Raw genomic sequence first — 72089 nt, 5'->3', positions numbered from 1 at the left:
AAATATAATTCTCCATCTTTGGAGATGGCAGGTGTTGCCACCACTCACTGTATGCACAGAGGCACATGTTACCAAATTCTTCCAAGCTACACAGGCAGTGGATTGGACTGTGAAAGACCAACCCAAATTGTGTTTGCATTTTGACAAATTTATAGGGCAGTACAATATCTCAGAGAGGAGGTCAGGTCTCCTGCTCCCCTAGTGCATTCACTATAGCTGCCCAATTTCCCTGCTTTTTAAAGTTTGATAGAAATATCTGTGGGCTATAGGTACGTTGTTAAACCGCAAAGTTTTTTGCCTGTTAGTGAATCTGCTGTTCTTTGTATAGTCATTACTGTCCTTTTACCATGGTAAGTCTCTAACAATAATTTTCCATTAGGTACCTGGTTATTATTGTCCATTTTGATCTCTTAAACACTTGTTTGTAGTTAGATATCTTCTCACAGGTCTTCTCAGGTAAAATGTATATTATGAGTTATGCAATCAGAAAATCATGAATGTGGGCGCCATCTTAGAAAAGGCATTCCTCCTCATTGTGGAGGAAATGAGTATAGGGGCCAGTCCTAACCATGGCTGCTGCCCAGTGAGGCATAACAGTGCAGTGGGCCTTCAGCACATCCACAGCCTAACCAAGCATGCAGGCCCAGGGATGAAGGTAGGGTCCAGGCAGATTGCTATGCATAGTGAGTGGGCCCAAATTGGGCCTTGTGCTGTCACATGATAACTCATCTTATCTCCTTCTCTGCCCACAGAACACCCTATTTCAGGGCTTGCCACTGCAGGTGGAAGGCAGCAGGGCTGGATGGCAGAACATCTCTGTCCCATCCAACACACCCTCCCAGTCTGGCACAAAAGGGTTTTAGATTGCTTTGTAAGATGCTGCTGCTGTGATGCTTGCATGTATCATTTAAACACAATGAGATAATACTGCATTCTTCTAAATGTTCATTTTATTCATATGCAAATGCATGCAGATTTGTTAAATCCATTCATCATTAAAACCTCATATTATTGACTAAATTTTGTTTAATCGGATTCACAGTCTTAGTACTAAGATACTTTGGTGCTTGTATTTTGTATATGCTCTGCACAACATTTCATTTTGTTTTTTGTTTTTCCCCCGCCAGTCCTGGGTGCCTACATGTCATCCGCTCACCCTGTTTGTATTATCAGCCAGGAGAAAGACTTCTAAGTGCTGATCTGTCACATGCAAAAGCTCAGTACAGTAGGACAGTGACTTCGATATATCTTCCCAAATTTTAAAATGTGAAAAATTGGGGGAAATTTATGCTTTTGGACCAGATCCATACACTAAATATTGCTCGACACCGTGGGTTCTCCAGTGTGGGGTCCCGCAGGGTTCGGTTCTGTCTCCCATGCTTTTTAACATTTATATGAAGCCGCTGGGGGCGGTCATCAGGAGTTTTGGAGTGCGTTGTCATCAGTATGCTGATGACACGCAGCTCTACTTCTCCTTTACATCTTCTTCAGGTGAGGCAGTCGACGTGCTGAACTGTTGCCTGGCCGCAACAATGGACTGGATGAGAACTAACAAACTGAGACTCAATCCTGACAAGACTGAGATGCTGTTGGTGGATGGTTTCTCTGATCGGATGGTGGATATATACCCTGTTCTGGATGGGGTTACACTCCCCCTAAAGGAACAGGTGCGTAGTCTGGGAGTCATCTTAGACTCTTCCCTCACACTTGAGGCTCATGTAGCCTCGGTGGCCCGGAATGCGTTCTACCAACTTCGGTTGGTAGCCCAGCTACGTCCCTATCTGAGTAAGGAGGACCTCTCATCAGTGGTACATGCTATGGTAACCTCGCGTCTGGACTACTGCAATGCGCTTTACGTAGGGCTACCTTTGAAGACGATTCGGAAGCTACAGCTAGTGCAAAATGCGGCGGCCAGACTGCTAACAAGAACTAAGCGGTCTGAGCATATAACACCTGTGCTAGCCCATTTGCACTGGCTTCCAATATGCTTCCGGGCCAGATTCAAAGTGTTGGTACTTACCTATAAAGCCTTATACGGCGCGGGACCACGATATCTGTCGGAACGCCTCTCCCGATATGAACGGGCCCGTACACTACGGTCTACTACGAAGGCCCTCCTCCGGGTTCCGACTCATAGGGAAGCCCGGAGAGTGGTGACAAGATCTAGGGCCTTCTCAGTGGTGGCCCCCGAACTATGGAATGGTCTCCCTGAGGAGGTGCGCCTGGCACCGACACTATCATCTTTTCGGCGCCAGGTTAAAACCTTTCTCTTCTCTGAGGCATTTTAATTCCTGTTAATTTTAAATTATTATAATTTGATTTTAGACTGTACAGTTTTTTGTACAGTTTTGTATTGTGATATACTGTATTGTGTTATTTTTATTGTATTTTTAATCTTCACCGCCCAGAGAGCTGTTGCTAGTCGGGCGGTATATAAGCTTAATTAAATAAATAAATAATAAATAAATAGTCCTGCCACTGAAATTTTCAAACTCTGGGATTTGGATTAAATCTTATACAGAAACTGCTGCTGGCCATACAGAAATCTGCCAGTCTTTTGAATGATCTGCTATATATAGTCACTGTGGATAAGCTGGATGAGATACTGTAGCATTATCTGTCTTCATTAATAGCGTTGACCAGTGAGAAGCTGCAGGTGATACCAGCAAGGCCAGCCCTCTTTCCTATGAACACATAGGCTTTCTCCCTTTATCCATATCTACTCCTTATATGTTGAATGTTAATTCATCTAAGCTCACAGGTTTCCAACAGCAGTTGTCAAAAAGAAGGCAGATTTTAGAAAAACACCCCACCCAAGAATTCTTTATTTATTCGATTTATTAGTCACCCATCTAGCTGGTTATCCAGCCACTCTGAGCGACGTACAAAAGCAAAACATACAAGAACATCAGTACATCAAAAAACTAAACAGTAAAATAGAACCTAACTCTGTTCTCATCCAAAGCCTTCTTACTCTTGCCCGAACAACAACAGAGTAGAGCCAGTGGTAGTGTTCATGGTGGTCGGCAGTGATGTATAGGCTGGGGGCCGGTATAGATAGCAGCATGGAATTCCTGCATGATGACAAGGGCAGGGACACAATCCTGGCAGCGAAGGGGGACCTCGTCTAGGTGCTCGTATGTCACGGTGAGGCTCAGCTTGACCGCAGAGCCATACAGCGGGCTGCTGCCGCCACCCTGCATGGCATAGATGGAGGAAGGGTTCAGGCCGTCGTCTCAACCACAAGTTCGGGCAGGCACCCGCTCCCAGGCACAGCCCCAGCCGCAAACTCAGCACCAGCAGCAGTAAAGCAGGGGCGGCATTAAGATCCGGCAAGGCCAAGCCAGCGGCCTCTGCAGGGAAGACGCAACTTGAGGCAACTGGAGATGGTTCAAGAGAGCTGCCAAGCCTGGAGCGGGTGGCAGCGAGGTCTCCGCAGCGCTGCATCTGCAAAGGGGCACAAGGAAACAAGACCACCAATTCTTGGGTCTTGGAAGGTACCAGAAATTTTCTAAATGGGAGTCAGACTTCAAACAGCAGAATATTCTTCTATGCTATTTATTCATATTCTGCACACTCCAACTATTTAAATGCATTCTACGTGGCCTCATCCATCATAGCAGAAACAGAAAATGAGAACACAAACCAGCAAGAAAAAAGATGCTGTATATACTCATTTAACATCAGAGTATAAGATCTTGAAGGTAAGACTTATTTATTTAGATTGCAATAGATGAAAGGACGGAGTTAAATTCCAAGTCTTGTTACAGAGCTAAAGTTATAAAGTACATGGAAATACATTTCACCCATCAGATGACAAAGATGGAATCATTCCTGCAGACCTTCTTTGACCCACCTCCACCAGGAGATGGGTACAACACCTACAGTGAGTTGGCTTTTTATACACTTCCTTATCAGAGAGGGGATGTTTTCCCATGACTTTATTAGCTACCTTCTCTCCATGCTGCCTCTCCATGCCATCTGCCAGGGACACCAAGTGTGACCAGCCAAACTTTTTGTCAACAACTAGTTGGCTTAACTAGTTAATTTAACCAGGTGTGGCTTTCTAGTGGTTCTGGTTACTATGTCTGTTTCAGACTCACCAAAAAACGGAATGCCTTAAATGGTGTTAAATGGTGTTCCCACAGCTCTCTCGGATGTTTACAAACATAACAAAGCATTGGCTGCCTTCCCAGACTCCTTATCTCCCTGCTGTTTATTACTAAACTCTCATAGAGATTCACTGCTTTACACAGGAGGGGGACACAGAATCCCTTTTTCAAAGAACCCTTTTGCTCTTTTGCAATACACATACTAACAAATAAGCAAACTAAATAGCAATACCAGCAATAATAAGTACTTTTTAAACCTATATGGGACAGTGTGCCCCGGGTTTGGTTTCCTTTATAGGACAGAACACTGGAGACTTGTGGAATTTTTAGAATATTTGTTTTATTTGATTTGATTTTGATTTAATATTTGTATGCCACATTTCCAATTATAACAAAGAATAACAAAGAATTAAAAATTAGCAAGTAACATTTCCATCAACATATCAAACAGAATAGCATATAAGTAAAGCAAAAACAAACAATTCAATAAACAATTGAATGAGTTCAATACAAACTCTTAATAATTCAAAAATAATTGATCAGAAGTGGCTGCTGAGCACTTGTCCTGTGCCAAATGATAGAATCTCTCTGGAAAGGAGTTCTTCACCCAGCGCATGAATTCTGAAAAAGTGCCATGGAAGCCTGTTACAATATGGCTACTGTGGGGAAGTAGGATAACACAAAATGGCTGCCCCATCTAACAGACAAAATAACAAAATTATGCTGGCATGACCCCCCCCCCCATCAGCCATCCCCATCCATGGATAAAAAATGCAACTACATGAGCCGCCACTGTGCTGACTCAGAGAGAAGCTTTTTGCACCTGGAAGGACAAGGGTTACCCACGCCTGCAGTAATAGGATGCAAGGAGAACAAGTTCTCCCATGGGAACGACGAGCCAGAAATTAAAAGAAACTTCTTATGCCAACAAAGATTATTATTATATGCAAAGGATTCTGTTTGGGAACCCTCCCCTCAAGCCTGGCACCAGCAGTCAGCCAGGTTGCGCACTAGCCAAGGGCCCTGTGGCTGAGAGAGTCCCCTGCTGCTGGGGCTGGGTGTGTGTAGCTCCCACTCTGTGCAAACATCAGGTCGAGGAGCATGTACCTCATAACCCACTATGGCATGGATTGCAGAGTGGGAGCAACTTTCCCATGCAATACCTCCCTGCCACCAGAGCAGGCTGGCTGTACCACTTCTCATGTCACACCACCACTGCCACCAGGGGCTTAAATAGGCCTGGCTGTGATAGCGCACTGCATGTGCATGCTTACCATCACCCAAGATGGCAGAGGGGAGTCAACACATCTCCGCCTATTTAAGCCCATGGCTGCAGTGGTGGTAGTTCTGCTGCGTCCCTGCATTCCTGCGGCTACCTTTAAGGGCCTGCTGCAGTCTGGTGCTGGCCCTGCTTCCCCTTATCAGAATAGACCATAACTCATGGTAGAGCACATCCTCCCAAGCATGAAAAACCTTCTAGACAGGGCTGGAAAAAAACTCCTGTCTGAAACCCTGGGAAGTCACTGCCAGTCAATGTAGGCCAGATATAGACAACATGGTGCCCCTAGATGTTGGACTCTATGGCCAATGGTCAGGGATGATGGAAGTTGTAGTACAACACTTAAAGAATACCACATTGGCTACCCTGGTTCAGACAATACCAAGGCAGATGGGTCAATGGTTTGACTTGGTATGAAGCAGATGGGCAATCTGTGTTCATAAACCTGTACAAATCCATTTTGATGTACAAGAAGCAACTATATAGGGGAAGAAGAGAGTAAATGCTAAAATTAAAAGTATCCTCATTTTTACCTGCCCCAAGGTGGGTGATTCATTTACCACATTGCTGCTGTAGTCATACTGACGTATATGTGTAGGAATACCTCATGCAATGCCTTTCGGTTTTTACAATCATGATGTGGCAGTATTCCATTTAATGACCTACTTATTCAACTATTGAGAAAAGCCAGCTCAGTCGTAGTGACATTTCTGTATTTCCTGTTTTATTTTGGTGTCTGCCAGACAGGGACTTATCAAGCTGACCAAGTGAAATTATGTAATTACTGCACACAAAAAACATGCAAAGCCATTATTGCAGTTAACAGGAATAAAGCATGACACTACAGGGTTATAAATTGTTGTTTTTAAATCAGGGAAGATTTTTTTCTTTTCTTTTATGCACTGAGTTTGGTCCACGGTAAGGAGCTGAACATACTGTAGCACACAAACTTTTTTTTCCCCAAGAAGCAGTTTAGCAAGGCTTTTTGTGATCTATAATAAATAATACAAATGTAAAATGCAACTAACATTTGAATAAAACTTTAAATTAAAAATCAGATACATTGTCATTTTGGGTTGTACAAAACAGATAAATTGTCCATTTGGGTGGTACAAAACTATGGAGAAGAGACTTTGGTGCTTGGCAGGCCTGGTACAAGCTCATGGCCAGGTTGGACCCTAGCTGAGGGCCCCTGTGGCCCACAAGAGCCCCTGAGGGACCCCTCCTTAGGATGGGAGGGTGGAGTCTGCTCCATTATCATGTGACCCGATGCTGCTGTGAGTCACAGAGCAGGAGCTCCCAGGCATACTGCCCCGGACACAGGCAGCAAGGGCTTAAATAAGCCCACCCACCTCACTTACCTGTTGCGTTAGTACTAGGGGTATAGTTGTCTGGGACTCCTGAGTGGGTCTTAGACCGCTTACATTTGGGAGCCAATCAGAGTGAAAGGAGGTGAGGCAGCTGTGACGTCCTTCCCCAGCACCACCTGTGAAGCTCTCACTTTGTGGCTACCAGCAGACAGGAACGTCAGGTTTATTCTTACCCTTTCCAGCACTAGCACCGATCTCAAAAGATCCCACTGCTAGAAAGCACCACCTGACACTCTGTAACCCTTTTAGCCAATAGACTGTGCCTAGTCTCTGCCTGGCTATTCCGATATCTTGTGTCAATGGGTATAGGTAATTTGTAACCCCCCCTGCAGCCCCTTGACTCTGAAGCATACAGCCCTGGGTTTCTCTGTGGGACTGGATACACTTTCCTCCGATCCGCCGCTGCCACCATTTGATACAAACTGTTCAGCCTTGGTTACTTTGCTATTCCCCCTGGTATGTGTATCCCAGCTGAAGGTATCAGGCTTTTATTTAACCAAGAAATATTTATTAAGAATTAGAAATAACAAGATTACTTAATTACTTTGTTGACAAGCTTATGGTTTCATATTATGTTCTGACATGTACTTTACTTCTCATTAATTGCCTCAGAACTCCGACTCACTCTCAACAACAACAACCTCCAAAATCCACCACAACCTCTCTTTCACCTCTCTCAACCTCCAACATCCATCACTGATTCAACTGTCATTCTTCCATTTATACTCCCAGCCATTCAAACGCTCAGCCAATCATCCAGCATTCTACTGCTCATATACTCCCCCTCCTCTTTCACTCCACTTACCATATATCTTCTATATAACCAGCACTTACCATATTTACAATATAAGCAGGAACTCCTGGGGTGGGTCTTAGACCCCTTACATTTGGGAGCCAATCAGAGTGAAAGGAGGTGAGACAGCCACTGAGAAGACTCTTTTCAATAGCTAACACACATCTCCTGTTTCATGCTTATTGGCTCCTAGGGACATCTGTTGTTGTGGGAGAAGGCATGAACAAGGATTTCGGTCTCAGCCCAGCAAAGGAAAAAAGGGCTAGGAAGGGACGTGGCTGTGACTATCATGAAGAGAGCCTGCAATTTGCCACTATGCTACTGGTTAACATGTTTGTGTGCACATCCTGCATGATGTGTGTACATGCCTACCATCACCCAAGATGGTAGCTGGGGCATCCCTAAGGGGTTGATGCCCCTGGCACCATCTTAGGTAATGGTAGGCGTGCATGCACAGAATACGGGGCATGTACACTGACACCCGAAGTAGGTGGGGTGGGCAAGCCTATACAAGCCCTGCACTGCCTATATCAGGAGGGGATGTTGGGGGCAAATGGTGTTGAGGTCCTGGGCAGGCTGGTGCCCTGGTGTCAGCCCTGGTAGTCAGAGGCGGTAATGGGCTGGATGAGGGCCAATAAATTGAAGCTGAATCCTGAAAAGACAAAGCTATTCCAAATTCTTATGTCTGGGAAGTGAGGAGACAGCCTGTTGCAGAAGGAGTCTCATTCCTCTGGAAATAACAGGTCTGTAGCTTGGGGGTACTCTTGCATCCAACACTGTCACTGGAGGCTCCACTAGCCTCGTTGGCCGGGAATGTCTATTTCCAGCTACAGCCAATTCACCAGCTATGGCGTGTCTTGACCAGGCCACTGTACTCCACACTCCGGTAACCTCCAGATTGGACAATTGCAGTGCTCTCTGCATAAGGCTGCCCTGAAAACAATTCAGAAACTGTAACTGGTCCAAAATACAGCAGCGAGATTACTGGCATGGGTTCCATTTAGAGGTCATATGACCTCTGTTTTAACAGTTACATTGGTTACAAGTTTGTTCCTATGCCTAATTCAAGGTGCTCACATTAGCATTTAAAGCCCTAAATGACCAATCCTCTTTGGGGTTAAGATTGGCAGAGGGGGCTCTCTTGGTTGTTCTGCCACCCTCAGAAGTGTGGGGAATGGCAACCTAGGAGAAGGCTTTTTCTGTGGCAGCCCCAAAATTGTGGAGCTCCCTATAAATTTAATAAATAAATTAATAATATTTAATCAGTAACTTTCCATTGCCCCTACTTAGTTAGGCAGATAGACAGGAATCTCTCTGTGTGTATGTGTGTATTAATGCATATCTGTATTATTTTTAACACCAGGAGGTTTAAACCTTGCAAATGGCAAACACCACTTTAAAGAAAAGAGGCATTCTCCCTGCTCTCACACACAGGAGTGATTCTTCCAAGGTGGAATCAACTACCACATGCTTGCATAATCCAAAGACTAATAAAGGGTGTGCCCTGCTTCACAACTATTGGCTTGTAGCCAATGTTAGTACTATTTAGAGTAGACCTATTGCAATTAAAGGATAACATTAACTAATGTCTACTAATTTCAGTGGGTCTATTCTGAGTAGAACTTAATTGGATACAACTGATTGTTTTTAACAGTATGGAAAGTGTTATTAATAATCAGTTACTGAGTAAAAAAAAAAAATAACTGATTCAAATTTCTTTAATCAGGTTGCCACCCTAGAATTAGTCCATTTGGAAAAAGTCACTTAAATGATCCCAGCCCCCTTTCATATAATAAATATGTCATCATTGTGACACTATCATTTAGTAAGAAATGGTAAATCTGGATTATTTTACAAAAATGTTTAATTTCAAATTCTTCTGTGTAGAGGTAGGCAATCTCTGGGTACCATAGTAGGCCCCACAGCCAATCTGTTTGTCTGCCAGCATAGTCTTTTGTTGAAAGAGAAACTATTCTTCCATAATGGAATCTCTGCAAAGAAGAAATGAAACATTTTCCCTTTTATTCAAAGTATTATCCACTATCAATAGAACTTCTCCCTGTGGGATGCTTCTAAGGAGCAATTTCATGTGCATAGTGATGAAAACAAGATTCCCCATGTATCATGTTTACTTGTCACAACTTACTGATACAATCAGAATTACTATTATTTGATTTCTTACCCACCCTTCACAATAAGATCCCATGGAAAGTTACAACAATATAAAACTAAATATTAAAATCAGTTAAAAACAATTTACAATCGGAAGAATAGAGTCACAAGTAAAAGACTGAATCTGAGGTATAAAAGATTTCAGAAAATCTACATGTTGAGACAGGAGCTCCAAAATGTAGCAAATGTACAAAATAATAATCTTTTAAATGGAAATTATACAGCCATAAGAATGGCTGTACACTATAGCCAGCGTGGATTTTTCACATTCCGCAATGTTAAATTGAAAATACTCCCCATGCCATTCTGACGCTTCCCATAAGCTCATTTCAAAATAAAACCTTACAAAACTTATAGTCCTCAACTCAGAAACATTTGCTCAATTTTCATGGTGAAACACAAAACAGGCAGAAAGAATCGAGAGTTCAAAGTCTAAAGAGAGAGAAAAAAAACCCAGAGCCCTTTTGGACTTTTTTCTGTCAGAGTTCTCATAATCTGTTGAAATTCATTAAAAATCAGCCATGTTCACAGAGTACCTGGAATCCTATTACTGACCTTGCCCCATACTCTGACCTTCATCTTCTGCACTTTAAAAGTTTAAAAAATGCCTGGCTGATTTTTAATTAATTTCAGAAAATTTGGCATTGAACTGAATGGTAGCTGTGGGCATGCTCAGTAAGAACCACCAGTCAGTGTTCTAAAAGCCAGATTCACAGCTGCTGGGCTTGCCTAATCAGGGGGCCATACCCACACCATACTTTGATTTCATGTGAGACAGTCATGGCTTCCCCCAAAGAATTCTGGGAAGTATAGTTTGTGAAGGGGGCTGAGAGGAGACTCCTATTCCACTGACAGAGCTCCAGTGGCCAGAGGGGTCAGTCAGCCACTCTGATTGAAGCTCTGTGAGGGGAACAGGGCGTCTCCTAAAAATTCTCAGCACCCTTCACTAACTACACTTCCCAGGATTCTTTGGGAGAAGCCAGGACTGTCCAAAGTGAGATAAAGGCCTGGTGTGGATGTGGCCATGGACAGCTTTGGTTGAAATTTGGGTGGGAGGCTACATGTGCCTGATGTAGAATAAAAAGGTGGGGGAAATGCTGAAAAGCAATGAGACTGTTCACAATGTTTTCCTTTTGGAAAGGAAAGGGGCTTCACCTCTGCCCAGTGCCTACCCACCCAATCTCCTCCGCTCCCCCTTCTCCTACCCTCCCTGCTCCTCTCCCAGGTCAATGTTGGACTATGTCCTGGGAGACCAGGGTTCGAATCCCCACACAGCCATGAAGCTCACTGGGTGACATTGGGGCAGTCACCGCCTCTCAGCCTCAGAGGAAGGCAATGGTAAAACCACCTCTGAATACCATTTACCATGAAAACCCTATTCATAGGTTGACATAAGTCAGGATCGACTTGAAGGCAGTCTATTTCCATTTTCAAACATGATTGCACAGAAATAAATCCCATTGAACTCAAAAAGTATGCAAATGATCAAACCCATCCTCCCTTCTCCCTCCTATCCCCTCCCTCTTGCCCCTTCCCTCCCCCTTCCTTTGTCCCTCCCTCCATCCCCATCCCTTCCAATCCCCTCCTTCCCTTTCCTCCCCCTCCTTTTTCTCCTCCCTATGGTCAGTTTTACCTATCTTACGCATGATTAAACATGATTGCAGGGGAGTAAATACCATTGAACTCTATAAGCATGCAAATGATCAAACCTGCCCTCCCCTCCCCCTTCCTTTGCCCCCCTCCAATCCACTCCTTCCCCCTCCCCCTCCTCCATGGTCAGTTTTACCTATCCTAACCATGACTGCATAGGAATAAATCCCATTGAACTCAATAAGCATGCAAATGATCGGACCCGCCTTTCCCCTCTCCTCTCCCTTCCTCCTCCCCTCCCCTCTTCCTCCTCCCGTGCCCACTCCAGCCCTCCCTCCCTCCTCACGTCAGTTTTACCTATCCTAAGCATGATTGCAGGGAAGTAAATCCCACTGAACTCAATAAGCATGCAAATGATCAATCCACTCTCAGCAAACATTCACAGGATCCCATTTCTTACCTGTCGGATTAAAAAGAGAAATTTACTAATAGGGAAAAAACGCTTGCAGTTTAAGAACATACCTATAGCCCACAGATATTTCTATCAAACTTTTAAAAGCAGGGAAATTGAGCAGCTATAGTGAATGCACCAGGGGAGCAGGACACCTGACCTCCTCTCTGAGATATTGTGCTGCCCTACAAATTTGTCAAAATGCAAACACCATTTGGGTTGGTCTTTCACAGTCCAATCCACTTCCTGTGTAGCTTGGAAGAATTTGGTAATATGTGGCTCTGAGCATATGTTGAGTGGTGGCAACACCTGCAATCAGCCCAAATAATAGAAAGAAGACATATGCTGTGCTGATCTTGTTTTAGCAGGAAGGAAACAACATTATTAAGACAGTTGATATAATTCAGATGGTCACTTTAAATATGTCTGATTTACTTTGCAATTTTAGTGAAGTTTCCTATAAGAAACAAAAGAAAATGATTTCCATCTCTGTGAATATGTGAAGTACAGCAACACTATGCAAAGTTTACGCTAAGAAAACTCCAAAAATAATAATGGAACAATGGCACTGACTATTCTGCAGAATAGTCTCCAGTGGACATCAGGAGTGTCTCAGTTTGCACAAGATAAAATAGTGTGAGGTGAAATATATTCTAGCAAAATTCCAGGTGTGCTGTATGTTTTTAATTGACCATGCCCACCTTGCCTTAAATGAAGTGGTTTCAACATAGCAGGTTGAAAACATGCATCATCATTGCTGAAGTAGCAACATATTGTAATCAGTTTGATTACATCAAACTGCAGTTTCAGATTCAACGGTTAATGCACCCAAAATAGAAATAAAACATAACCTTCAATTTAAAACACAAAAGGCTGTCTTGACCATCATAAGACATTGGCCAATAAAAAGGCTTGGAAATTAATAAAAATAAATTTGACACACATTTCTGGGATGAACAAGGGAAATAAAATTTTCTAGATTAGATTATCTGTAGAAACATTAGTCACACAAGAAAGAAGCAAAGTAAGGAGAACACCAACAAACATACAAAAATATAATTCTCCATCTTTGGAGATGGCAGGTGTTGCCACCACTCACCATATGCTAACAGGCACATGTTACCAAAGTCTTCCAAGCTACATAGGAAGTGGATTGGACTGGGAAAGAGCAACCCAAATTGTGTTTGCATTTTGACAAATTTGTAGTGCAGCACAATATCTCAGAGAAGAGGTCAGGTCTCCTGCTCCCCTGGTGCATTCACTATAGCTGCCCAATTTCCCTGCTTTTTAAAGTTTGATAGAAATATCTGTTGGCTATAGGTACATTCTTAAACCACAAGGTTTTTTGCCTATTAGTCAATATTTATCCTAGTCAGTATCTGTATTGGAACTGAAATTGTTTTTATATATATAATTATGTATGTTCTTTGTATTGTAGAATCACTTTGAGATGGTTCATAGGAAGCGATTCATAACAAAAAAAATCAAAAAAGAAAAAATAAATAAAATGATAATAGTAATGTTGCAAACTGGAAGGAAACCATCTAGTTGTCTGTCATAAAACACGAGTAGACAGTTGATACTGTTTTGGACTACGCTCATATGAAAGAACTATTGATTATAGAGAACTAATTGAAGATATTAAAATAAGTTATTATATAGGTGGATGTCTTGCCTCGCAGGTCTCAAGTTTACAACTGATAATCTTTTAATTAGGCTGTTCTGCAAAGTGCAAAATAGCACTTGATTACATGGCTTCTACAACTCTCTCTACTTAAGCAGTTTCAACCAAGCCACGTGCATCTTGCGCAAAGATCAAGGAGAAAGAAATATGCTGTCATCTTCACCTATTTTAAAACCTAGAACATCCCACTTTGGCTATACTGGCCAGGAACTTGGCAGATCGTGCATGATTTCATGCACCAAATGCATCATATCCACACACTTCTGCCTGGTAGCAAGCTTACTTACATTTAAATCAGAATAATCAGGAATACAGAAGCACTTCCTAGGAGCAACTGTCCAAGGGAATGCTGTGTACGAAAAACAGGATTAAATAAGGAAATGCCACGTACTTCTCTGTGGGAGTAGTGACCCTCTGGAACACCCTACCTCCTACAATGTGGGAGGTACCAGAAGTTATTAATTTCAAATGACAATTGAAGGCACATGTATTCAACAGGTTTTCCCGGACTCTTAAGATGTTTTAAAAGTGTGCTGCTATGCTTTTGCTTTCCTGAGATTTTACTGTATTATATGGTATTTATCTATTTTAGATAAAGATTGTTTTGGTATGCAGTGGTATATAAATACATGAAATTTATTAAATGCATGCATGTAAGTTAAGACTGACTACTTTGCAATCTCCTGAAATGAAGTTTGGGTCGTGGTCAAAGCTCAGCAATCTTAGTTAATCAGGTTTACTGCATATATACCTATTATTATTATTTTAAAACAATCATTTGCCACCAGTTTCAATGGAGACCAGATGTAATAGTTCAGCAGTGTTTTTTGTTTTATATACTCATTTTTAAATAATAGTTTTTATATGCTCAGTGATTCTTCCCTGAAATTAAAGGGATGCTTAAAGAACTACAAATCCCTAAGCCGCCCTGGGCTCCTGCTGGGAGGAAGAGTGGGATATAAATAAAATAATAAATAAATAAAATAATAAATATATGAAATGACCTGATTCACACCTTGATTAATGTGCAAATGGAAACTTAGCTAGCCACTGGATTTTGTATTCTGAATCTGCAAAACTGTTCTCAGTCATTTAAAGTTATCTAACTATGCATGTAAATATTTTTAGAGAAAATACAAATTTAAATATTAAAATCATGTATTTTAAGAGGCACTTTTCACGATTAATGTGGAAATTGTATGGAATGATGGGTAAAAACATGGAAAAATGACATGAGCTGGAAATAGACAAATTCAACCTTTTCCAATTAAAATGGGGTTATTTCTAAGTAATGATTTGTTATATACAAATACACAACTTGATTTTTATTTTAAAACACATAACAAAAGTTCATTTTTCACCATACAAATCTAACAATTATTTTAAAACTATTAACAAAAGTCAGTAGCGTAACTAGCTTTTCATGTGCCCTGTGCAAGGTTTTATTTTTGGGGCCCTTATTTTTTGGGGGAGGGAAATAATAATAAAACAAATACAATATAACAATTGTTTATAAATAATTTTCATTTCAGCAAATCCATTTCAGGGCCCCCTTCGTCCTGGGTCCTGTGCCTGTGCACCTGTTGCACCTGCCTAGTTACGGCACTGACAAAAGTTCTATCACTTCTTTATCAACCGTATCTATTAAATGTTAAAATGCTATGGGGTAACCTGTGAAAGGAAAGAATCAACGTATTCTAGCTTTAAAAATCTTTTTACAATAATGCCAATAATTCAGAAATAGTAAGCTAAAAAAAGAATTGAAACACCACAAAAAGACAACACTGCATTGTGAGAGTTCAGTTATTTCAAATTTCCTGAGTCTTAAGAAGAATCCGGTGTGGTGATGCTAGTAGTATCTAAAGATAACATTTAAAACTGATCTTGTCATCAGTAAGGATATTTCTAATAAGGCTAACAGTGATCATGTGTGCAAACCCCAAAGTTATCACGACAAAGAAACACAACTGTGATTTATATACAACAAATAGGTCCAAAATAGACACAGTTCTATTCACACAATTAGCAAACGGCACAAGTGATTAAACTGCAGGTAAGGGGGCCCAGATAGGGGCCCTGGCATGGGGGCAGCAGGGCTTTAACCCTTTGTCCCCAATGACAGTCCCAATCCAAAGCAAGGCCCCTACACCTCCAATTTACTATTTAACAGCTAAACAATTGCTAATTGCATGAATGGTGAGATGCCTTGTTTGACCTATAATTTGCCGAAGAACCTATTTTTGTGGAATGTTCAAGAATACTTAGATAGGTTCACATACTGCTCATGTACTTCGTTATCTGGAGTATTATGAAGTATTATGGACCAAGATTTAACTTGGTCACTATAATTAAACTGCTAACAGGTGAAGGAGAGTGACTCTGAAATGTATACTGAGAACAGTGCTAAAGTCTAACAGGATGCTGTGGTGTAACTTCTGTGAATACATTTTACATGGTAATCTCGTAATCAAAACCGAGATAGTTTGATATTGCCAAGACAGCCACAGAAGCCACACTAATTTCATTACTGTTGGAATCTTGGCAAACACAACCAGGTCAAAATCATGTTAGACCCATCAACAGAACCACAGCCAACAGCTTTGTAGACTTGAGTAAGTGCCAAGACTGCACTGGGGCATAAAGATTAGTGCTGGCAAGTCTGATATAAGGAATCTAGAAGATTTATGTAAATATCCTAGGTGGGAATTAGATATTTGGGCTTGGTGAGTAATCAAGAGATGGAGGGGTCAAGGAATTAATGAAGGTAACCAATACCTCTTTCAGCCTTATGCTTACTCTTACTTCACTGGGTATGCTTGGTCTACTATTTGTGGTAGAGGATAAGATGAACACTTGGTAGCATGGTGACATTTCTCTGCTACGTTGTCATTTAAAAAAAAGACAGTGAGTCTTTAAAAATTCCTCAACAAACTAGAAACATGTTATGCTATAGCTATAAACATTTTTAAATGATTTTGTGAGGTAGAGGGCAATTTCAAGACAGGTTGTGCATTCCCAGATCCCATCCCAGGATCTAACCTCTGGCCATCTCTAGATGTTGTTGGACTCTCAGCTCCCATCAGCCCCAACCAGCATTGCCAATGATGAGGGAAGTTGTCGTCCAAAAACCTCTGGAGGGTCACAGGTGACCCACCACTATATCTAAGATAAAGGGTGTAGTGAATACCCAGCATTTCCTAAAATCAGACCCTTTTACCAAAGTGGGAGATGTAAACAACCTGAATTCAGCAGGAAATAATTTTCACAAACTGTTTTTAAAACATCAAGGTACAAAATAGTTCAGAAGTATAGCAGAACACAATCACATTTTGCCCCAGAAGTTCTCTTTTCTCCTCTGAGCTCGTTCTAGAACCTGAGATGCAAGGGAACTAGAAGCAGCAGATCGAGCAGATAGCTGGGACAATCGGTCATCACCATCTGTAAACATAACAAAGAAAAACTCTGTGAGATGTATGCCAACATGAAAAACAACCAAAATATGCTTAGAGGCTTGCTAAATACAAATGTTGCCCTCTTTAGGAGTAATAAGAATAACACCAACTTACCAACAAATGTATAATTATTTTATACACTGGGGAATTAGGAGCACAGATGCATATTGAAGCCAGATTTAAACTGGGTTTTAAAACTATATTAGAAGGCACACTTTTGTAGCTTCCTGAACCGTATGGTCTTGTTATGTACCTTCAAGTCAATTTTGACTTATGGCGACCCTATGAATCAGTGACCTCCAATAGCATCTGTTATAAACCACCCTGTTCAGATCATGTAAATTCAGGTCTGTGGCTTCCTTTATGGAATCAATCCATCTCTTATTTGGCCTTCCTCTTTTTCTACTCCCTTCTGTTTTTCCCAGCATTATGGTCTTTTCTAGTGAATCAGGTCTTCTCATGATGTGTCCAAAGTATGATAACCTCAGTTTCATCATTTAAGTTTCTAGTGATAGTTCTGGTTTAATTTGTTCTAACACCCAATCATTTGTGTTTTTTGCAGTCCATGGCATGTGCAAAGCTCTCCTCTAACACCACATTTCAAATGAGTTGATTTTTCTCTTACCCGCTTTTTTCACTGTCCACCTTTCACATCCATACATAGAGATCGGAAATACCATGGTCTGAATGATCCTGCCTTTAGTGTTCAGTGATATATCTTTGCGTTTGAGGACCTTTTCTAGTTCTCGCATAGCTGCCCCCCCCAGTCCTAACCTTCTTCTAATTTCTTGACTATTGTCTCCATTTTGGTTATTGACTGTGCCAAGGTATTGATAATCCTTGACAAGTTCAATGTCCTCATTGTCAACTTTAAAGTTACATAAATCTTCTGTTGTCATTACTTTAGTCTTCTTGATGCTCAACTGTAGTCCTGCTTTTGTGCTTTCCTCTTGAACTTTCATCAGCATTCGTTTCAAATCATTACTAGTTTCTGCTACTAGTATGGTATCATCTGCATATCTTAAATTTCTCCCTCCAGTTTTCACACCTCCTTTATCTTGGTCCAATCCCACTTTCTGTATGATATAAACAAATAGGGTGATAAAATACACCCATGTCTCACACCCTTTCTGATTGGGAACCAATCAGTTTCTCCATATTCTGTCCTTACACTAGACTCTTGTTTAGAGTATGGGTTGCACATCAGAACAATCAGATGCTGTGGCACCCCCCCCCCATTTCTTTTAAAGCATTCCATAGTTTTTCATGATGTACACAATCAAAGGCTTTGCTGTAATCTATAAACCACAGGGTGATTTTCTTCTGAAATTCCTTGGTTCGTTCCATTATCCAACGTATGTTTGCGATATGATCTCTTGTACCACTTCCCTTTCTAAATCCAGCTTGGACATCTGGCATTTCTCACTCCACATATGGTAAGAGCCTTTGTTGTAGAATATTGAGCATTACTTTACTTTTTAAGAACTATCTATTAGTGTTGAAACTAGAGGTGTTTTATATCATTTCTGAAAGGACTAAAAGTAGAACAAAGGCAAGCAGAGGCTGTGAACACACTAATCACCTACAGCAAAGCGTTTCCATTAGCCGCACCTGGAGGGGGAATGGGCTGATTTTGTTGGAAGTTTCACTTCAATCAATGCATTGTCTCGCTGCGTGCTCTGAATCTATTGACCATTAGAGGCAATAGATATAGTTAGTCAGTTGAAAGGGCCCCTCACTTAATTCTCTCCTTGTTACTTTCCTCAAGTTTAAGCATGCCTCTGATTGATTAGACTGATATTCTCAGGACTATCATTCACTTCCACTTCCTCCTCCTTCTTCCCACAATTCTCTCTCTTCCTACCTTTTTGAATTCAGCTAGTGTACATGATTGGGCTTTCCTATCCACGTGTACTTTCTTAATACAATGAGTTTATTTTGTTTAAGATAAACACCAATCTCTTTCATATTCTTTTATATCTCCAATGAACTCTGGTGCATAAAGCAACACTCTTCAGATTTGCCAATCAGTTGCAAAATCTCTTTGAAGCTGAATTAAAAAAAAAACTCTCAAGCTGATCCCACAAGGTTTTACAGTAAAAAGGGACGGGGTTTGACTAGCATCATGTGCCCCCATTTTCAGGAGAGAGAGGTGGAGACGTACTGCAACCAGCAGAACAGAGAGTGTTTTTCTACGCATAATTAACATTTCTGTTCCCAAAGATTGTTTTAAGATAGGCATGCAAAATTCAGACCCCTGCAAAGACTATTTGCTCCAGAATTGTACTCAAAGAGTGCTTATCAATGGTTCCTTCTCAAACTGGGCGGAAGGAACAAGGGGGGTACCACAGGGCTCAGTGCTCTTCAACATTTTTATTAACAACTTGGATGAGGAGGTACAGAGCATGCTTATCAAATTTGCAGATGATACAAAATTGGGGGGCACAACTAATACCGTGGAAGACAGAAACAATATTCAAAGGCACCTGGAGCATTGGGCTGAAAACAACAGAATGAAATTCAATAGGGATAAATGCAAGGTTCTACACCTAAGAAAAAGAAACCAAATGCACCGTTATAAGATGGGGGATGTTTGGCTCAGCCATACGACATGTGAGAAGGAGCTTGGAATTGTCGTTGATCACAAGCCAATAGTGCGATGTGGCTGCAAAAAAGGCAAATGCTGTTTTAGGCTGCATTAACAGAAGTATAGTTTCCAAATCGCGTGAAGTATTAGTTCCCCTCTATTCAGCACTGGTTAGGCCTCATCTTGAGTACTGCATCCAGTTCTGGTCTCCACACTTCAAGAAGAACGCAGACAAACTGGAACAGGTTTAGAGGAGGGCAACAAGGATGATCAGGGGACTGGAAACAAAGCCCTATGAGGACAGACTGAAAGAACTGGGCATGTTTAGCCTGGAGAAGACTGAGGGGAGATATGATAGCACTCTTCAAGTACATGAAAGGTTGCTACACAGAGGAGGGCTGGGATCTCTTCTCGATCATCAGAGTGCAGGACATGGAATAATGGGTTCAAGTTGCAGGAAGCCAGATTTCGACTGAACATTAGGAAAAACTTCCTAACTGTTAGAGCCGTATGACAATGGAACCAATTACCTTGAGAGGTAGTGGGCTCTCCGAAAGTGAAGGCATTCAAGAGGCAGCTGGACAGCCATTTGTTGGGAATGCTTTGATTTGGATTCCTGCACTGAGCAGGGGGTTGGACTCAATGGCCCTATAGGCCCCTTCCAACTCTACTATTCTATGATTCTATGATAATTCATATACCCTAGTAACATCTCGATTAGACTTGCATGCTCTGAGTTGGGCTGCCTATGAAAAGCGTCTAGCAGATACTGATACTGGTGCAGTATACATCTGTCACTATGGGGAGGATTGTTTGGAACATAATTCTCCAACATTTCAGCAACGTCAGCAAGCCATCACATTGCAGAGGCGGCAGCAGAGCTAGCAACAGCACCTCCCTTTCCTGGGGTGGTTGCAGTGGGGCCATGGTGAATACCCAAAGGAGCTTGCAGCGTTTCCCCAGTGAAGCAGCAGCGGTGGTGGTCCCTGGGCCCGGCAGCCATTTCATCTCATCCAGGACCCGTTTGTCTGGGACTAGCATCCAGGCAGCAGCGGTGGGAGCAATGGCAGGGCAGGATGAGTAGTTGACCAGGGTGGTTGTGGTTGGGGGCTGGTCGGTGTTGGTGCAGAAGATGACTGGAAAGGGCGGTGCTTTGGGGCAACTGGAGTGTGGCCCTGGATGGAGGAACCAAAACATCTCACCACAGAAGCCCCGTTTTCCCTGATTACATTAGAGCTGTCAATGGGTGCTAAATCCCCATTACCTGCCTGGTTTATCAGAGCTCAGCATATCAGTTGCAAATACATTGTTCCTGAAGCCCATGCAAGAAATTCCAGCGTTTGACTTCCGGGAAGGGTGACTTCGCTTGTGCCTGCTTTTGGGACGGGCTCCCGCCTCAAAAGAAGCTTATTCAGATATAAATCAGTCAGAACATTTTTTTTTTTGACTGATGAAATTTCTCCCGGGCAGGGAGAAACGTAGAGATCAACCTCAAAGCCTGTTTTTGTTGGGAGGACTGGATTTCATTAATTTATGAGATAAGGTCCAGCCAACAATGCCGGACGGACTTCCTAACAAGCTCTATCTGCTTAAGCGATACGTTTATCTTTTCTTGAAAGAGAGAACGGACTAACAGGCAAGCACCCTTCTTTCTATTATTTTTTTTTACTTGGTTTAAATTGTTGCAGCAAAAGGAGATTTGTCAGATTGATCGGCTTTGGACAACTTCTGGGTGAGATATAGCTCTTCTCTGTTATTCACGAAATTAACAGCTTATCTCTGTTTCTGTCGCAAAAAGCTGTCCTGGAAGTGCATTCTAAAGATAATAAACAGAAGAGGGATTTCTATTCCTGATTTCTATTCCGAGGAATATTATATTGTCTGGGACTATTCTCTTTTTGGTCTATTTTATTTTGACGAATCTGCTTCTTCACGACGCCACTAACTGTTTTGATGCTGGGAACTAAATTTATTTTGCATTCTTGAACATAGAGAGATAAGGCAGGTTGCTCTGTTTATACTGTGATGTCATCAAGCCTGGAATATTAACCCAATTGTTGCTGAAATAAGAAGTGGTTCTTCTTTATTTTTGTTTTGCTTTGTTTTCGTGGTTTTAAAAATGGCAATCAAGAAAGTGGCTGAGAATCTGGAAGTAATTATGTTTCAGAAAATAATGGATGAGATTGAGATAACGAAACAAACCCTGCGACAGGGTAGTAAGGAGCTGAAAATTGAACTGAGCAAAATGACGCAGGAGTTTAAAGAAATAGGGGACCCTGTGAGAGAGGAGAATGAGATCAGAGATGAGAAAAGAAAAAATAAAGGGAAGATACAAGCCCTGGAGATTGGAACAAATGTGGAATTGGAAAAAGATCTGGAGTTTATGGATTTTAGAAATAAAATCTACTGTTTGGAATTTAACGTTATCTCTGAAGAAATTAATGAAGATATTAGAGATAAAGTTATCAATGGCTTGGATAATCTTCTGGACTGGAATGATGTGATGGAGCTTGATATAGAGAAAATCTATGGAATTAACTGCAGCCATGTGACAATGGAAAAACTCTTAAGAGATGAGCCAGTGCATTTTCTAAAAAAGAAGAACACAGATATGAATTTACAACAATGTTTCAGCAACTTATTCAGAATGGATGGCAAGAAAATATTTGGGATAGAGGAAATTCCCATCAGACTCTTATTATATGACTATGGCTACAACAGCAAGATTATTATGGAATACTGATAATGGAAGATTGGACACTGAAATTACTGGACTTAACAGGACTATTGAAGATGGAAGATGGAACTAATAGGGATAATGGAATAATGGCTATTGAAATTATTGGACCTAACAGATTCTGATGAGATGGATTAATCGAAATGTTTATTTGGACTATGATTATGACAATAAGATTATTATAATTATTAACGAGATGGATTAATTGACATGTTTATTTGGAGAAAAATTGATAGATATATTTCTTAAAGAATTGAAACCTCTCTTTGACTTTTTGTGGAAAGAATAAAGTAATGTTTATGAGATTTGATGATTAATTAAGATAACTACTGGAGGAAAGTGATTTTATAATATGATTTAAGAGACAGGATTGTTATATATTGTAGACCTATAACTGATTTGATATGTGACAAATGGGAAGTCAACATTTTATTTTTTTTTGTTTAATCATTTTTGTTTTGTTTTGTTTTTTGTCTTTGAATGTTTTATGATTTTGTTTTCTATGTTTTATGAAAATTTGAATAAAAATTATTGTAAAAAAAAAGAAATTCCAGCGTTTGAATCTTTTGCACTTGGATCCCTTGAGGCCTACTCTGGCTTTTATACTGTGTTTATGTATATGGATATTGTTCATGTATTTTGCTTTGTAAATTAATTTGATATGTTTTTTATATGCTTTGAGATCTTTCAGATAGGAAGTGGTCTATAAATGGAAATATAAATAAATAAATAATAAATAAATCAGACAAAAAAGAAGACTGTTAAATATGTCTTGATAGTTGCCTTAGATTTTTGAAAGAGCATGGCCAAAACTGCTGAAAAAAATATGCAAGAAAAATTACGAATTATCTTCATCATTATGGTTTCTCTCCTGAAACTACCATTAAAGAGGTGCTAAGACTCACCACCCAATTTTTTCACAGTAAATGTGTGCATTTAAAATAGGTACCATTAGATATCATTTCAGATGCTTGTTTTTCTGCTGCTAATGATTCATTTTTAGCAGCAAAGCAGCAGCTTGGCAATGATCTCTCATCTCAAGGAGTGTGGTGAGAATGCAGGGCATTTGCAAATACATTGTTCCTGAAGCCCATGCAAGAAATTCCAGCGTTTGAATCTTTTGCACTTGGATCCCTTGAGGCCTACTCTGGCTTTTATACTGTGTTTATGTATATGGATATTGTTCATGTATTTTGCTTTGTAAATTAATTTGATATGTTTTTTATATGCTTTGTATATAACTGGTAACTTCAAATGCTTTCTGTAAACATTTATAGTTGCTTTGGTGAGCAATTTGCACAGCCCATACACTTTTCAGTCTTGGCTATTATTAAAAGCTGCTAAAATGGCCAAGTGTTAGGTAGACCTTACTTAGGAGGTGCAACAGTCTCTATGACTTTTGTATATGCATTAAGTCCAGCCAAATATTACCAAATTTCTCCTTTCTCAATTAGTGCACTGGGATACTGCAAGCCTAACACTTTATATCTAATAGTAGTGTTAGGGATGATTTACATATTCAGAAGTGCTAAAACCCACAAACACTGACTTCTGCATCTCGTTTTTGTGCAAGAAGTCATAACCCTATATGAAAACCTGCCAAGTTACAGAGGTAGAAGGAAAACTTCAAGTATTTCCTTTTATGCAGTTGTGAGGGCTATTTCTCACTATGAGTTCCCTATGTGAAAGCTATGTATTATCGTTACTGTGTAACTAGTTACTTAATCATCTCTGAAATAATGGCCCTGAATGTCCCTGCTCTCTCCTTATGCTGGGCCCTAGATAATAGCATAAGCATTCAAGTCAATCACTTGCTTGATCTTCATTACAGTTTGAATCTAAAAGATGCATTTTGGGAGGTCACAAAGTTTGAAAAAATTTAATCAAATGTATGCTTTCCTCTCCCAAGAGAGCAATTCAATAAAAAAGGAGGGTTAGAAACAGAATGGAAACCAACTTCTAAGATGCTATCCACAGATGGTATGGAAACAGCTGTTAGACCAGAGTCATGTTGTTAAGGGACATCTACAGGTAGTGTTAAACTATGTAGTCATAATGGAGTTAGTAAATCAGAACACGCTAATATACTTTCCCCACGTACTTATGATCTTACAATGATAAGACTACAGAGGTCTCAATCACAATGTCTACACAATGGCCTTAATCAGATGTAACACTAAATTGTGGCTAATCTTAAATACCGTGGGCAAAAACTGAAACTTGAGGAATCTGGCTTGCTTCAATGAACCATAATGAAGATTAACGACATGTGACATGCTTCTGATCGTCTCACAGCCACACCAGAGGAGGGAGCGCACAGGGCCAAGACTTACAGAGGGTTGTTCTTGTAACACTAAGCCATGGTTAATGCTACATCCAAACACAGCTAATGGTAAGAGACATTAAATTCAAGCCATGAGATATTATATTTCCAAACAGAACAGTTCACTGCACAACACACACATACACTCTCATAGTCATTCATATATACGTGACTGATAATATATTTTACACACACACACTCAGAACAAATATACATGGCTGTTGTTTAGGAAGGTCCATTATGTTCTTCTCACTGCTGGCAGAAAACAGCTTTTGATCTTCCTTGTAACTTTAAAAACCATTATCTTGCTCCCCTTCCATTTTTTCCCTTGAAGCTAAATGTACTGGTCACTTTTCTCTTCTCACATATCACACAGCTTGCCAGTAACCATGTGGGTTTATATTTATGCAAGGCTTTGGTAGAATTTCTAAATGCAAAATGTCCGTTTTTAACTATTATTTATTTATAATTAATAACAACTTATACATGCCTAAAATTTGCTAACTAGTTACATTTAACACTGATAAAGGAGGGAAAATACCTTCATCGTTACAGTTTCGCTCCTGAAGTGGTAATTGCAACCAGCTCCGTTTTGGGCTTGCAACATTGCCTAAATAACAACAACACACACATTGTATTTCATTAGTCCACAAATACTTTGTCTCCTGGCAGGAAAGCAATTTGTAATTTTACTTTTAAACAGACAATTGTTAACATACTAATATATTACTGCTGTTGTTGTTATTGTTATTATAACATTTATTACCTGCCTTTCACCCAAAGGACCCGGGGTGGTGGTGGAAGTTACAATAATGTTAAAATACTGCATTAAAACAGTTAAAACCTAAAACAACAACAGACTAACATATAGCTAATGTTGACACCAACAAATACTGATACCCCATTAGCTCCTTATATTAGTGTTGAGAAGCAAGAAAATATGCATATTGTACCATATTATCTCAAGGTGGATTGTTTGAAGAGAAAATTGCTATAGCTGTTGTTGGGAAGAAAACGAGGGGCCTGAATAGCTCTGTGAATACTGAACCAAAGTTGCAAAGCATGGTGGAAAACAGATGGGAGGGGGAACGCAGACACTCTAAGTTTCACACTCTGTTCATGGGAATTTGGCCTCGGAGGTGCCTGCAAGTCGGCAATAATGTTTATTTATTTATTTTATTTCTTTTATTCAATTTTTATACCGCCCAAAGCCAGAGGCTCTCTGGGCGGTGCACAGCATAGCATAAATACGATACAATAAAAATACATTAAAATGACAATAGTAACACTAAGCATATATGTTAAACAATTAACAGCCTGGTCTATGTAACAACAAAAATTTAAAATATTTAAAAAGCCTGCGAAAATAAAAAGGTTTTAACCTGGCGCCGAAAAGATAGAAGTGTAGGCGCCAGGCGAATCTCGTCGGGGAGGCTATTCCATAGTTCGGGGGCCACCACTGAAAAGGCCCTAGATCTCGTTACAACCCTCCGAGCCTCTCTGTGAGTCGGAACTCGGAGGAGGGCCTTTGATGTTGAATGTAGTGAACGGGTAGGTTCATATCGGGAGAGATAATAAACTGAGCTGTCCTTGAGTGTTTTATTCTCACAGCGCTTGATGTGTATTTACACCCATGTATCCTCTTCGGATAATTAAGGTTTTGTATTTCTCTCCAAATTCCTTTTGGGTACTCCTTCGGAGGTTTAGTAATAGAATCTCGTAGTTTCATTGATAAGAAGCCTTCTCAGGGCCATATGTATTTTCTTGTGTATATGTTCCCATGTTTATGACCACCAGAAGTGTCAGTTACTCACCTCATCCCTACCCTTATCTCACAATGTATTACTCAAGGGCTCCAAAGATTCAAGGGAGGAACGTCCTGACTTTTGAATTGTAGCAGGGGCCTGTTACTTGTCTCTGACGTCAATAATGTTATGTTACATTTTGTTTATTGCTCTTTTACTCCTGAAACCTATATATTGATTCTGCTTAAAATAAACGAGACCTTCACTCTTGCCTGGCTGACGTGCCTGTGTGAGACTGAGGTCCCTTTTTGATCAAGAAGTTGTGTGTGTCTTTACTTGACACTTGGCCGAAAGCACAGGAGCCCATCTGGCTCTCCTCCGCCTCCTTGAGGTGAGCATCACACTGCCTTTGGCAGGTGCTAAAATAGCCTCAACACTGTCTAGTGAATCTCATTATCTCATCCAGGATTTGTCACTGCCTTCATTTCAATCCAATTCATTTCAATTAGCAGGCATCCATACAGCTAACTTTCAGTCATCTCTTAAAAGACTTTTTTATGCCAACAGGCCTATTCAGCTGCTGTTTGTTTTTTTAAAAAGTTTCAAAATAAGCCATTCATTTTTGCAATTATTTTATTTTGTTTTATTGTATTTGTATATGTTGGGGGTAATGTAAAACTGAGTGGTTAATGTGTAAAAAAAATCAGCCATTGTACATATTCATCAGGCCTCATAGCAAATGTGCATTTAACCTGTCCATGAAGAGAGAATCGTACACATTTCCATGTCGACAGACATAACCTCGAATAGGCCTTGGGGAATGTGCATATCTCAACTGTACACAATCTGTGCCCCTCAGGCTGCTTCTCGCTCACTGCCTAATCTTACATAGTCCACAACACACCCTCCCACTGATCAGTCAAGCAGCACTGCAGTGGGAAGATGGGGTGAGGTTCCATATAAATATTAACACTCCTACTTCCATTGTTGTAGTTTCTTCAAGGCTCTAGGACTACATGTTGGCAGGTCAGAAATGCAGGCTGTAACCATAGTCAAAACCCCAGGCAGGGAAGATCATGGCTTAACAAAGTAGTGGGGCCGCAGCTGCATCCAGAGCCCCAGGGGCATCACTACGCAGGTGCGGGGGGTGCGCACCGCACCCGGGTGACACCGAGAGGGGGTGACACCCAGAGCCGCCCCTAGCCCTCCTTTTGCTGGCCCGCGCACCCCCCGCACGGCCCCCCTACCTGTCTACAGTAGTCTTTACCATTGCCCTTAATTAAGATGGCGGCCGCAGTTTCCCTAAGGTACTGAAGCCGCTGCCGCCATCTTAGTTGATGGCAGAGATGTGCGTGTGTAGCACACACGTGTGCCATCAACAAAGATGGTGGCGGAAGCTTCATTCCCCTTAGGGAAACTGCGGCCGCCATCTTAATTAAGGGCAATGGTAAAGACTACTGTAGAGAGGTAGGGGGCTGCATGGGGGGCACGCACACGTATGCATGCGTGCGCACATGCCCACCCACCCACCCACCAGGGGGCCAGGGCAAGCTGATGCCCAAAGGCCCCCGCATGCCTGGAGCCGGCTCTGGGTGACACCATGAGTTATCGCACTGGGTGACACCAACCCTAGTGACGCCACTGCACAGCCCTGCTGCTCAAGCTGGCCAGGGCAAAAGGTGGACAAAGCGCTGTGCCAAGGTCAAGCCTGAATCAGGCCTGATGCCATCATGTGGCCTGATGAATGTGCAAGATGGCTGGTTGTTATGAGCATTGTACTAAACATTCACTACCCCCAACATATATATTTATTGTACACCAGCTGGATATTTCACATGAGTGAATGGTATATAAATATTTTTATAAATAAATTGAATAGCAAGTTTCTTAATGTCTAAACAAGTCATCTCCTGCTTTTGTCTCTTTTTGTTTTGCGCTAAGGAGCCACATTGTGGAGTAGTAATAGATACTAGGGTATTTTTCATAGTACATATTCACAGCAATTAGAGTATCTATTGCTGCTGTAATCCAGCAAGAAGTGGCTTTAAATAAAATGGATGCCTATCTAAAAAGAGGGTGAAAGTAGCATGGAAAGTAAACCAACCGTTATGCTGAAACTCAGGATCCCTGAGAGTTCCTTGAATGCGGCACAATGGACTCCAATAAGGTACAGCAGGATCCTTGGGTGACTTTAGCCCAGGGACTTTAGCTGTCTGCTCTGAATGTACTGAACTTGGAGGGCTCCTTACACCAGAAGCATCTTGACTGGGCCACTGGTCTTTCCTTACTGGCAAAGGATCCGAAGTTTTTAGCCCAGCAGCTGGAAAAGGACTCTGTGATGTAGCATCCCCTTCTTCCTGAAATGCCAAAGTAATAACAAATAAAATCCTGTCATGTTGTGAAAAACGGTGCCAATGCATCCACAGGAAGTGAACAAAACTTTCCTTTTCAACATTGTTGACTATGCCTGGCCGCAGACATTACAGTAAAGTTACTTTAAATGAACCTTACTTTTCTGTGATCATTTCTGCATATTACTTCCTCAACCCAGCTTTATGAGTGTGTAAACGCAAGTGACTAGCGATGTTCCTTTGTTCTGTCTATCTTCGGCTAACTTATATCACTCTTTGGGGGGGTCCCCCCTCATCTATTAGCTTGAAGCAGCTCATGGAAACTGCTCTCATACTGACAGGCTCCAGAAATCCTGCAAGCAGTTGTGTATTAGAAGTGACATGGGTGCTTAGGATTGCTTTGAAGCATGAATAAGGGATGAGCAACCTGGTGGAACCCTTCCCATCCCAAAAAAGAATGCATATAAGAACAATGACATTTGGACATGACAAGTGGGATCAGTAAGAAAATGTAGTGTGGAGCGCTGCTTGTTCAGGATTCCCGCCAACAAGTCATGCCCTCTTTCAGGGTGCTCCTTTCCATAATGCCCCCACAACTGGGTTTCCACTCAGATTCTCGGCATTCCACTACACTGGGCATGCTCAGTCCTCAGTGGAGGATTTGGCAGTTTTCCCTCTAATTTTTTTTGTACTCCTGCAAACTTTAGAACTCCTCCCACCTTACTGATACCACCCTTTTATTTCTCAATGACCTCTGTTTTGATCATTAGAATTCGCTATTGGAGGGAGTGCTTGCTACAATGCCGTATATGTCCAGAGGAGATTGTGCATATAGACTTTTCATTCACATCCACACCAGCTCTTTAATATTTCCCTGTAGAATGCAACAAATTATGGCAAAGGAACACATAAGTTAAATGGGAACTATTAGAGACATCATTATAATCATCTGCAATTTCCCCAGAGTTATGTCGAACATTTGTTTGACAAAACTATAACTTCTTCAACCTCTTCAAAAGAGAACACTAGATAATCTGCCATTTTACTCTAGATATAAAAACAAAGAAAGTGAAAGCAAACTGTAGTTTTAAAGAATATGTATCTCTAGTTCTTTATGGCTTGTTTTCAAAGACTTGCTGCAACTTACCCTACTAGATTTTCTTTTTAAGTCCTCTCTTGAGATTTGATTTGCCAAGGGATGCTTTTCTGAAGACCCCTTCCTTACTTGTAACGAGGATGAAGACTTTCCTTTCGGAGGAGATACTAAAACAGCACCTCCTAAAGTAACAAAAAGAGAGCAAATGATCTCTGTTAACGCTGAATTCACATTCTTTTATATTTAAGATTTTCAATATATAAATTAATATTTAAATTGTTACCAGCAACTGGTGTTGTAAGGTCATGATGTGTTCTTTGGGCTCCACCAAGTGCTCTTAGCTGTGGAGTAGCAAGCCTGCCCCCCCCTCTTGAGGATACTGAAGAAGAATCTGCCACATCACCTGGGGAATTCATGTTTTCTCTGAAAAATATGGCACAGCATACAAACACACACATGTGCAATATGTAATTATGCTCTCATTTACTGGTGGCCATAATTACCAATTAATAAAATCCAAAGCCCATCTTGGCTGCTCCCACCAAAGGAAAGCTGTATATTTTACACAGGCCACAAACAAGATTGAATAAAAATCATAACATATCCTTCAAAATATCCAGCTGTGGGGTTTTGGTTCCCACAAATATTCTAGGGAGACAACTTTGGAATGTTAACACCTGTAATCTAATAGAAACAATCATTATTTTTATCCAACCTAAATTATTAACGGCTATCTGCAGCCATTATTTCCTGGGCTCGCAGATTTCACTCTTATGGACATGTAGTGCATCGTAGAGTGCAACTTCAAACTCCAATAATATTGGTCATCTACCTAATTTCCCTGTTCTTTTCTATATTAAGAAAGCTTCTTATCTTAGCATCATCACAAATAAAACAGTATGCTCCTGCTTATATTTGTCCGCCAACAAATGGAGCCTGGCTTCCTGTTTTAACTTTCCTCACTCACAATCTTTAGAAATATCAGAGAATGGCCAGGGACGCATTTTTTGCAAAGTGATGCATTCATTTAAGATATGCTTTGAAGAGTTTCACTAGACATGTCTCATAGCCATATCTAGTTATTCCTATGTTATAAAGACAGTCATCTTCCAGCTGCTACTCTATATATGTTTAAATACCATAAGGAAGAAAAACTAATATGAGTGACTTTCAGCATGTTTTTTAGAGCAATTCTCAACTTGTGACACAAATAAAATACAGTAATCTCAGTGTGTGCAGGAGGGAAGGTTATTAATTTTTTCTAGGTATAGTTTCAAAAGACAGTATGGCATTATACAAGCAAGCCATGTGCTCATGTGCTCCCCCCACCCCACCCCACCCCACCCTCCAGCACACACTGCTTAATTACTGAGTTTTTGGTTTTTGACAAGCCATTGTTTGTCCCCACATCCGAATGGGAAAACTATGGTTAACTGAGTCCCGCAAATCAGGATTGGAAACGAAAGCCAGCTGGCAGTTTCTGAATGAATAGCCATGTTTGAAATGTCTCCTGTGGCTAATTAGTAATATAATTCGAAACTACTGAAACAGTAAATTTTAACCTCATTCATGTCAATCAATTAGATTTTCCCATTATGTAGTAAAACTATTGCCCTACTTAACATACCCTGTATGTAATTGTAATAACTGAATGGCAACGTGGGTTTGAAAAACACTTTTAAATATTTACTCTTGCTGGTCATCTGTATTGGCATCCTTATTTTCTTCCAGTTCTTCAGCCTCTTCCGATTCCTGCTTACTTTCTTTTTCCTCTCCTTCCTCTAACGTTGCTGGCTGATTTTCCAATTGCTCATCATTGCCTGGTTCACCCCAAACTAGACGCCGCTTGACTGGAACAGTGGTAGCATCTGACATGCCTAATTTTCCAGTGTTGTTCTGTTGGAACTGTTCTGACAATTCAGGATGTGGCAAGAACTTAGGACCTGGAGAGAGCTTTTTCTCAGGGACCCTGTATGAAGAGAAAGGAAGCAGTGCAGTGAACTCAAGATTTTTCCTTATGTTTCCAGACGTATATTGATCCAACTCCAACATATGATTAATGGAAAAACTATGATATAAAATGTGATACTTTTACACTTCATAAACACACATGCACAATTCTGCTTGCAATGAACCCAGTTTAGTTTTTTTTTTTAATAATTTTTATTCAAATCTTTCCAAAAACAAACAAAACAAAGTCAAAAAAACATAACAATACATCAACAAAAAATGAAAATAAAATAGTTGACTTCCGATTTGTCGCAGATCAGCTATAAGTATATAATATACATCAAACCTGTCCCTTAATGTATACATACAGAGTCCCTTTTCTCCATAGGCTGTCTTAATTAATCGTCAAATCCCAGTATCATCATTTTATTTTGATCTTTCAACAAAAAGTCTAAGAGAGGTTTCCATTCCTTAAGAAATGTATCTGTCGATTTTTCTCTAAGTAAACATGTCAATTTATCCATTTCTACTAAGTCCATTAATTTCAATAACCATTCTTCCATTGTTGGTGTTGATTCCATTTTCCACTTTTGTGCATATAATAATCTTGCTGCCGTAATCATATATAATATTATTCTTCCATATTTCTTTTCTATTTGTTTATCCATAAAACCCAATAAAAAAAATTCTGGTTTTGACTGAATATTTATCTTTAGAATTTTTTGCATCTTCCTACCTATCTGTGCCCAAAATGATTTTGCCTTTTTACATAACCACCACATATGATAAAATGATCCTTCTTGTTGTTTACATTTCCAACAAACATTAGAAACATTACTATACATTTTTGACAACTTTTCTGGAGTCATGTACCAACGGTACATCATTTTATAAAAATTTTCTTTAAGATTATAGCATAGTGTAAATTTCAAACCTTTTTTCCACATATTTTCCCATTGATCCATTTGTATGTTATGACCAAAATTTTTTGCCCACTTTACCATACACTCTTTTACTTGTTCTTCCTCCATATCCATTTTCAATAAGAGTTTATACATTTTCGCAATTATATTTTCATCATTTGTACACAATCCTATTTCAAAATCAGATTTACTTATTTCAAACCCATACATTTTCTTGTCCATTTTATATCTTTCTAACAATTGTAAATAGGCAAACCATTGAAAACTATATCCTTCCTTTGTCAGTTGTTCTCTCTCTTTCATTGTATATTCTCCATGTACATTTTCTAATAGTTCTTGATAAGTTAACCATTTCTCTTTTCCAGCCATTTCTCTTCTATAAAACGCTTCTTGACTTGAGACACATAATGGTATTTTCGAATAAAACCTTGGTTTATATCTATTCCATATTTTCAACAGAGGACATCTTATAAAATGATTGTTAAAGTCTACATTTATTTTTACTTTGTCATACCATAGATATCCATGCCATCCCCACTTCAAATTATGGCCCTCCAAATCCAATAGTCTTTTACTCCTCAATAAAATCCATTCCTTTATCCAGACTAGACAGCAGGCAGCAAAATAAAGTCTCAGATTTGGTAATCCCAGTCCGCCTCTTTCTTTGGCATCTTGTAGTAGTTTAAATTTAACTCTTGGTTTTTTTCCTTGCCATACAAATTTAGAGATATCTTTTTGCCATTGTTTAAAAGGTAAATCAGAGGATATTACAGGTATTGTTTGAAACAAAAACATCCTTCTCGGTAATACATTCATTTTTATCACAGATATTCTACCCATTAATGACAATTGTAGTTTATCCCATCTTAGCAAGTCTTTCTTAATCTCTGTCCATAATTTTTCATAATTATTATGAAACAACTTTGAATTTTTATTTGTCATAATGATACCTAAATATTTCAACTTTTTCTCTATTGTAAAATCTGTCTTGTCCATTAACTCTTTCTGTTCCCTTAAAGTTAAATTTTTCACCAACATCTTTGTTTTTTGATTGTTGATCTTAAATCCTGCTAACGGTCCAAATTCTTTTAATTTGTCCATCAATACATTAATTCCTTCCAAAGGATTTTCTAGTACAATTATCAAATCATCAGCAAATGCTCTCAATTTATATTCTTCTTTTTTTATCTTTAATCCCAAAATTCTTTTATCTTGCCTTATATCTCTAAGCAGCACTTCTAAGACCAAAATAAATAAAAGGGGAGATAAAGGACATCCTTGTCTTGTACCCTTTTGTATTTCACATGAATCCGTTAAATCTCCGTTAACAATTATCTGAGCCTTCTGAGATGTATAAATCGATCTAATCCATTTTATAAAATTGTCTCCAAAATCCATTTGCTCCAAAACCTGAAACATAAATTTCCAATTCAAATTATCAAATGCTTTTTCAGCATCTAAAAAAATCAAAGCTGCTTGTTTATCATTTCGTTGTTCTAAATATTCCAAGACATTCAAGACATTCCTGACGTTGTCACGTAATTGTCTTTTAGGTAAAAACCCTGATTGATCTTCCTGAATAAATTGTTGCAATATTATTTTCAATCTTTCTGCCAAGATCATTGTAAAAATTTTATAGTCATTATTCAATAGAGATATTGGTCGATAATTTTTTGTTTTAGTTAAATCTTGCTCCTCTTTAGGTATTAATGTTATATTAGCATTTTTCCAACTATCCGGTATCTTTCCCTCTTGCAGAATAAGATTCATTGTAGACTGTAAAGGTAGTAAGAGTTCTTCCTCCAAACATTTATAATACATTGCAGATAACCCATCTGGTCCTGGTGCCTTTCCTAATTTAATTTTGTTTATAGCTTCAGATATCTCTCTTGACGTAATAGGACCATTAATAGCTTGTCTCTGAAAGTCTGTAATTCTAGGCAAATTCTGTTTAGATATATACTCTTCTATTTTTTCAGATGGAATTTCCTGACATTTGTACAATGTTGAATAATATTGATGAAAAATCTTTTTAATTTTTACATTATCTGTCAACGTCTCATCTCCTTCTTGTATCTTTAAAATGATATTTTTTTGGCGTTCTTTTCTTAATTTATATGCTAACCATTTCCCAGGTTTATTTGCAAATTCAAAAGTCCTTTGTTTAGCAAAATTTAGTTTTCTTTCAATTTCTCTAACTGTCAGCATTGATACTTGCTTCTGTAACATTTTGATTTGATTTACAATAGAAACTTTAGTTGGATTCTTTTTCAATTCTTCCTCTTTTTGTTTTATTTCTTCCAAGATTAATTGCATTTTCTGTTTCTTTTTTTTTAATTCAGAGTTACATTTAATAAGATATCCCCTCATAAATGCCTTACTTGTATCCCAAACGATATTTTCACTTGTTCCTTTATGTAAATTATGTTCAAAAAACTCTTTTAATTTCTTCTTACATTCTTGTACTACTTTGTCATTCTGTAATAAAGATTCATTTAGTCTCCATCTAAATCCAAGATTTTTCTTTTTTAAAGTTAATATCACAGGGTTATGATCCGAAAAAGTTTTTGGTAATATATCCATTTTAAAAGTGTCCTTCGCTAAAATTTTAGACATCCAAATCATATCAATCCTCGAGAATGTTTTGTGTCTTTCTGAAAAATAAGTAAATTCCTTTGCGTTATCATTTATATATCTCCAGGTATCCACCAATTCTAAATGTTCCATCAGTTCAAAGCAAATCTTCGGTAATTTACCCTGTGTCTCTTTGATATTTTTTTCAGAAAGCCTATCAATTTTTGGTGAGATTACCCCATTCCAATCACCATAACGCACCAATGGTCATATGAAAACTCTGACAATTTTTCCATAAGTCCTGTGTAAAACCTTGTTTTATCTTCATTGGGGGCATAGATACCCACTATCAAAATGTTTGTACCCTGTAGAGTAATTTCGACCCCCACAAATCTACCACTATCATCCAGTAATACCAATTTAGGAAGCAATTGTGGGTTAATGTAGAGAACAACTCCATTTTTTTTTTTTGGTCCAGCCGAAATAAATTCTTCACCCAAATTTTTACAAATCAAATATTTGGAATCTTTCTTCTTAATATGAGTTTCTTGTAAACAAATTATATCCAATTTTAATTTTTTCAAATAATGAAACACTTTCTTTCTCTTCTGCGCCGTATTGGCTCCATTTATATTCCAAGTTAGATATTTGTAATCCATCTTTAAGAGTGTATTTTAAAATGTGCCTGATGCTCCTTTTAATCCATCATCTTCCTTCCCTTCCTCTGCATATTTTGTTGACTTTGTTCCCCAGGAATTATATCCATATCTTTGAGTTTATCTTCATCCATATCTTTTGAAGCTTTTCTCAAGAAGTCCCTTGCTTTTTGAACAGTATTCAATCTATATTTCTGTTGTCTGAATGTAAAGATCACTCCTTCTGGAACATCCCATCTAAATTGAATTTTGCGTTGCTTAAGTTTCTCTGTAAAGAAAGCATATTCTTTTCTCTTACGTAAAAGTCTAATAGGAATTTCTTTCATCACCAGTATTTCCTTACCATCAATTTTAAAGGTATTTTTAAAGTGTTGCTGTAATACCATATCTCTGGTCGTCTTCTTTATAAAATGAACAAGCACATCTCTTGGAATTTTATTCATTGTTGCATATCTGGAATTAATTCTATACACTTTATCTATTTCAAATTCCATCCGATCTTCATTCAAATCCAGAAATTTTACTAGAGCATTAACAATTTTATCTCTGATGTCTTCACCTGTTTCCTCAGGAATTGCACGGAATCTCAAACAATGTTCTTTATTTTTCATTTCAGTCACAGCCATATAGTCCAAGTTTTTTTCTAATTCCAGATTTAATATATCTGTTCTATTCTCCAAGATTTGTACCTTTTCTTTAGTGTTTTTTGCATCCTCCTTTATTTGCCCAATTGTCCCTTTAATCTCATCCACTTGTGTTTTAATATAGTCTTTTATATCTGTCAATTCAGTTTTCATTTCCTGTTTTATATCATTAATCCCTTCCATTATTTTTTGAAACATATCTGGGGGTATAACCCCTTCCTGTGGATCAGTAGAACTTCTTCTTCGCTCCTGGGTCTTAGTTGCTTTTTTAGTTGTCATTTTCAAGAAAAGCCTTTAATTTCTGATATTAATCACTGTTCCAAAACCTAGAGGCAGTCTATTTCTTTTTTTTTCCTCCACCAACAAAAAAGTTAATATTCCAGGCCTGTTATTGAAGTCCAGCCAGCACAGCACAGTTCTTATCTACATCCAAGAATGCAAAACAATTCTGGTTGCCAACACCAAACAATTAGTAACATATACGAGCAGCAGATTCGTCCAAAAAGAAATAGTCCAAAGAGAAAAATAGTCCAAAATATAATAATTACCTCTCATCCATTTTTAAACTTTAAAACTCCAAATTCAGGCCAGCTTTTTGTCGTAAAAAAAGTATATAAGTTGTTTACATTTTCTTTCTTCCTTAATTATATTTAAAAGAGAAAAAGTATGACTCACCCAGGTTTCTCAGTTGCTGATTCGTAAACAAATCCCTTTTATTGTAGTAATTTAAGCCAAATGATAAGATTTAAACGTTAAGAACGTTTTTTTTAAGAAGAAAAAAAAGAACGCTTCGCTTTTTTCCAGTACAGCTTGCGTGGAAATCCTGACTCCGTCTTCAGCCGATCGGCATGCCTTCTTATCTCAGGAATTTCCTGATCAATTCCAGCCGCCGACAGCTCAACGAAGTCTTGTGGAAAATCTGATCGGTTCTCCTATACCTTGGAGAACATTTAAGCCAGTCCAAGATTCCTCTTGGCTGGCTTTTAACCTGAAAAAAGCTTCCTCTGAGGCAGAGCTCCCTCAGAGACAACCACCAGCCAGCACTCCTTCCGGGAAATCCGAACCCAGTTTAGTTTTAAAGCATATTCACTAATAGGCAAAAAAACCTTATGGTTTAAGAACGAACCTATAGCCAACAGATGTTTCTATCAAACTTTAAAAGCAGGGAAATTTGGCAGCTATAGTGAATGCACCAGGAGAGCAGGAGACCTGACCTCCTCTCTCAGATATTGTACTGCCCTATAGATTTGTAAAAATACAAACACAATTTGGGTTGGTCTTTAGCAGTCCAATCCACTTTCTATGTAGCTTGGAAGACTTTGGTAACATGTGCCTGTGAGCATATGGTGAGCGGTGGCAACACCTGCCATCTCCAAAGATGGAGAATTACACTTTTGTGTTTTAGTTGGTGTTCTTACTTTGCTTCTTTCCTGTGTTACTACTGTTTCTACAGAGAATCTAACCTAGAAAATTATATTTTTCTCATTATTCATCCTAGAAATCTGTTTCAAATTTATTTTTATTAATTTCAAAGCCTTCTTATTGGTCAATGTCATATGATGGTGAAGACAGCCTTTTGTCTTTCAAACTGGAGGTTATGCTCTATTTCTATTTTGGGTGCATCAGCAGTTGAATCTGAAACTGCAGTATGATGTAAAATCAGACTGATTACAATATGTCGTTACTTAAGCAATGACTCTAGCTGTTGGAAAAAACAAACTTGGCCTGCCCAAGATGCATGTTTGCAGCCTGCTATGCTTAAACTACTCCACTTAACAAAAGGTGGGCATGGTCAATTTAAAAACGTAGAGCACACTAAGAAATTTTCTAGAATGTATTTCACCACCCACTGTTTAGTGCAAGCTGAAGACACTCCTCATGTCCATTGTAGACTATTTTGCAGAATACTCAGTGCCAGTATTCCACAATTGTTTTTACTGTTTTTTAGTGTAAATATTGCAAAGTGTTGCTATACTTCACATATTCACAGAAACAGAAGCAAAAGAAAATGATACACTATAGGAAACTTCACTAAAATTGCAAAGTAAATCACACATATTTAAAGTGACTATCTGAACTATATCAACTGTCTTAATATTGTTGCTTCCTCCCTGCTAAAACAAGATCAGCACAGCACGTCTTGTTTCTGTTATTTGGGCTGATTGCAGGTGTTGCCACCATTCACCATATGCTCAGAGGCACGTTACCAAATTCTTCCAAGCTACACAGGAAGTGGATCGGACTGTGAAAGACCAACCCAAATTGTGTTTACATTTTGCCAAATTTGTAAGGCAGTACAATATCTCAGAGAGGAGGTCAGGTCTCCTGCTCTCCTGGTGCATTCACTATAGCTGCCCAATTTCCCTGCTTTTTAAAGTTTGATAGAAATATCTGTTGGCTATAGGTATGTTCTTAAACTGCAAGCGTTTTTTCCCTATTAGTAAATTTCTCTTTTTAATCCGACAGGTAAGAAATGGGATCCTGTGAATGTTTGCTGAGAGTGGATTGATCATTTGCATGCTTATTGAGTACGATGGGATTTACTCCCCTGCAATTATGCTTAGGATAGGTGAAACAATGAGGGATGGGGAGGGGAGGAGGAGGAAAAGGGAGGGGAAGAAGGGCAGGGGGGAGGGAGGGAAAAAGGAAGGGGGAAGGAAGGGCAAGAGGGAGGGGATAGAAGGGATGAGAAGGGGAGGGCAAGTTTCATTATTTGCATGCTTTTTGAGTTCAGTGGGATTTACTCCTGTGCAATCATGCTTAGGATAGGTGAAATTGACCTGAGGGAGAGACAGGGAGGGGGGAAGGAGGGCAGGGAGTGGGAGGGGATGGGGATGGGAGGAGATTACGTGAGAGGGCACAGGGCAGAGGGGAAGCCCCTTTCCTTTCCAAAACATTGTGAACAGTATCATTGCTTTCCTCCATTTCCTCCAACTTTTTATTCTCCCATGCAAGTCTCCCACGCAAATTTAAACCAAAGCTGTCCCTGGCCACATCCACACCAGACCTTTTTTCTCTTTAGACAGTCATGGTTTCTCCCAAAGAATCCTGGGAAGTGTAGTTAGTGAAGGGTGCTGAGAGTTGCTAGGAGACATCCTGTTCCCCTCATAGAGCTAAACCACTCTGGCCACTGAAGTTCTGTCAGGGGAATAGGCGTCTCCTAACAACTCTGAGAGAGCCAGTGTGGTGTAGTGGTTAAGGTGTTGAACTATGACCTGGGAGACCAGGGTTCGAATCCCCACATAGCCATGAAGCTCACTGGGTGACCTTGGGCCAGTCACTGCCTCTCAGCCTCATGCAAACCCTATTCATAGTTGGAATCGACTTGAAGGCAGTACATTTACATTTTTAACAACTCTCAGCACCCTTCACTAACTACACTTCCCAAGATTCTTTGGGGGAAGCCATGACTGTTTAAAGTGAAATAAATGTCTGCCGTGGGTGTGGCCCCCTGGTTAGGCAAGCCAGGCAGCTGTGAGTCTGGCTTTTAGAACACTGACAATTGGTTCTTACTGAGCATGCCCACTCTTATTATTGACTCCAATGCTAAATTTCTTAAATTAATTAAAAATCAGCCAGGTGTTTTTTTAACTTTTAAACTGCAGAAGATGAAGGTCAGAGTACAGGGCAAGGTCAGTAATAGGATTACAGGTACTCTGTGAACATGGCTGATTTTTAATGAATTTCAACAAATTATGAGAACACTGACAGAAAAAAGTCCAAAGGGGTCTGGTTTTTCTCTCTCTCTTTTTACACTTTGAACTCTCGATTCTGACTGTTTTGGGTAGCGCCATGAATATTTAGAGGGTTATTAAGCAAGCGTTTCTGAGTTCAGAACTATAAGTTTTGTAAGGTTTTGTTTTGAAATGAGCTTATGGGAAGCATCAGAATGGCATGGGGGGTATTTTCAATCTAACATTGCGGAATACGAATAATCCATGCTGGCTATAATGTACAATGGCTGTATAATAAACTATAGCCTTTGCAGCCAGTATTTCAAAATAATGCATAACTAGTTCTGTGTGACGAAGGGGGCTCTGATGTCTTTTGAAAAAGCAGGTTTGCAAAATGGCATAGAGGACTACTGGCTGAAGTAAAAATGTCAAAAGCTTGTGGTACATCTAAAGTAGCTCTAATGGGTCCCAGCCTCTGTGTATGTGCAGGATTATAGACTTAGATCCAAAAAGCTAGAAAAGTAACATAAGACTGCTGCATGCTACTAAACCCCAGAGTTAAGAACAGTGCCTAGTATAAAAGTGTAAACCTTTGAGAATCCCTACAGGAGCCTTCCCCAATCTGGTGCCCCTCCAGATGTTTTAACTACAACTCCCATAATATCTGAACATTAGCCATGCTGACTTTAGTTAATGGGAGCTGAAATCCAACAACAAATGGTTGTGAAACGCTGTTGAAGGTATATTTAATTGCTGGATTTATTTCCCCTCTTATCCCATGTAGCATAGCAAGGCTTCCAGCAGGAACCCGTCTCCACACCCAGAGTTCAAATGCAATCTAGAGATGCTGAACACTTAAAATCCTATTACAATCAATTTTACTTAGGCTACAATCCCATGCACGCATACATAAAATTAGGTCTCACTGAATCAAAGGATCCTACTTCTGAATAAGTATGTTTAGGATTGTGCTGCTAATCAATTGTGCAAAAAAACCCCACTGAATTTGATTTCCCTTTTTGATTCTAAACACTCTCCATTTTTAATACAGAGAAACAAACAGAAGTCAGCAGAAACAGACATTCATTTTACACTGATCTTTGTTTCATTACTAACATTATGAAGATAAAACAAAGAAGGGGAGAATTTCATGCCAAGGCTGGCCTTTTCTAGAGAAGTCCCAACATAAGTCAGTATCATTGTACAAGGCTGTGTGATAGGAAGAGTAGAGGTCCTAACCACAAATTGCATTAGTTTAATTCAATTAAGTGTTGCATTTTAAAATTATGATATTCCATGTTGTCATGTTCTACACAGAATCCCTTACCCGGCAAGATCTAGAGCTCTGACATTGTTGCTAATTATTTCTTCTGCGCTGGAATCAGAGGACAAATCCCAAAGCCTGTTGTTATCAGACAGAATCTGATTTAAATGATCTCTGGAAAAGTGTGTACCACGAATTCTTTGCCTGTAAGCCTCTGCTTTCTCTCGAAGTTCTTTCACCTAGATGTCACAATTCACAAGAATTCACAAAGTTGGGTGGGGTTTTTTTTCTTTTTTACTTGTAACTTTTGTGTAAAAACTATTAGTCATTTAACAGCCACAAAAACAGCACAGAGCAGCATGTCACAGAATACATGACCAGTCACAGCGCCAATACTGTAAGGAGCAACATTTGTGCTATATGAAAAGAGTACAGATACATTTTTAAAAGAAAGCACATTGCAAGCAGTCAAGCCCAAGCACAGTTGTCAATAAATTATTCAGCAAGCACAAAAAGCCTACCAACTATGCATCTGCTTAATACTATATTGTTTTTCTTTTTGAAGGTTCACTAATATTATAATTGCTCCAAGCAGAAAGAACTTAGATGCAACCAACCTCCATATACCACATGGTATTTAGGGTGTTTTGAGAACCCTAAGGAGAGGAATACAGAAATAAAACAGTATTTACTTACTTATTTAATTATGTTACAATAGCTTAGATTCAATCTCACACGAAAGTGGTCCATTTCCATCTATTGGAATTATGGTGTTATCATGCCTCCTACAGTTCATTTAAAATCTCCTTTTGGCTTGCTTGAATGACATCCCTAATTAACATCCCTACTTTAACCCATCAATTTCAATAACTATTCTGACATTGATAGGATTAAAATTTTACATGCCAGCCAGGAATATACAGATCCGCAATTTTTACTGGTGTATCATAATTTCTACAACACCACCCTCTACTGTTTCAAAGCATTCAGACTGTTAGTATCATGTTAATAGTCAGAAACAATTCACTAATAGGCAAAAAACCTTGCGGTTTAAGAATGTACCCATAGCCCACAGATGTTTCTATCAAACTTTCAAAAGCAGGGAAATTGGGCAGCTATAGTGAATGCACCAGGGGAGCAGAACACCTGACCTCCTCTCTGAGATATTGGACTGCCCTACAAATTTGTCAAAATGCAAACACAATTTGAGTTGGTCTTTCACAGTCCAATCCACTTCCTGTGTACCTTGGAAGAATTTGGTAACATGTGCCTCTGAGCATATGGTGAGTGGTGGCAATACCTGCCATCTCCAAAGATGGAGAGTTATATTTTTACATGTTTGTTGGTGTTCTTACTTTGCTTCTTTACTGTGTTACTAATGTTTCTACAGAGAATCTAAACTAGAAATTTGATTTCCTTCATTCATCCTAGAACTTTGTGTCAAATTTATTTTTATTAATCTCAACGCCTTTTTATTGGCCAATGTCATATGATGGTGAAGACAGCCTTCTGTATTGTTGGTTATGTTCTATTTCTATTTTGAGTGCATTACCAGTTGAATTCATGACAGATGCTCTTGGAGGTCGCTGATTCATAGGGTTGCCATAAGTCGTAGTCGACTTGGAGGCACATAACAACAACAACAATAGTTGAATCTGAAACTGCAGTTTGATGTAAAATCAGACTGATTACAATATGTTGTTACTTCAGCAATGACTCTAGCTGTTGGAAAAAAGAGGATGCATGTTTTCAGCCTGCTATGTTTAAACCACTTCATTTAAGGCAAGGTGGGCATAGTCAATTAAAAACATAGAGCACACCTAGAATTTGCTAGAATATATTTCACCTTCCACTGTTTTATCTTGTGCAAACTGAGACACTCCTGAGGTCCACTGGAGACTATTTTGCAGAAGTCAGTGCCATTATTCCACAATTATGTGGTTTTTTTTAGTGTACATTTTGCAAAGTGTTGCTGTACTTCACATATTCACAGAAACAGGAGTAAAAGAAACTGATTTCCTATAGGAAACTTCACTAAAATTGCAAAGTAAATCAGATATATTTAAAGTGACCATCTGAACTATATCAACTGTCTTAATAATGTTGCTTCCTCCCTGCTGAAACAAGATCAGCACAGCACATGCCTTCTTTCTATTATTTGGGCTGATTGCAGGTGTTGCCACCACTCCCCATATGCTCAGAGGCACATGTTACCAAATTCTTGCAAGCTACACAGGAAGTGGATTGGACTGTGAAAGACCAACTCAAATTGTGTTTGCATTTTGACCAATTTGTAGGGCAGTCCAATATCTCAGAGAGGAGGTCAGGTCTCCTGCTCCCCTGGTGCATTCACTATAGCTGCCCAATTTCCCTGCTTTTTAAAGTTTGATAGAAATATTTGTGGGCTATAGGTACATTCTTAAACCGCAAGGATTTTTGCCTATTAGTGAAGTTCTCTGCTTTTTAATGAGGGAGGTAAGAAATGGGATCCTGTGCAAGCTTGTTGAGAATGGCTTGATCATTTGCATGCTTATTGAGTTCAGTGGGATTTACTCCCCTGCAATCATGCTTAGGATAGATGAAACTGATCACAGGGGATGGGGAGGGGAGGAGGAGGAAAAGGAGGAGTGAGGGAAGAAAGGCAGAGGGGAGGACTGGGATGGGAGTAGGCAGGAGGGGAAAGGGAGAAGGACAGGTTTGATCATTTGCATGTTTATTGAGTTCAGTGCAATTTACTCCCGTGCAATCATGCTTAGGATAGGTAAAACTAACCGGGGGGGAGGGAGGGAGGGCTGCAGTGAGCAGGGGAGGAGGAAGAAGAGGGGGAGGAGGGAGAGGGAGGGAAAAAGCAGGTCTGATCATTTGCATGCTTATTGAGTTCAATGGGATTTACTCCTATGCAATCATGGTTAGGATAGGAAAAACTGACCATGGGGAGGAGGAGGAGGGGGGAGGAGTGTATTGGAGGGGGGCAAAGGAAGGGGCAGGGGAGGGCAGGTTTGATCATTTGCATGCTTATAGAGTTCAATGGTATTTACTTCCATGCAATCATGCTTAAAATAGGTAAAACTGATCATGGGGAGGAGGAAGGGGAGGGGGAGGGAGGGGACAGGAGGGAGAAGGGAAGGTGGGTTTGATGTTGGGTTGCCAGGCTCAGGCCCGGAGAATTCTGTGTTGAGAAAATTCAGCCAAGTACAGGTTTTCTTGCAACACCGTAATGGGAAAAGCCACAAGGTGAAATTCTTCCTTCCCCCTGCACAACTTTTAAAGATACAGAAGACCTCTTGGAGGCTGGACCTGGCAACCCTAGTTTGATCATTTGCATACTTTTTGAGTTCAATGGTATTTTTGTGCAATCATGTTTGAAAATGGAGATAGACTGCCTTCAAGTCAACCGAACTTATGGCGACCCTTTGAATATGGTTTTCACGGTAAACGGTATTCAGAGGTGGTTTACCATTGCCTTCCCCTGAGGCTGAGAGGCAGTGACTGGCCCAAGGTCACCCAGTCAGCTTCATGGCTGTGTGGGGATTCGAACCCTGGTCTCCCAGGTCCTAGTCCAACACTGACCCGGGGGAGGGGAGGAGATTGGGTGGGTTTTTAACTTTTGAACTGCAGAACAGAGTACGGGGGAAGGTCAATATTAAGATTACAGATACTCTGTGAATATGGCTAATTTTTAATGAATTTCAACAGATTATGGGAACTCTCAGACAAAAAAGTCCAAAAGGGATCTGCTTTTTTCCTCTCTCTTTGTACACTTTGAACTCTCTATTCTCTCTGACTGTTTAGAGGGTTGTTAAATTTAGAGGGTTGTTAAACAAGAGTTTCTGAGTTCAGGACTATAAGTTTTGTAAGGTTTTGTTTTGAAATGACTTTATGGGAAGCATCAGAATGGCATGGGGGGTATTTTCAATTTAACATTGCAGAATGTGAAAAATCCATGCTGGCTATAGTATACAGCCACTCTCATGGCTGTATAATAATGTGACATGACAGAGGTTAAGTGTATAGGGTTGTACCTATGTTTTACTCAGAACAGACCCACTAAAATTAATGGATGTGGCTGATTTAGACATATTCATTTTAATGGGTCTACTTTGAGCAGAGCTTAATTGGCTACAACCCATACCTTTTACTTGTAGGCAATGTTCTGTTGTTTTTATTATTATAAACTATTTCACCAAATCTAAGCAGCTGAAGATCTTAGTATATTAACATATTCATCAACCAAAGCAAGGTTTTAAAAAAAATACCTTTATATATCTGTATTTCAGTTAATAGGTTTGTTTGTATTTGCAGCACAATCTGACTAGATAGCAAAGATGAATGAGAAAGTCACTATGCACTTATAATTCGCACACACCAAGAACTCCAAATATCAGAGCACCTGAGAGCTTTGTGACATTACTCTGTAACAAAGCAGGACATCAATAACCCCATCTAGTTTACCCCACAAGGGCTTTAACATGGACATAGAGCTCAGTGCAAGGAGGGGCTGCATTTTTCTCTTCTATATCAGGGAATGATTGAGTGCCCATGTCACTGAAGAGAAAAGGGCAGCCCCTGTTTTCACAGAACTGAGGCACATCAAAGTCACACAGACTTACAGCTCACATACAAGGTGTATATATCTTGTAATGAGAGATGAAAAACCATGTGCACCATAGATGAATGGAGTCAGTAATGCAAGGAAGCCAAAGAACAGTTCTGTTATTCCAGTTTCCAAGTCTTAAAGTCTCACTAGGCCAGAACTATTCATGAACATGCACTCATATGCACCCTAAATGAACAGCAACTCAACATCAAAGGACTGATTGACACTCAAATAGGACCACTAATACCCATAATGCAGTCTCCTGAATTTCATGTGGTTAGCAGTGAGCAAAAGTACACCCCTCTTGCAAGAGGGGTCTAAATAAATAAAGGGGGTTTTCTGTGCATTTTAAAACCTGCAGGCAACATTCCTATTTAATTTTATAAATTCCTTAAAAAGTACCGTTGATGACAAAATCCTGCACAGATAGGTCTATGAGATCCTATAAAAGACAATGGCATAACCAAAGCACACATTCAGAGCTCCATAGAGCAAAAGTACAATAGACTTTTATTAAACAAAGACTGAAAATTCGCAATTTAAAATCCATTTCCTACTGTAAAGCTATTATTTTGCCTGCAGAAATTAATAATGAAAGAAATGTACGGTCAGAGCAACTGGATGGTCAGAGCAACTGGACACCTCAGGAGAAGGAAATGGAGACTGAGAATGCCTGTGGAGAAACACAAAGAACCCCCAGGTTTCATCAATGAAACAGGATGCAGCATTTATCCCAGCAGGAAATAGGCTTGAGAAACTCTTACCATAGTTACGAATTGTCCTGTTTTAATTTTTTAGAAGTCTAGTTTAACGTACTGAACTTACAAAATCTGAACAGGGTGGTTCATGACAGATGCTATTGGAGGTCGTTGATTCATAGGGTTGCCAAAGTCATAATTGACTTGAAGGCATATAACAACAACAAAGTTTAATGTGAATGTATACTAGAACTAAATAAATACTTTACAATATGCATTATCATATTTTATCCAATTGCCTTCAAGCAGTCCCTGCACTGAGCTGGCATTATAACCATACATTTTTACATTATCAGTCATTTGAGAAGAGTCTCTTTGGGGCTGATGTTAACTCACCCTTGTGCCAAGTGTTAGAGGGTGGAGAAAATTAATCACTGAGGATGCCATTCTATACTTTAAAAAAATCATTCAATGGTGGTTGGGAGCAGGGCAAGTATTCAAGCTTCCCTCTCCCTTTCTTTCAGTTTGTACTGTCCCTTACCCTACAAACTGCATAAAAGATGCAGAGGCAATACCAGTGATCATTCTGGCTCCTCACTGGCAGGAAATGTATTGTAGGCATCACAGCAGACTAAGAAGAAAATTTCAAAAGAGGATAGAAACTGTTGTTCAGTATGACTTCACGTTCAGACTCATGATGCAGCTGGGTTTTTGTTTTTTTTAAAAAAAAACATTTTATTGAAGATCTTACAGTGCTTTATTTTTATTTCCCCCATACAGGAGGATCAGAAGAGATGTGAAGAACACGGAAAGTCTGGAGCTCATGGTGGATGAAACAACCAAAAACACTAAACTACAGCAGGAATGGGGAACCCTTTTCAGCCCAAGGGTTGAATTCCTTCTGGGGGGCCACATGCCAGTAATGGGTGGGACCAGAGGTAGAGCGGACAGAGGAATTAATATGAATTTTTTCTTCATACTGTAGCCTGGTATAAAAAGATAAAATTCACATTTCTATACACAGTCACACACACACACACGTTCTCTATCCTTCATCCAGGCAAGCAAGAAGTATTGCTAGAGTTCAAGGATACATTCCAGACAGCCAAAATCACTCAAGGAGGATGCAAACGAGGACCAGGGAGGGATGTGGCCTTGGGCTCCCAAGGAGCAGAGAGAGAGGCCTAGAGGGCCACATCTGGCCCCTGGGCCTGAGGTTCCCCATCCATGAGCTAGAGTCTGAAGTCAAAACAAATCAATCTGCTGCATGACATAGTGCTAACAATACTTCAGGGAAGGTTTTGGATTCCGAGGTGCGTGCACCTACATCATACATCAGGAGGCAGAGTGATAAGAAACCTTAGATATGGAAAACAATATTTTGTTTGAAAAAGGACTGGGTGGGGAGCGAGATGCAACAATAGTAGGAAACTAAGTGTTCCTTGAGTAGATGCATGAACCGAAGTGGTTCTGGGGAATGGAAAACAGCATGAAATAGAAAACTAAGTGATCAACTATTTTGAACTTGGGAGTTGTAATAAGAGTTGTGCACTATATTTAGTAAAATGTGTCTGTTCTAAGCTTCAGGCTCCTGTGACATTATTCTGTAAAATAAGCAGTAGCAAGGATTAAAGCAATTGCACCCTGAACTATCTTCCCATAGCCTACGTCTCAATGGCCCAATTTGTTCAAGGAGGACAACATGAGAATCTAAAAAAAATGGTTGGAAATACTCAGTATGCCTACTCACCTGATCAGGTATGTGTCTCCTAACATGTAACCAAGCCCCATCTTTGTACATGTACTGAGCTGGAGACAAAAAATTTGATCTGTATTCCGTGTTCATTTTCCTAGGCAGAGCAAGTTGGCAGGGTAGAGAGACAGAATTATTATTTTTTAATTATCCGAGAGACTTTTTCATTGCTTTGGTCTTTAAATCTTTCATCCTAACAATAAAGAAAAAAATGATACAGGATATAGGACCAGGCAAAAATGATGCAGGATATCGGGGTGAGAAAGAGAGAATGTATGCATGCCTACGCACAAAAGACTGGAGCTCTCATAGCAGAGTGCTGCAGTTTCCAGATGCAGTAATGTAGTTCAATGGTGTAGCAATTGGGAATGTTTAAGAAGAGAGAATACCAACAGAGGAAAAGAAGCATTCAAGGGGGTAAGCTAGACAGATGCTCCCTGAAAATATTTGCAAAGGAGATATGAATGTTCTTTTAAGAATGCACAAGTGTTTCATACATACAATTTCAAAACACAATTTAAATACATTAGACAACTGAATACAAGAAATATGATACTTAAAGGGGGAAAAAACAAAGAGCCTTGTGACACCGTAAAGACACGTTTTTATTATGGCATAAACTTTTGTGAACTACAGCCCATTTCACCTAATCCACAAAAGCATAATAGATTACTTCTCAGCCATCATTTTGTCCTCATGTAGCCATCTGGCAAAGTTTTTTAGAGTGGCAAGGGGGTCAGGAAATTCTGGATCACAGCTGCTAACATCAGAAACCTCTGAAGGCTGGTGTGCCAAGTTTGTAAGACACTTTCAGAAGAAAGTTGCTCTTCTTTGCTCCACTAACGATGCTATTTTCTCTGAGGTGGTGTTTAGAGGACTGTCTGATTCTGTTTGGGATCAGTTTCAGTTATTGCAGCCTGCTGATTTGGACTCTTGTAGGGGTTCAGCCAACTACGTGTACTATAATGTGCTCTGCATAGGGCTACCTAGTGCAGAATGTAGCGGCTGACTACTGATAGGCACTTCTAGTGATATCCCATGACATCTATTTTGCAGAATCTGCCTAACGCTTACCAGGCCCAATCCAAAATGTTGATAATGACATACAAGGCCCTGAACAACTTAGGCTCTATATATTAGATGGAGCACTTCTCATCATATCAGCCAGCCCGAGCCCTGAAATCAGCGGGGGGGGGGCTGCTTGTGGTCCCACCGATGAGTGTACCACGTTGTGCAGAAAGCAGGAACAAGGCCTTCTCTACAGCAGTACTCTAGCTGTGGAACTCTCTTCCCATGGAGACATGGATGGACACAACTATGATGGGGTACCACTGCTTGATGACAACACTAGCTTTTGGAGGCTGTTGGTAGAAACTGTTTTTCAGTCTTGAGTTTGTCTTGTACTATGGTTTTGATCTTTTGTAATGATATGGTTTTATTGTTTTTATGGAAACAATACTATGTTGGCAAAAAGCAGTATACACATCAAAATAAATAAAATTTGTTAGTCTTTAAAGAGTGCCACAAGACTTGGTTTTGCTGCAATAGACTAATGGGGCTACCCCTTTAAAATTACAAGTTATATCTTACTTACCTAACATTTCTATGTAAAACAAGTGACTTATGTTTTTGTTTCTGCTGTTTCTGCTTTGCTTCCGATTTGCTTTGCCTTGACTGATCTTCTGCAGACTTTGAAAATGTTTCCTTTTTCTTATTCTGAGACAAAAATGATAGAAACACATTATCAGAAGATGACACTACAAACTACATTTCTGTTAGACATTATCTTTAGTCTGACATTTTTTAGATAGTGTTCATGTGTAGCTCTATCATGGCTTTATTTCCCAGTGGCAATAAACCTTACTTTTCTTTATTCTTTCAACCACCAGTCTTGCCAGACTATTTATTTCTGAAGTCCACATATATATAGTCAAAACTCCAATAAATACATGACCACTAATAAAGAAGGAAATGAAACTCACATCGTAGTCCTTAGCATATCATAGGTAAACTTTTCGGATAATCAGAATATTGCCTAAGGAGAACTCACCAACTATTAAGATACTTTGATGTGTAAGTTATGTAGCCAAATCATAACCAGAAAAACACATGGATTTGTATTTTACTGGAATATGACCAGAAGTTTGAAGGGCTTCTACACAATAGAAATCATGGTGCCATTCCATCCTTTCTAAAACTGGGATTCCCTGCTTCTTGCACTTGCTGAGTAACTTTGCACATGAATATGGCCTCCCAAACATTGTTAATCCACTGCTAAGGGGTCAATGAAAATATAATAAAATATACTACATTATATTTAAAAATCATTATTAAAAATATTACTTATTTTCCCCATATAATCATAATCACCAGCTGAGAATCTGAGGTGACCCCAACAGTTTCATATAGAAAAAGCATTATGTTAAAATAAAACTTTTAAAAATTAGTTAAATATGACTTTGTAATACCTTTTCTCCAGAGGAGATTTCTACAGGTTCTGATCCAGGACATTCACTCTCTTCCAAACAACTTCTCTGTTTCAGTTCTTTCACAGGGGGTGAAGTTTTGAAACTTCTTTCATATTCAGTTTCATGAATAATGACAGGAGTCTTAAATGGTGGGATGGATTTACTTGCACTGTGAATAACCTTTGGTTCAGAAAAAGATATTAATTTGATTTTCAAAACTAAATTAACAGTGCAATCCTAACTATGTTTAATCAGAAGCAAGACACACTGAGTTAAATAGGGTTTACTCCCAAGTAAGGGGGCTAAGATTGCTACCTAGGTCTCCCATTAATGAGATTTAATAGTGCTTAACTTTGCTAGATAATTGAACAAGGTTACAGTGAATTGAGATGTCTCTATTTCTCAGTTGTTATGGCACTGATCTAGCTGAATAAACACGTCATGTTCTCCAAAAGATAATTGCCTATCTGTGGGAATAATAAAAGACATAATACTTTGAACAGAATGAAAGCATCTTTTCATACATGAAATACTAGTGTAACATTTTGTTCACCACAGGTTAAAGTATCAAGGCTGCATCCTATGCACACTGAACTAGGAGTAACAGAATGGGACTTATTTCCAAGTAAAGCTGAACAGCATTGCAATTTGAAGTATAGAAAAAATATTTCATGAAGCCCTAAGTCCTATACAAACTTAATTTGGAGAAATCTCCAATGAATTCAGTGGGGTTTACTTTTTAAAAAACATGCATGTACACGAAAAGGCTATACAAACAAACCTCTTTATTTTTTAGATGCCTTGAAAATTACCTTGTCTGCTGCTAGTACTGGAGATAGCTTTTGTGGGGTTTTCCAAACAAACTGCCGTTGATACTCAGAACTTCTGGGGAAGCTCCTTGACCGTGAAATATTCATGCCTGCTTTCCTCTGCAAAACTTTGTTAAGCTGTCAACAAATACTGACAATGAACTCAGGAAGATACTACTGCCTGTCATCTACCAATGTATAAAACTTAAATGAACTCTTTAAAATTAGTACAAATATTTTCTTGCATCAAGCTGATGAAGGCAAGCTTCTACCATTACATTCCATAAACAACTCTGAAATTTATACATTTAAAGGTAAATTCTCCTTCCATTAATATCAGCAATACAGCTGCCACCCATTTAGAATTAGATTTGACTTTAAAATATAAATTTTGCCCAACACAAAGAACTTGAAGGCTTAATGTTTATTTTAAATCAGTACATAAACTTTAGCTTTCTTTATTATCATCATCATCATCATTTTATTAATTAGATTTGTTAGTCGCTTGTTACCCAAAAGTCTCCAAGTGACTTATAGCACTGCTAAAAACACAAATATACCATTGGGGTGGGGTGGGGACTGTAACAGTTACAGGACGCTAATAACTAATAACAAAAAATAGTAGTAAGTTTAATCCAGGGCCAAAGGCCAACAGCATTATACAAAAATAACAAAAACCAAGATAAAATGTTGGTATAAACACAGTGCTGACCAACATACAGAGTTAAAATGCTGACTAGTAGGGTACAATCAAAATAAAGCTTGAAACTAGACATAACGTTTAAAAACGGAGTATTAAAATTGACTATAGGGTTACACAGTTGTTATCGTCATCAAGTAGCTGTAATCTTTTAAAATTAGCCCTTAACTTCCGAGCAGCTAAAGTAAACAACGATACATTATAAGTGACCTCAGGGTTAGAGTCAGACAATAGTATTTTTATTTTATCCTCTGTTGGGGTCAATGTGTCATTAAAGAGCCCAAACCTAAGAAATCTGAGTCGAGCGTTAATATATATTGGGCAAGAAAATAAAATATGGGGAAGATCTTCTGGCTCAGAGGAGCCGCATATGCAGGTCCTCTGAACATTGGGGACATCAGAGAGCCAGCCTTCTCTAACTGCATTAGGCAGCGAGAAAAAGCGTAAGGCTGTAAAGGCATGCCTTAGGGCTAGAGGAAGGGGAGATATAAGATAGAGTGAACATTCAGTATCTGATTTAAATCTCCAGAACCATGGAGCAGCCTTTGAGCTCATAAGTGATAGTCTGTCTACATAATGAGCATGGTAAAAGATGGCTTCCTGAAGGCGGATTGTGTTAGAAATCGAACTGAACTCCCGAGTTGAAATATGGTAATTATGTAACAGGTCCCCTAGATTGCTAAACCACAGTTTAGATGCCAAAGGGTGGGCAAGGCAGAGTTTTAGGAGATTTCCATCTGGAAAAGAATCAAACGATCTAAGGAACTTCAAAAGTGCATGGTGGATACGAGCGGAGATCGCTGGAAGACCGGTCTCCGAGCGCAACATAGCAGCTGATGTTCCTTTTGGTAATGACAAAATACGCCTCAAGAAGTCATTTTGAGTGGATTCTAAAATCTTTATGTTGTTATTTTCCCATCCCCAGACCAATACACCATAAAGTATTTGAGGGACCACTTTAGCTTTGAAGATTTTCAAAATTGGTAAAATCATATTACCTCCTGAAGTGCGGTAGAATTTTAATATAGCTCCTATTGTTTTGGCCACCGTGATTTTTATATGTTGTATATGAGGTTTCCAGGACAGGGTATCTGAAAACAGAATTCCGAAGTATTTGTATGTTTGGGATTGCACAAGCTGGATATCTGCCATCTGCCAGCGATGGCCTTTATATCGCTTTCCAAAGACTAGGATATTATAACAAAAAAATATCATCTTAGGCTGCCATCCAATATACACTTACCTGGGAGCAAGTCCCATTGAACCCAATGGAGCTTACTTCTGAGCAGACATGTATTGGGTTGCAGCCTTAGTCTATCAAAAGGCTGGGACAAAAGGGAAGTTTTTACCCTGGTGCCAAAAAAAAGATATCAATGAAGGCACCAGGCATACGTCACTGGGGAGTGCATTCCACAGATGGGGAGCCACAACTGAAAAAGGCCCTCTCCGTTTTCACCACCCTCCAAACCTCCCCCACGGGATACTTGGAGAAGATCCTCAGAAGAAGATCTAATGGTCTGGGTAGGTTCATATCAGTAGAGACATTCCAGAAGATATTGGGGTCTTGAGCTGTAAAGAGCCTTACAGGTTAAAGCCAGCACTTTGAACTGGGCTCAGAAGAGTACAGGCAACCAGTGTAATTGGAACAGAATCCGTGTCCTATGATCTGTTCACCTTGAACCCGTCAACAGTTGGGTAGCTGCATTCTGCACTAATTGAAGCTTCCAACGTATTTTCAAAGGCAGCCCCACATAAAGTTCATCACAAAAAACCAACCTTGAGATTACCAGAGCATAGTTTACTGTAGCTGGGTTACCCCTGTCCAGATAGGATTGTAGCTGGATCACCAGCCTAAGCTGATGGAAGCACTCCACAACACTGAGGCAACCTGAGCCTCAAGTGATAGCAATGAATCCAGGAGAACCCCCAACCTACAGACCCACTTCTTCAGAAGTGTGACCCCATCTGGAGCAGGCCACACACCACTCAGCTGGTCAGAGGAACCACCGACCAATAGCATCTTAGTCTTGTCTGGATTAAGCTTCACTTTATTGGCCTTCATCCACTCCATTATCATAACTATGCACTGATTAAGCACATCTACTGTTTCACCTGCAGAAGATGAAAAGAAATAGAGCTGCGTGTCATCAGCATACTGATGACAACACACTCCAAAACTCTGTCTGACCCCATTCAGCAGTTTCATGTAAATGTTAAACAACATGGGAGACAGAACCGACCACTGTGGAACCCCACACTGGAGAACCCATAGAGCCAAGCAATGCTCCCCATGAACCACTTCTGGAGCTAGCCATCTATGTAGGAATGGAATCATCGCAATGCGATGCCTCCAACGCCCAACTCAGACAGTCGCCCCAGAAGGATACCATGGGTGATGGTATCAAAAGCCATTGGGAGATCAAGGAGGATCAACAGAGTCATACTCCCCCATCTCTTTGCCAGCACAAAGTATCTTACAGGGTAACAAAGGCAGTTTCCACAGCAGTTTCCATACCAAACCCAGACCTGAATCCCGATTGAAGGGATCTAGAATTTACCTAGTATCTCTCTCCTTTCTCAGTCCCATCCTCTCTCATCTTCCTCCATTTGGCCTTACTCTCCTCACTGCCAACATTCAACAACCTGGTGCCCCTCGGATGTTTTGGACTACAACTCCCATCCCAATGATAGATAGTCTAAACATCTACAGGGCACCAGTTTGGCAAAGGCTGGTCTAGATCACTCATTCTTCCAAGACTCCCTCTGTAGATGTCCCTACCTCCTCCTTCCCTATGTTCTTTGGCTTGCCTCTTATTAGGGTCCAAACAGCTCCGCTAATGGCAACCAAAGGCCCTCCTGCCATCTCCTTTTCACCTTATGCCCAAGTATTTGCCTTGTGCTTCAACACCACCACAACCAAATCCCTTAACTATAATTATAGACAGTTAAAACAAAAAAATTAATTACACACTGGAATTCACTTTAACTACTTTTTTTTACTTCTGCCTCTCCTTCTGTTTCCATCATCAAACCAAAATAAACTGTAGTAGTTCCTTACTCCATTGACTGTTTCTCCTAATTCCTTTTTGGTAGATGGTAGTATCTTGTCTTCATGCCCTGTAGTTTTGGGTGATGACTTCTTGCTTTCTGCAAAAGCTACCGTTGATTCAGATCTAGAACCTGTGGAGTTGGAATGTTTTTTTTCAGGAAGCCGGAGTGCATCAGGTGTTTTGATTTTTTCCTGATTTGTATCATCTTTGCTGTCATTTGTATGCAACTTCAATGGCTGGTGAACTTCATATGCTGATGATGTATCTTTCTCTGAATCATTGTCCCCATTCCACTCAAAGGACTTTGCAATCTGTGTGTTGTAATAAGGCACTCTTCTCTTAGAAATAAAATTTGGTTCTCTTGAAATTCCTGTAAAACATGAAACATCCAGTCTGTGTATCCTGAAAATTCTGCAGGGGTCTCGTTTCTCAAAACACATTGTTATTTCTAAGCAGCAGTTAGATACAGGGAGAAAATGAAAGTGAAAATGAACATGTCATAAAGCAAGTGTTATTTAGAAAATACTGCTAGAACACCTATGAATACAACCTTGCGGTTTGATTTTTTTTTATTACTGAAACTCACAGAAAAAAAGCTTTCTATTGCCCAACACAAATAAGAAAATGAAGGGTAGCGTGTATCTTAGCATAGTTTCTGACAATACTATTCATGTTTACTTAGAGATAAGTCCCACTACACTGAATGGAACTTAGGGCACAATCCAACTCGCCTTTCCACCAGGCTGGGGTGAGTTGGATGCTGTGGATTCCCAGCAGTGCTGGCAGGCTCCCGGCTGTGGCAGCCTCTGCTGGCAAGCCGGCGAACAGAGGGCCAGCACAAGCCGGTGGAAGTCCTGAAAACAGGGTGTTCCGAGGGCATGGTGGGGGATGAGCCATGGGGGAACTTATGCAAGATCCTCCTTCTGTACAGAGCCATCCCCCAGGTCCTTCTGCAAATTGTAATGGGCCTCTACGGGGAGCGCTTACTCCCTGGGAGGCCAATTCATGGGAGCTGAGGCTTCCTGGCCAGCTCATGCATGTGGCTCCCAACTGAGCCGGTGTTCAGCCAGGCCAGCGGCTCCTGAGCAAGAGAAGGATCCTGCAGAGCTTTCTGCCAGCTCCTCCTCCACCAGCCCCCTTTCTGCCAGCTCCTGGCATTTGGATTGCTCTGTTAACTCTCAAATTATATAGGAGTACAGTCTTACAGCACAGTCTGTTTTCTGTTGAGGGCTGCATTTCCTCAGGAGTAATCTGTTGGGGGCAAGATTAGAGCCAGACGTGAGTGGGACACCCTTTGTCTCTTTCTACTACCCCCTTTGCCCACATGAAATTATGCCGAAGGTCACAGCTTGCTCAACCCAGCAATACATAAAGAGCTGCATCCAACAGTGTCTCTCCACTAACAGAAGGCTTCATCTTCAGCAGACTGGGAGAGAGGAGGGTGTCATAAAAATGGCACTAACAGAAGTCTCCTGTCAGTGAAGCAACACCACTGGATGTAATTCATTTCCAGTGCAATCAGAAGTAAGCCCCACTAGTTTCAGCTGGACACACTCTCAGGTAAGTATGTTTAGGATTGCAATAGTCTACTATTCTATCGGTGATGAACAACAGTCCTGCAGAAAGAGCTTTAAACCCCTGTAATGTTCACATCCAGAGTCATATTCCCTTCTAAGACCTCAGGGTCACACACAGTTTAACAATTTTTGAAATGCATGACTTTGCGAGGCTGCCTTCAGACAATCTTTCAAACCATGGTTCAGAAAATCATGAGCAAATGCCGTGTATGCCAGCAAACTGGTTGGAGAAATCCCTCCAAACCACTATTGCTAATCACGATTACATAGCAGCTTGTAATCCTTAGTTTGGATCAATCGCTCAAATTACAGCTTGTGGGTTCACACTAAACTGGTTTGAATCAAAGAAGCAGTAAGGATTTCAGCCCCACCAGAAAAAAAGAATATAGGAGGAAGGAATGTACTCTTTTGTCATTCAGATTCTGATTTTAAAGTATGTGAACCACCGTGAGATGCACTAGGGGCTTGCACCAAGAGAGCACCAAATGACAGCTTCCCTCCCAATGCAAATTGCAGATTGAAGGTGGGCAGCAGGTAAGGATTGTGGCACAGGGATAAAGGGTTTTTAAAAAACCTTCCAAATGCAACTCATTTAGTCAATAGTCTGAGATATATTCTGTTCTAAAGAGATTAAGGATACAGTCCAGAACCACTAAAATCAATGGGAGTTTTGCTATTGACTTAACTTGCCTTTGAACCACACCATTTCTTAACAAATGGAGACCACCTATATAAAAAAGGTATTATCGTGGCAATAGAGCACCCTTCTTATGGCCCTGACACCTCCACTTGAAATTTATTGACCCCCTTTCCAAACTACAAGAGGATCCCTGCTCCCTATGGTGGCAGTAGGCTCTGCTTGTATGGTGGAAGCGGTGTGCCCTCTGGGCCATGGAGAAAAAGGGGGACAAAAGAAGGATGCCTGCCTTTCCTCCACTCTGCACAAAGGCAGTGGTCATGATGGGAGCGGTTTGACCTGGGCGTTTTAGTTCAATGACACTCCAGCAGGCATGGGATGCTTTGGCTGGCAGCTCCAGTTCCTCCCAGCACCATATCTTAGGAGTAAAATCTGCTGCACCAAGCAGCAGAATTCAGGATAGACAGGACAGAGAATGTGCGCTTCTAGGAGAGGAGGAAATTGTGTTCAGTAGCAGGACATCCCTCAGATGCTCCACTCACACCAAGCATGCCCACTGGGAGCAGCCTTTTGGTCCTCACCTGAGGTGACCATCCCCCTCCAGGCAGACCTTTCATCCTAAGGACATTTTGAAGGTATTTGAAGCTCTGCGTGGCAGCAGAGCCTGCATCTCCCACTTGAATAGGCTTAGCTCCCTGAGCAGAGGCAGCCAAGAAGACTTTAAAATATATTAAAACAAAACATCTTTAAAAGCATCTTTAAAAAGCTTTAAAAACTTCTTTAAAAGCAATTCCAATACCGACACAGATTGGGGTAAGGTCTCTAATTAAAAGTCTTATTGAAAGAGGAAGGTCTTCAGTAGGCACTGAAAAGATAACAGAGATGGTGCCTGTCTAATATTTAAGGGGAGGTAATTCCAAAAGGTAGGTGCCGCAATATTAAAGGTCTGCTTCCTATGTTGTGCCGAACGGAGCTCCTGATAAGATGGTATCTGCAGGAAGCCCGCACTTGTAGAGTGCAGTGATCGACTGGGTATATAAGAGGTAAGATGATCTTTCAGGTATCCTGATCCCAAGCTGTATAGGGCTTTGTATACCAAAACCAGAACCTTGAACTTAGCCCAGTAGCTAATGGGCAGCCAGTGCAATTCTTTCAGCAGCAGGGTGACATGTTGGTGATACCCTGCCCCAGTGAGCAGTCGCACTGCCTCATTTTGCACAAGCCACATCGTCTGGAGCAACCTCAGAGGCAGTCCCACATAGAGCGCATTATGGTAATCCAGCCTGGAGGTTACCAGTGCATGGACAACAGTGTTCAAGCTATCCCGGTCCAGAAATGGCCACAGCCGTCTTGCCAGCCAAAGCTGGAAAAAGGCACTCCTAGCCACTGAGGGCTTCTAGTGACAAAGATGGATCCAGGAGCACCCCTAGACAACAAACCTGCTCTTTCAAAGGCAGCACAACCCCATCCAAACCAGACAACTGACCAATTATCTGAACAAGTCTGTTTGGGGGAAAAGAAGGAAGATAGGAGGAAAGGGAAAGAAGGCCTTAGTTCCAGCCTTCTTCTTGGAGTAGCAAAGACAATAACAGTATACAATGCATTATATTTCACATCCATATACAGTGCGTTCTCCTCTATTCACTTAATTTTCAAATGAGATTCTGTGCTTCCTCCATATCTTCTGAAAGTATTTTTCCTTTTTAGTGTCTATCATGATATTGTTGTTGTGTATAATAGTTTATTTATTATTTACTTATTTAATGCATTTATATAACGCTTTTCAGGCAGACCACACACCACAACAATGAAAAAATTGGATTTTCCTCTATTGTATGATAAAATTTATATTACTCAACCCTGTATAATCAATGCACAAAAAGCAATATCTAAAGAGCCTGAGAGGTATAGAAAACCTAGTTTAGTTTACCAAGCTCATCTGATCGAAGTCCAGCCCATTGCCATTTTTGCTCCTGTGCAGGGCTACAAAGCCTAGATTGATCCAATTTCCTCCATTTGAAGTTCTTCTTGTATTCACTCAATCCCTACAGCAAGACAAAATGTGCAACAGCTATCAATGCCATATTTCAATGGTTCCCATGGAACTTAACTTTATTAAAAAGATCCCTGTGAGTGCACTGGGCATACATATGCACACTCCAGTCGTACTGTTTACAGGAACTATTTATTGAGGGCTGGGTCACACTGGGTTTGTCCACATGGGTGTTTAATGTGGTTTTGAAGCTTTGCATCTAATTTTTTTATTTTTTGCAGCATCTACATAATGGCCTCCTCATCCAAATTGCAGCCCACATTCCCCCCCCCATTAATTCAGATTTTCCCAATCCACAGATAATCTGAAAATCCAACATAAAATTGAATATTACCCAACTGTGAATATACTGAGTTTGTATATTGTGAGATCACATTGTAGGTGGGGGGAGGGTTATTAAATGTTTTTGTTTTATGTGTGTGATAACATTTCACTAGGTGCCATGTATCACCACACCCCCTACTTCTGTTGCTCCTTTCCTGAGCACAATCTAGCTATTTTATTTCCATCACCCCAAAGGAAAGGATGCAGCATGCCCATTTCCACCATTTTGTGCTCACTACAATAGTATCCCAGAAAGCAATGCTTTCCTTTTCTATATCAATGAAAATGGCAAGCTTTCACTTATATGGAAGAAAGAAAAGAAGTGCATTCAGTGACACCAATGGAGGAAGAGCTAAACCTACTCTTTTCTGCGGGTGCTCCCAGTTCCTAAAACTCAAGCCAGCTCTTAACTGCAGAATTGTACTCTGGGTTCCATTTTTTGGCCACCCTATGACATAGTAGCCCTTTTCACACATTTTGCCTATTCTCTGAAATGTGTATACAGTTTGGAGAGGGGTGTTCACTGGCATAACTGCAACATGAATATTCTTCAGTGTATGCAGGCACCTTTCCATACTATCAGAAGTACTGACTTTGTAGATGTGCCAACAAATTTACATACAGCCAGGCCAAAGACTGCCACTATGATGCAGCACCACCACCCTACACACAGTCCCTGAATGCGCAGAAAGCCCAAATGTATGTAATCAACCAACACAATGAGGATGTGATAGAACACTGGGTGTGTGTCCCATAAACAAAAGGTGACTGCAACAAAATCTTGCCATGTATTCCCAGCCCCCAAGAGGAATACACGATTTATTTAATAATGTATATATCACTCAGTATCGCAGTTTCTATATTTTTGTTTATTCATTCATTATATAAGTTGTCTGGAGTCTGAACAGAACAATTCACTCCCCTCACATTCTCCTTCTCTCCCTCTACCCAGCCAATACTCAACCACTCCAGACATTTCATGGCTTGTGGAAGCCACTGAGCATGCTTAGTTCTGAGTGTCCTCTTCCCTGCTCCCTCTGCCTTTCCCTTCTTTTTTTCTTTTTTCTTTAGTTTATAGGCCGTTATATATCTGTGTACTTGGGGAGACCTTATGTGTGGATGCCCCCTTTTTTCTTCCTAGCTGAAGACCATGGGGCCATCAAGTAGAAGGAACGATGACAGATCAGGAGTGGGGAACTAGCACAGGTCTCAGTTTGGCCCACACTACTGCCATCTGCTTCACATCTGACATTACATACATGTAATGAAGTCACATGTGGGACAGATAGAGAAGCAGATGGATCAGCTGCACCACTGAGTTCCCCATGGAGAATTCAGTTATGCATGAAATCCCTACAGAAAGCTGGCTATTGGGAAGCACTCCACAAGGGCTTTGACTGGTAGGCACTGACAGATGGGTTGTCAGGAATTTAACCGATGAGTTGTCCCACCCACTTGTCAGAGTAGCCTGCAAGGATGAGAACAGATAAGAATCTGGACTGCCAGACCAAAAAGTTTCCCAACCCCTGATACAGACAGTATCAGACATTTGTAAAGTGCTCTACAAACTTCCTATTTTGCCTTCACAACAAACTTGTGTGTTGGATCACCACTGTTTCCATTTTACAAATGGCAAAGTAACATTGAGAGATTGTGACTTGCACCCAAGGCTACACAATACATCCACAATAAGGGGGTGGGAATACTGGAAACCCAAGTCTTCAAGATTCATGTCTCTGGATCATGCTTTTGAAAGATGCTCTCAGTTTTTATGAAATTCCTATAAGGAAAACACTTCAATGTAGAAATTAACATGAAACCTGCATGTAGATAGTTATGTCTGATGATCTTACACAAATAGTAGCAGCAAATAAGATGCCACAATTGACCAATACTGATAACAGGTGGAAAGCCTAATATATAAATCGTAAGACAGGATAATCTACATACAGGTTTGATGCCAATACCTAGTGCCTTCCATGCAGGATTTTTATGACATGTAAAATGGCCTTCAAATATAAAATACAATAGCAATGTGGACATATTTTGTATTCCTCAATATTTATTTTTCAAAATTCCTTCCTAAACAATATACAGCTTCCACTTTATTTCATAGCCCTGAGGTCAACAACCTTTATAGGTCTAAGAAACTGTCATGGGCACCACAAAAAAGATTTCACAGAAATAAAACTGGTAATGCATAGAAGCACACCCCCCCCAAGCCAAATACCTACACCACTCCAAAGCAAATAAAAGGCAAAAAAAGTAGGCAAACCCTCTAACCAAAGATCAGCATTAGTTTTTGGTTTTTTAAAACAAACTCATTTTTTTTAATTGGGGGAAGCAGGGATGCCTTGTCAGGCACCAAAAAGGCTGTCTGAGAGCATCATGGGGCAAGATCTCTACAGCGGGGTCTCCAGATTTAGCCTGTGCCATCCTTTGTCTGAACCACTGCAATATTTATTCTAATATTTCTCTATCAGTACTTCTACAGGAAAATCCTTTACTTTATTCTTAAGCACCTCTGCCCAATTCAGTGAGGCTTGCACAAAAGAATTTCCCAGTGGATTATGTCCCAGGAAAAAGAGATGTCCATCTTCTACTCCAAATGGTTCCTAAAAATCTACTGCTTCCCAGCCTTCATCAATATTGCTTTTTCTGGCAGGTTTCAGTGCCTTAAAGTTCAAACACTGTACCACGGGCATAAGTTCAACAGGCAAAACTTTCCCTATTAATTAATCCACATCTGTGCTAGGCAGAGCACTGCCTATTGAATTTCTGTCTGTCACACATCTATTAAAGAGCCCAGAAACCTGAATGCGAGATTATTGGTAGAATTAATATTTGCTTACCCCTTTTCTCAATTTTACATGCCACCCCAACCCAGCTGGTGCCCACATACTGTATTCAATAACTGAGAGCTCTACAAGTAGCAATGAGACCGGCTCACTGCCATCCTACTCACTCTGGGGACCAATTAGTTCCAGGCTGGGGGTAGGAAGACACAGGTAGGACACAATTTGGCCAGGCTGGGGGTAGGGTGGCACAGGGTTTGAGTGACAGCTAGCAGCAGGAACCTCTTGGTTGCCTTGGATAGAACAGAACCCTCAGGCAACTGCAAACAGCGCTCCCCTGAAAACTGAAGGGCCCGCAAGAGGGGGAGCAGAACGTTAGAAGCCTCTGAGGGGAAGGGTTGGGGAGAGAAGCCTCCGACTGAAGAAAAGGCGCAACGGCAGCCACCACATCTCACCTTCCAGCGCACAGGCATGACTTTAAACCCCCGTCTGGCTGGGGATGGCGCTGGGCAGCAAGGTGCTCCTGGACGGTTACGGGCGGGGTCAGAGACGCTATGGAGAGTAGAGGACGTAGTAACTGTAAACACGCCTGTTTCCTTGACAAAACGTCGCGGCCTGCTTGCAGCTTGCTTGGTTTCAGCACCTCAGACGCCTGCGCGAGGAGCCACCCAATCAGAGCCTGCAAACTGGCTTGCCTCCATCTCTCCCTCTCCCCTTGGGCGCTTATCTCTTCAGCTACTGGGGAGGGTGGTGTCTGTGTTTTTCGCCTAGCTGCATAATGCAGCCTGCTTGTAGTTGGAAAGTTTGACTTCAGTCTTGTATGCTGGACAGCGTGAACACAGGAGAGAGGAAGGGAAGGTAGTTCTTCCTCCTCGTTCATGTAGGGATTTCTTTAAATCCTCTACACTTCTTGGGGCGGGTGAGGTTGTAACTACTGGCTTTAGAGGGGATGGATTTATATTCTCATCTAGGTTGATTTATTTATTTATATCCTAGTTTTCTATGCTAAAAATCAAAGTCAAGCAGCTTACAGGTAAAAGATACAAAACAATAACATTAAAAATCCTAACAACTGAAAAAGCAATAAAAACATCATCATAAAAATAATATTGCTATTCTGTTATGATTTCTTACAGAACATCTCGTTATGAAAATCAAGCAAGTTTGTGGGAAAATTAAGTGTTCTGTGGGGAAATAGGATCATATTCATCCATATATGTTCCCTCTTCCTTTAATATTTATCTATATCTATTTTTTTTAATTTTTAAAAACTCTTGGTTTCATGACCTTTTGTCCCTATTGTTTACATTTTTTTCTTTGTACCTGCATCTGCTAATCAAGAATAAAATTTCATGCAACCAATGAAGCAGGATCTTGCTAATCTCTGTTCAGGTTCAAGTCCTTACTCACCTCTGAAGGTCTCTGCCTGGCTTTGGGCTGGTCTCTCTCTCCCAACCTAGGGCTGCAATCCACTACATGTCTACTCAGAAACAAGCTCCATTGGGTTCAATGGGACTTACTCCCAGGTAAGTGTGGATTGGATTGCAGCCTAAACCACCTCACAGGGTTATTCTGAGGATAAAATAGGAGGAGAGAACCATGTGTGCACATTGAGCTGCTTGCGGGAGAGATAGGATAGAAATAAAAATATATTTCACCCTTCCCCACTGTCTACCTGCAAATGTTTGAAGACATCTTGTGAGATGCTGTAAGTTGCTTTGGGACTTCTTTCTTTGAAGTAATTTATAAATTAAATAAAGGTCCTAAGCAACACTTGCAGTACAATTCTGCTTGTGTTTACTTGAAAGTAATGCTGCTGATGTCAATGTTTATTTATTATATTTTTAAACCAACCTTTGTTGGAGCTCAGGGTACAGCAAGGGCCCTTTTGTCCTTGGAGGTAGGTTAGACTGAGCTTTGGTAAGCAACCTAAGGTCACCCATTGAACAAAATGGCTGACCATGGATTTAAGCCTGGGTCTCCCCAGCTACAAAACACTGGCTTTCTCGATGGTGCTTACTCCTAAATCTGCATAGGATTGCAGCCTTCCCCTGCAAGTCTACTTACTGTCCAATCCTCTGTATCTGTTCTGAGAAGTTAGGCTTACTTAAGAGTAAATTAGCACATGTCTGTTGCTCTACCATGAAGCAGGCTGCTGGTTAAAAGGAATAAATTACATACTTCATAGCTGTGGGATTTCTTTGGAAACACTGTTGATCCTTCTCTCTGCATTCTGTAGCCTCTCCTACCACTTCCTAGAAATCGCAAAAATTAATGTATGTCTGTTGCTAATCTCGGTTCAGGCACTAACTGAAATGAAAAAGAATGCAGATAAACTGGAATTTATGGGGCAAATATGAGGGAGGTCCGTGCCTTTTGCTGTTTAATCAACCACCTTCTTTTAAGAACTGTGATCTCTTGCTGTGGTTCAGTAATGTATCAGACACATTTACAGCATTGTATGTCTCAGTAGAAATAGGGAAGAGGCTGATGCATTTCAAATTACTCAGTGAAAAAGTAAAATTGAGCAGAACACAAATGATGTGCCATTTATAATGCTAATGTTTGCTTTTGGGCTGCAAAAAAACAGCAGCTGCTTGCCCTGCATTAAATAAATATATATACCCAATTTGTAGCTGTAAATATGCAATCATTCTTCAGTCAGTGGCTGGGTTATTAAATTGTGCTGTTCACATAGCCCTGCATGCTCTCCCATTACACATTCACAGGATGCCTCATAATGTAATTATGTATATTTTTATAATAACTAAGTGGAATTTACCCATAAGAATGGTAACATTATCCAAGGTTGCTACAAATAACAGGTTATAATAAGTTATTACAGTTTAAGTGATGTTGGCAGTGCACATAGTCTTTTGCTTCACCCAACTCCAAAAGCTTACATTAATTTTTTTAAAAGATTGTAACAGAAGGGAAAGGAAAACCCGGCAGAGTATCACAATTAAGCCCTGCCCAATTGTGGAAAATGAAAAATTATTCTCAAAGGGCTCAGCATTGTAACCCCTTTCCTTTTCTCCTCCTTCCCCAGGCTATTTCTCACCTCTGTTTGGGCTATATTACTTCAAAAACTGCAGGTGGAGGCTCAGCATTGTTTTATATCCATTCATCTACCAGAAAATACCAAGAGTGGCTTATAAAAAGGGGGGAGGGGGAAAGGCAGAGCTTGGAAAAGTTACTTTTTTGAACTACAACTCCCATCAGCCCCAGCCAACATGGCCACTGGATTGGGCTGATGGGAGTTGTAGTTCAAAAAAGTAACTTTTCCAAGCTCTGGGGAAAGGGGGCAATAAAACATACAGTAGGGCCCCGCTTATATGGCGGGTTAGGGACCAGGCCCCTGCCGTAAAGTGGAAATTGCCGTAAAGCGGAACCCATTGACTATAATGGGTTGCGTTGCGCAAATATGCCGTAAAAGCGCAAAATCTGCTTTAAAATGGGGAATTTCCCCTAATTGAAAGCCGCTGCACTAGCGGAACGCCGTAAAGTGGGACCCTACTGTATGATACATGATTCTGTTTCCTACACATGCATGCGAAACAACCCTGCATGTAGCTTACATATCAGGAAGTAAGTTCTAGCCGTCATGTCTGGGGTAACAATGTTAATTGTGCTAGTGAGGATTAATATAGTCATTTATAGTGCAAGCATGTGCAGATTTACATTCATGTTCAATAGGACTTTATGTGCCTTCAAGTCGATTTTGACTTATGGCAACCCAATGAATCAGTGATCTCCAATAGCATCTTTTATAAACCACTCTGTTCAGATCTTGTAAGTTCAGGTCTGTGGCTTCCTTTATGGAATCAATCCATCTCTTGTTTGGCCTTCCTCTTTTTCTACTCCCTTCTGTTTTTCCCAGCATTATTGTCCGTTCTAGTGAATCGTGTCTTCTCATTATGTGTCTGAAGTATGACAACCTCAGTTCCATAATTTTAGCTTCTAGTGATAGTTCTGGTTTAGTTTGTTCTAACACCTAATTATTTGTCATTTTCACGATCGATGATACCCACAATGCTGTCCTCCAACACCACATTCCAAATGAGTTGATTTATCTCTTACCCACTTTTTTCACTGTCCAACTTTCACATCCATACATAGAGATCGGGAATACCATGGTCTGAATGATCCTGACTTTAGTGTTCAGTGATATATCTTTGCATTTGAGGACCTTTTCTAGTTCTCTCATAGCTGCCCTCGCCAGTCCTAACCTTCTAATTTCTTGACTGTTGTCTCCATTTTGGTTAATGACTGTTAATTAACCATTTTGGTTAATGACTGTGCCAAGGTATTGATAATCCTTGACAAATTCAATGTCCTCATTGTCAACTTTAAAGTTACATAAATCTTCTGTTGTCATTACTTTAGTCTTCTTGACATTCAGCTGTAGTCCCGCTTTTCTGCTTTCCTCCTTAACTTTCAACAGCATTCATTTCAAATCATTACTGGTTTCTGCTAGTAGTATGGTATTGTCTGCATATCTTAAATTATTGATATTCCTCTAATTTTCACACCTTCATCTTGGTCCAGTCCCGCTTTCTGTATGATATCTTCTGCATATAGATTAAACAAATAGGGTGATAAAATATATCCCTGTCTCACACCCTTTCCAATTGGGAACCAATCAGTTTCTCCATGTTCTGTCCTTACAGTAGCCTTGTATAGGTTGCACATCAATGGGACTTACTCCCAGGCAAATACGCAAAAGATTGCAGCCTAAATTTTGTGACAAAGATCTTGAGCAGCACTAAGTAAATCAAAAGGAATTATGCTGCTCTGAAAAACTGATAAACTCATCTGAACCAGGAGAGGTGGTGGAGATGCAAGACAGGTGTCTAGAGGCAGCAATGGGCTGGATGTGATCCAAAAAACTGAAATGAAATCCTGCAAAGACAGAGGTGTTATGTGTTCCAGGTTTTCGAGTAGGAGATGGGAAGTCGGCTTGTTCTGGATGGGGTTACACTCTCCTGGAAGGAGCAGGGTCATAGTTTGGTGGTACTCCTGGATCCTACATTATTGCTGGAGGCTCAGGTGGCTTTGAGTGCCTGTTTCTAGTTCCAGCAGGTTCACTAGCTATGGCCTGTTTTGGATAGAGATCACTTGGCAACAGTTGTCCCATCCAGAGCCAAAAGAATGAGGCTGCAGTGTGTGTGCAAGTAAATCTCGTTTTATTAGAGTAATGGATACATCAAAGGAATTGCACTTCATAGGAAACCCTACGCTAACTCACTAGAGTCCCTAACTATACTCTAGACATGCTCTACAGCATGTGAAAGAAGTTGACTCAACGACCCCCCACTGGGAGCGGCAGGCTTATACAGGAAATGTTTTCGAACGTAATCTCTGACTCCTTTGTAATTCCTGTCTTTGCCCTGTCCGTTTCTCGCGGTGACGGAAACGAGGAGACAGGGGACGCGCATCCAACAGCTCATCTGAAGACACCTGCTACCGAGCAACGGGCTCAAGGTCAGGGGGCGGTGCCACACTGGAATCCTCCTGGGAACTGCTTGGTAAAGGAGGAGCTGGCACTGTCTCTGAAGCTTCCCCCCACAAGTCCTCTGCATCAACTGGGGGCGATGCGCTCGGCTCCTTGGAAAGGGCGTTACTCATGGGAACTGGCTGGAGAGCAGGCTGCCCCCCTCCCGCACGATCCTGCTCAGACACAACAATCCCCAACTCTGCTTCTTCTGGCTGCGGAGGCGCCTGAAACTCATGCCTCCCCCCTTCCTGTCCCTTCTGAGTTGGCTGCAGCACAACATCATCCCCTCCTCCATGCTTTAACCCTTCCCACCCCTGAGGTCTAGGTTTCTCTGGATAAGCCTCATGGAATTCTCTCACCAAAGTCGGAGTGTGCACATTCTCCTCTGTTTCCCAGGAAAGTTCAGTTGGATCATATCCCTTCCAATGAATCAGGTACTGAAGATGCCCTCGGTGTTTTTGCGAGTCCAAAATCTGTTCTACTTCATATTCCTCCTCCCCCTCTACCAACAACGGTGGTGCGGGCTCCACTCGCGGACGGTGAGGGTCGGAGGCAGCGTCCTTGGTCAACAATGCCCTGTGGAAGACTGGGTGCATCTTGAAGGTGGGCGGCAATTTTAGTCTGTAACCCACGGGGTTAATCTGAGCCTCCACCTCAAAGGGCCCTACACACCGATCCTGCAGTTTACGACACCGGCCAGGCATAGCTAGGAAACGTGTAGAGATCCAGACCTGGTCTCCCACTTGTATGAGGTCCCCCTCTCTCCGATGCTGGTCAGCTGCACGTTTGTAATCCGCTTTGGCCTGTTCTAGTTGCTCTTGGAGTAGCTGTTGCATAGCGTGAAGTTCCTGCAAGTAATCATCAGCGGCTGGGACTGAGAGACTGTCTTTTGGGGCAGGGAAGGCTCGGGGGTGGTAGCCAAAATTGGCGAAGAAAGGAGTCTGTTGCGTGTGTGAATGCACAGCATTATTATAGGCAAATTCTGCTAAATGCAAGTAGGACATCCAGTTGTCCTGCTGATACCCCACAAAACAACGTAAATATTGTTGCAACACTGCGTTGACCCTCTCGGACTGCCCATCTGTTTGGGGATGATGGGCAGACGACAGTCTCAGCTCATTTTGCAGCAACTTCCACAACGCTTGCCAAAAATGTGAGGTGAATTGTGTGCTCCGATCAGAAACCAGGCTGTCTGGCAGACCATGCAGCCGATACATATTTTGCATGTACAACTTGGCAGTGTCTTGAGCGTTTGGGAGCCCTGCGCACGGAATGAAGTGAGCCATTTTCGAGAAGGCATCAACAACCACCAAAACTGTGGTTTTCCCCTGCGAAGGTGGAAGGTCTGTTATAAAATCCATAGTAATCATTCGCCAAGGTCCTCCTGGAGTAGGAAGGGGTTCCAGTAGCCCCAGTGGCTTCCCAGTGGCATGTTTAGCCCTCATGCAAGTGGGGCAAGAGCGAACGTAATGCTCTACGTCCTTCTTCACCTTGGGCCACCAGAACTCCCAAGTGACAGCTTGAATGGTCTTAAAAACCCCAAAGTGGCCTGCCATGGGGGCGTCATGGCACTGACGTAGTACCCTCAATCGCAGTTCTCCAGGGGGCACAGAAACAGCTTCCTGATGATGCAGTATGCCATCCTTCCATATAAGGTCCTTCTGTTCTGCCTGGGGTGACGCGCCCTCTTCAACCCGCTGCTCCTGCACGAAAGGGTCCTGTTGCGCTTCACGCACTTCAGCTTCCCAAGAATCTTGGCAGGCCCCTACTACTCCCCGCTCAGGAGGGATTATGTACTGTAACGGTCTTGGGGTGGGATCCCTCAGAAATTCTGGCTTCCTTGAGAGGGCATCAGCCCGCTTATTCTGTGCTTGGGAAATATAATGTATTTTGAAATGGAACCGTGCGAAGAACTGAGCCCAGCGCACTTGCCTCTGATTGAGTTTATGGGCAGTATGAAGACTGTCTAGATTACGATGGTCCGTGCGCACCTCAATTTCATGCTGCGCCCCTTTCAGATGGTGTCTCCAGGCTTCAAAGGCATCTCTAATGGCTAATAGCTCCTTTTCCCACACAGTGTAGTTTTGTTCAGAGTCGGTTAACTTTCTGGAAAAGTAGGCACAAGGCATCAGTTCTCCCCCTTTCTGGGCCGGTTGCAAAAGAACCCCTCCGATCGCAACATCCGACGCATCCGTCTCTACCACAAAAGGGAGCGCCGGGTCGGCATGCTGTAGTATGGGTTCGGTAGCAAACCTTCGCTTCAGGCTCTCGAAAGCCTCTTGTGCAGCTTCTGTCCATTGGAAAGGTCCTGAGCCCTTCAGGCAATCCGTGAGCGGTGCGGTCTGATGGGAGTAGTTGGCTATGAAACGATGGTAGTAATTCACAAAGCCCAAGAAGCGTTGCAAATCCTTCTTGGTCTTGGGGGGTTGCCACATGAGTACACAACGAACTTTTTCTGGGTCCATTTCTACTCCTGCTGGAGAGATCCGATACCCCAGAAAGTCCAACGTGGTTAGGTCAAACCCACACTTTTCCAGCTTCACGTAAAGACGGTGTTCCTGTAACTTCTGCAGCACTGCACGCACATGCGAGTCGTGTTCCTCGGGAGTATTCGAATAAATCAGGATATCATCCAAATACACTATCATAAAGCGGTCCACAAAGTCCCGAAAGATGTCATTCATAAAATTTTGGAAGACTCCAGGTGCTCCCGACAACCTGTATGGCATCATCAAATACTCAAACTGACCGTAATGGGTCTTAAACGCAGTCTCCCATTCATGACCTGCCTTAATCCTCACCAAATTGTAAGCTGCTCTCAAGTCCAGTTTCATGAAAATTTTGGCAGAACACAACCTCTCCAACATTTCCCTAATGAGCGGCAGCGGGTAACTATTGGGGATAGTGAGCTGGTTTAGGGCTCGATAATCATTACAGGGACGCAGCTCCCCCCCTTTTTTCTTCACAAACAGCAGGGGTGCACCAGCTGGGGACTGTGAAGGGCGAATGAAGCCTTTCTTCAAATTGGCGTCCAGAAACTCCCTTAACGCTGCCAACTCTGGTTTAGATAGAGAGTAGATCCTGTTGGTCAGTAAAGCATGCTGTGAGACTCACAGACAGGGTTTTTAGCAAAGAGAGTGAAACCTGAAGCAGAAGGGTTAAGCTGTAAGAACAGAGCGCCAGTTTGCCAAGGTCAGCAGCTGGCTGGGAAGCCTGATAAGGTGAGATGCTTGGAAAAACTCAGAGTGGGGGAAACGTCGTCTGTGAAGAGAACTGTGTCTAATGTCTTACGCTAAGTAAAGACTCTTACAAGAAACTTGCCTGGCCTGGCTTATTCCTGTTCTATGCGACTCTTGGATTCCATCCTTGTATGATCTCTACACGCACACGCAACAGGGGTTATGGGCCCAGCTTATCATACATGGTAGCAGGTTCGAGAGCCGTTGACGTGACGTTGGTGCAGAGAGAACCAAAGTGCAAGTAAGAGGCAAGTAAGAGTGAGCAACATGGCTGTAAACCTGTTATCCGAGATGCCGATGGAGAGACTGAATGCTGTAAACTACTCCAGCTGGAAATGGAGAATGAGAGCAGTTCTGATTAAAGAAGATTTGAATGATGTCGTAGAAAAAACCCCTCCGGCAGCTCCTTCAGCAGCGTGGTTGAAGAAAGATGAGAAAGCGAAGGCTTTTATTACTCTGGGGCTG

At 40.7% G+C, this 72089-nt stretch overlaps 1 protein-coding gene across 3 annotated transcripts; it reads right to left on the bottom strand.

Annotated features, from left to right (window-relative positions):
- Nucleotides 1–14771: 14771 nt before the first annotated feature.
- Nucleotides 14772–63768, bottom strand: MDM1 (Mdm1 nuclear protein). Of its 3 annotated transcripts, XM_061639796.1 has the most exons (15): nucleotides 63344–63768; nucleotides 59647–59761; nucleotides 55511–55872; nucleotides 51756–51890; nucleotides 50944–51123; nucleotides 50070–50191; nucleotides 48473–48572; nucleotides 42045–42083; nucleotides 41491–41666; nucleotides 31433–31711; nucleotides 30026–30165; nucleotides 29794–29924; nucleotides 28400–28652; nucleotides 25092–25160; nucleotides 14772–16889 (listed from the first exon to the last, which is right to left on the bottom strand). In XM_061639796.1, the coding sequence occupies exons 1-15, from the start codon at nucleotides 63359–63361 to the stop codon at nucleotides 16774–16776; spliced, it is 2235 nt and encodes a 744-aa protein (XP_061495780.1). In that variant the 5' UTR covers nucleotides 63362–63768; the 3' UTR covers nucleotides 14772–16773. The 3 variants fall into 3 exon arrangements, with proteins under 3 accessions (XP_061495780.1, XP_061495781.1, XP_061495783.1); XM_061639797.1 differs by lacking the exon at nucleotides 42045–42083 and having other exon boundaries at nucleotides 63344–63767; XM_061639799.1 differs by lacking the exons at nucleotides 55511–55872; nucleotides 63344–63768 and having other exon boundaries at nucleotides 59647–59717.
- Between the last annotated feature and the right edge of the window lie 8321 nt (nucleotides 63769–72089).

This window comes from Rhineura floridana, chromosome 8 (assembly GCF_030035675.1).
Source record: "Rhineura floridana isolate rRhiFlo1 chromosome 8, rRhiFlo1.hap2, whole genome shotgun sequence".
Classification (NCBI taxonomy): Eukaryota; Metazoa; Chordata; class Lepidosauria; order Squamata; family Rhineuridae; genus Rhineura; species Rhineura floridana.
This window is presented reverse-complemented; position numbering and strand designations above follow the sequence as displayed.

What these genes read in the sequence shown, in the direction of transcription:
- MDM1 (XM_061639796.1), bottom strand. An exon ending in CAGTACTAGCAGCAGACAAG is followed by an intron (nt 51,124 to 51,755) that starts GTAATTTTCAAG and finishes TCTGAACCAAAG; the next exon opens with GTTATTCACAGTGCAAGTAA. An exon ending in GGAGACACATACCTGATCAG is followed by an intron (nt 42,084 to 48,472) that starts GTGAGTAGGCAT and finishes TCCTCTCCTTAG; the next exon opens with GGTTCTCAAAACACCCTAAA.